The sequence below is a fragment of the Eulemur rufifrons genome, chromosome 9 (assembly GCF_041146395.1).
Source record: "Eulemur rufifrons isolate Redbay chromosome 9, OSU_ERuf_1, whole genome shotgun sequence".
Lineage (NCBI taxonomy): Eukaryota > Metazoa > Chordata > Mammalia > Primates > Lemuridae > Eulemur > Eulemur rufifrons.
The window spans coordinates 39,019,915-39,087,959 of record NC_090991.1 but is presented as its reverse complement, the minus strand read 5'-3'; the positions used below and the strand labels follow the sequence as shown (position 1 = coordinate 39,087,959).

General features: G+C 49.0%; 5 protein-coding genes across 11 annotated transcripts; all 5 read right to left on the bottom strand.

The window, feature by feature from the left end:
* Positions 1–4,146: 4,146 nt before the first annotated feature.
* G6PC1 (glucose-6-phosphatase catalytic subunit 1) lies at positions 4,147–11,282 on the bottom strand. The gene is made up of 5 exons (XM_069482586.1): positions 10,966–11,282; positions 8,279–8,388; positions 7,291–7,396; positions 6,609–6,724; positions 4,147–4,946 (listed from the first exon to the last, which is right to left on the bottom strand). The coding sequence occupies exons 1-5, from the start codon at positions 11,199–11,201 to the stop codon at positions 4,435–4,437; spliced, it is 1,080 nt and encodes a 359-aa protein (XP_069338687.1). The 5' UTR covers positions 11,202–11,282; the 3' UTR covers positions 4,147–4,434.
* A 15,406-nt stretch (positions 11,283–26,688) lies between these two features.
* On the bottom strand, positions 26,689–35,187 carry LOC138392153 (amine oxidase [copper-containing] 3-like). Its single transcript, XM_069482585.1, has 4 exons — positions 33,385–35,187; positions 28,866–29,151; positions 27,862–27,991; positions 26,689–27,608 (listed from the first exon to the last, which is right to left on the bottom strand). Exons 1-4 carry the CDS (start codon positions 34,979–34,981, stop codon positions 27,333–27,335), a joined length of 2,289 nt encoding a protein of 762 aa, XP_069338686.1. The 5' UTR covers positions 34,982–35,187; the 3' UTR covers positions 26,689–27,332.
* Positions 35,188–43,279: 8,092 nt separating this feature from the next.
* On the bottom strand, positions 43,280–49,938 carry AOC3 (amine oxidase copper containing 3). Of its 4 annotated transcripts, none has more exons than XR_011234898.1 (4): positions 48,183–49,938; positions 46,413–46,609; positions 45,897–46,026; positions 43,280–45,151 (listed from the first exon to the last, which is right to left on the bottom strand). XR_011234898.1 is itself a non-coding variant. In XM_069482582.1 (4 exons), exons 1-4 carry the CDS (start codon positions 49,780–49,782, stop codon positions 44,876–44,878), a joined length of 2,292 nt encoding a protein of 763 aa, XP_069338683.1. In that variant the 5' UTR covers positions 49,783–49,938; the 3' UTR covers positions 43,280–44,875. The 4 variants fall into 4 exon arrangements, 3 of the variants coding, with proteins under 3 accessions (XP_069338683.1, XP_069338685.1, XP_069338684.1); XM_069482582.1 differs by having other exon boundaries at positions 46,413–46,698; XM_069482584.1 differs by lacking the exon at positions 48,183–49,938 and adding an exon at positions 47,763–48,146 and having other exon boundaries at positions 46,413–46,698.
* Positions 49,939–50,926: 988 nt separating this feature from the next.
* On the bottom strand, positions 50,927–55,966 carry AOC2 (amine oxidase copper containing 2). Of its 2 annotated transcripts, none has more exons than XM_069481473.1 (4): positions 54,332–55,966; positions 52,076–52,361; positions 51,710–51,839; positions 50,927–51,377 (listed from the first exon to the last, which is right to left on the bottom strand). In XM_069481473.1, the coding sequence occupies exons 1-4, from the start codon at positions 55,917–55,919 to the stop codon at positions 51,111–51,113; spliced, it is 2,271 nt and encodes a 756-aa protein (XP_069337574.1). In that variant the 5' UTR covers positions 55,920–55,966; the 3' UTR covers positions 50,927–51,110. The 2 variants fall into 2 exon arrangements, with proteins under 2 accessions (XP_069337574.1, XP_069337575.1); XM_069481474.1 differs by having other exon boundaries at positions 52,157–52,361.
* Positions 55,967–56,643: 677 nt separating this feature from the next.
* PSME3 (proteasome activator subunit 3) lies at positions 56,644–64,781 on the bottom strand. Of its 3 annotated transcripts, none has more exons than XM_069481468.1 (11): positions 64,526–64,781; positions 63,796–63,828; positions 63,614–63,676; positions 63,310–63,414; positions 62,280–62,328; positions 61,195–61,322; positions 60,935–61,048; positions 60,734–60,801; positions 60,581–60,635; positions 60,370–60,456; positions 56,644–59,015 (listed from the first exon to the last, which is right to left on the bottom strand). In XM_069481468.1, exons 1-11 carry the CDS (start codon positions 64,565–64,567, stop codon positions 58,935–58,937), a joined length of 825 nt encoding a protein of 274 aa, XP_069337569.1. In that variant the 5' UTR covers positions 64,568–64,781; the 3' UTR covers positions 56,644–58,934. The 3 variants fall into 3 exon arrangements, with proteins under 3 accessions (XP_069337569.1, XP_069337571.1, XP_069337570.1); XM_069481470.1 differs by having other exon boundaries at positions 60,935–61,003; positions 61,210–61,322; XM_069481469.1 differs by lacking the exon at positions 64,526–64,781 and adding an exon at positions 63,917–63,991 and having other exon boundaries at positions 60,935–61,003; positions 61,210–61,322.
* Positions 64,782–68,045: the final 3,264 nt, after the last annotated feature.

Below are 68,045 nucleotides of genomic sequence, written 5' to 3'. Positions count from 1 at the left end.
CAAAAAGTAACAAAAAAAAAAAAAAAAAAACAATTAGCCAGGCATGGTGGCGCATGCTTGTAGTCCTGGCTACTTGGGAAGCTGAGGCAAGAATTGGAGGTTGCAATGAGCTGTGATTGCACCACTGCACTCCAGCCTGGGTGACAGAGCAAGACCTTGTCTCCAAAAAAAAATAAATAAATAAGTGGAAACAACCCAATTATCCATCAACTGATGAACAAATAAACAAAATGTGGTATATCCATACAATGGAATATTATTTGTCCATTAAAAGAAATAAAATACCAATACACATTATAACACTGATAAACCTTGAAAACAGCCTGCTCAGTGCGAGAAGCCAGACACGAAAGACTACATCTTATATGATTCCAGTCATATAAAATGCCCACAATAGGCAAACTATGAGACAGAAAGCAGATTAGTGGTTGCCTGGGGCTGAGTGGGTTCGAGTGAAATGGGAGTGATTTCTTATAGGCATGGGGTTCCTTTACGGAGAAACAAAATATGTTCTAAAATTGATTCCTGGTGATAGTTGTACAACTCCGTGAATATATCAAAAACCATTGAATAGTACACTTTAAATGAGTGAATTGTATGGTATGTGAATTGTATCTCTATCAAGCTGTTATAATTTTTTTAAAGCTGTTAAGCTGTTATTAATTGTGTTAACAAACAGAAACAAAAACCCCAAGCCTTTGGCTGTGTGCGGTGCTGCATTGGCCTAGGCAGCAGAAGTTGCACTTTCTTAATGGGTCTGTTTTCCTTGGGCAATAATACAATTGCATAGGGTGTGTGCATTTGTGTATATGTATCATCCTCAAATCTACCACCTGAAAATGGATAGACTACTAGAACACTCTATCAAATTATGCTATAACATAACATGGACCTTGCTTTAAAGCTGTCATTGGTCACTTACACTTGCTTCCAGCCTGAGGATCTACAAGCCATTTCTTTTTTTTTCTTTTTGAGACAGAGTCTTGCTCTGTTGCCCGGGCTAGAGTGCCGTGGCAACAGCCTAGCTCACAGCAACCTCAAACTCCTGGGCTCAAGCAATCCTTCTGCCTCAGCCTCTCTAGTAGCTGGGACTACAGGCATGTGCCACGATGCCCGGCTAATTCTTCTATATATATTTTTAGCTGTCTATATAATTTCTTTCTATTTTTAGTAGAGACGGGGTCTTGCTCTTGCTCAGGCTGGTCTCGAACTCCTGAGCTCAAACAATCCGCCCGCCTCGGCCTCCCAGAGTGCTAGGATTACAGGCGTGAGCCACAGTGCCCGGCCCAAGCCATTTCTAAAGCAGACATAAATCTGTAACTTGGGGAGCCGATCAGTGATCGAAATGTTCTGTCTAATAAATTGGCCATATTACAAATTGATCATGATCTGACACTCTGATCAGCTTTACCCATCGCAAATTCTAAGCCTTTAGGAGTGTCCAATTCTGTACTTAGCCTGTCCCCATGAAAGGTATCAAACCCATATTTGTGGAGTTTCTGATCTAAACAATCTTCCACAGTGTCTCTTTATTTTCTATCCTTGTATATGGATCTATACCAAAAGTTCTCTATCTTCTCACTCTATTTCAATTCTAGAAATATCAAGTTACTTACTATCTGACCCAGATAGTCTAAACATGACTTTGAAACTCTTTCTTGAAAGAAAACAACAAAGTTCTAAAGTTGCTCTAGACACTGCTATTAAACTAGCATGGTGATGCCTGTTCTAATAGTCATTTTATGAAATTACCATTGAAATATACTTAGAAACTAATGCTATCTTACTGGGAGGATTGTTCTAAGTTTTATAATGGCCTTCGGTGAAAAGAAATCAAATCCTCCCTATTCTGAATAAAGAGTTGTACCTGGTACTTGAAGGGTGCTTTGAAGCAGCTGCCAGTCTTGCCCGTGTCCGTGGGGTCTGCGGTGAGACGGGGTAGAGCAGGGCCTCTGGGGTCAGACTGCCTGATTCTGAAACTGGCCCCCTCATTCTAGACCAGATGCCTGACCCCTCAATGCCTATTCATATATAATATGAAGATGAATGGTAGTAACCATCTCACAGAGATGTTGGGAGAATTGAGTTAATTGTGTAAATAAGGTGCATAGGATAGAGCCTGGTGTATAGTAAGCGCTCAATAAACTTTGTCGGTTCTTCTGTGTCCTTATCAACCTGGTAAACTGACAGGTGGTGGTGGTGGTGGTAGTGGCTCTATTTACTTCCTTGGACTTGGTCCCTGAGAGCAAATGGATCTTCAAGGATGGGGCCATGCCTAAGCAGTGGGGTTCAATTCAGACAGATCAAGGCCACTTCCTGTCTCCCTGGGTGGGGCCATTAGAGTCTGTGAGGGGCCCAGTCCTTCCTCCTCCAAGAATCCAAATCCAGTAGGGTGACTCAACTTTCCCTAAATATACACGTTCCGAAGTGCTGGAGTAAATGCTCAGATCTCACCCCCATAAAGTCCAGGGTTATCGTGGGGAGTTGAGGCCTTTACCTTTAGAGATGGGACCCTACACTCAGGATGAAATAAATCACTTAGCAGAGAAGACTGCGATAGCTTCCTTGTGCATTCCTTGGTGCTCTGACTTGCCCTGTTTAGACTTTCTTTAACTATAACCCAAAATCTTGGGTTCCAGAATCCACCTAGTCTCGTTCTGCCCCTACAACTTGCATTCCACGATTGCTTAGTTTAGTAATGACCCTGCCTGTCTGCCGTCAACTTGCAATTTGATACCATAGAGCAATTTATGCTGACCTGTGCTCTGGTAATTCATGTTCAGTCTTGGCCAACTCTGGATCTTTCTGATTCTGTGCTGATCCTGTGCCTATGTTGATATGCTCAACTCTACCCGTGCCCCTAAAAATCTCCCTATCCCTGATAGAAGTTCAGGTCAACTTGAGACACAACATTTTCCTTCTCCAAAGGGAGAATGCAGGGGCTGGGCACAGTGGCTCACGCCTGTAATCCTAGCACTTTGGGAGGATTGCTTGAGGCCAGAAGTTCAAGACCAGCCTGAGCAAGAGCAAGACCCCCATCTTTACAAAAAATAGAAAAATTAGTTGGGTGTGGTGGCACATGCCTGTAGCCCCAGCTACTCAGGCGGCTGAGGCAGGAAGGATTTCTTGAGTGCAGGAGTTTGAGGCTGCAGTGAGCTATGATGACACCACTGCACTCCAGCCTGGGCAATAGAGCGAAACCCTGTCTCAAAAAAAAAAAAAAAAAAAAATGCAGGCACAGAGAAACCAAATTATTTGTTTAGGGAAACAGAGAAAGAGCTAGAAATTTAGGTGGGCCAGAATTAGAACCGTCAGATCACATTGAATCTAAAATATAGTAATCAACAAGACTTCATTCTTAAATAAAATGTTTTAATAAAATACTGCACATATATATTTTTCTTTTCAAAGATGTTATGAGCAGGATGGTTGGTGTGAATGATAATATATGGTATACTATATAATTAGTAGGAAACACAAGGTCTTTCAAATAAATAGTCTTCAGCTTTTTTTTTTTTTTTAAGGGCATATTCTGCAAATCAGTTGAGATTGGAGAATAGGCAAGGAGGAATTGGCTTTTCCTCTACGAATGTGGCTGGATTGGCTTGGGATAGAGAAAGGAGTCATATTTGCCCTCCAGGAATGAAAAGTAACATTGGAGTGACCTTCTGGAGAGAGGCATCCTGGCCCTCGCCTTGCTATTTTGTCCAAGATTTCGGAGTTTAACTGCAACGTACAAAAAGTACCCCCACAGGGTTGCCCGTTAGCCATCTGAAGATCCAGCAGGGCGGATGTGGAAAATTCTGGGGAAAGCAGAGAAAGCAGAGCTGGGCTTATAAGGAGGAAGATGTAATGTGATAGAGGAGAAGTCCACTATGCCTGAATAGTCTGACCTGGTACTATGTGTGGGTCACTGCAGCCATTCAGAAATCCAAGTAAACACAACGATGAATGTATTACACACATGTATGTACAGTAGAAAAACATGAGAAGCAGAATTACCCCGTTAACCACTTGTTAATTATACTTTAGTTTGGTCCCCCGTGATTGAGAGTGCCTTGGCATATGATTGAAGCCGTTTAGACATTGCTTGGCACATAGTCTGCATGATAGGCAACATACTGAACACTCCGCCTTCATCCATCCTTCTTTCCCTATCAAATCCACTGCTTCTCTCTCCTGTTCTTGGTAACGATGAGCACAAGTAGGAAATTCAGGGAAAAATCCAGAATGACCCCACTTCTAACAATCAAGGCTTTCTCAGATAGCTGCATTGGCTTTTCAAAAACATCACCCAATGTGATTAGGATTGTAGAAGGGGGTCCCCTGAGCTGACGTTAGCACCTCTGGCCTCAAAATGGGCTGGCGGAAGACCCTAGTCCTCCTCAACCCCGGCACAGCCATGGACTTCAAATACTGAAGACTCCACATCCCTTACAAAGACTTCTTGTGCGGCTGGCCCAGGACCCGGGCGAGGCAGTAGGGGATGACACTGACGGATGCCAGGGGCACTGCCGCACTTTTGCAGAAGGACAGGACGTAGAATATCAGCTCGATTTGGGACGGGGGTTTTAAGGAGTCAAAGAGGTGCAGGAGGACGAGGGAGGCCACGATGCAGCTGAGGCGGAATGGCAGCCACCTGTTGAGTTTGCCCTTGCAGCTCTCCTGGTACATGCTAGAGTTGAGCGCCAGCCCCAGGCCAAAGAGGGTCCCCACGTTCTTGAGGAGGCTGGCAAAGGGCGTGGTGTCAATATGGATCCATTCTGGCCGCTCACAGCACCTCTTGGCCTTTTCCAGAGTCCACAGGAGGTCTACGCCCAGCCCCTTTAGCAGCAGGTAAAAGCCAATGGCAAAGCTGAACAGGAAGAAGGTGACGAGAAAATATTTCTTGAGGCTGGCGTTGTAGATTCCCTGGACGTGGCGGAAAGTCTCAGCCACGGCAATGCCTGAGCGGAAGAAAGAATGACTGTGAGAGACAGGGAAGATTCTGGACGTTCAGGAGAGGTGGATTTGCAGCAATGGGTGACATGCCATCTGTCCTGCCATTGTGGACTTAAATCACTAGACACCAGATTGGAGGGTCACCTGGTTTATTCCAGCCTGTTCTCAACATAGACTCTTTCAGATGGAAGTGTCATGTCACATACATCCTCTCATTGTATGCAAGTTTCCTGTCAGGGGTCCTCCTGTCTCTACTTGAATACCCCCAGCTGTGGAGAGCTCACTCCCACTAGAACAGCCCATTTCATCTTTGAATGGATTTGATTGCTAAATAGTTCTTCCTCGTGCTGAGCTGAAATCCATCCTCCTCTAATACCATCTATTGATCTCAGTTCTTTCCGCAAAAGTTAGTAAATTGTGAATGTAGTCCCTTAGTCACACATTTGAAGACAGTTATTCCTTTTTTTTTTTTTTGAGACAGAACCTTGCTCTGTTGCCCAGGCTAGAGTGCCGTGGGATCAGCAACCTCACATTCCTGGGCTCAAGCCATCTTCCTGCCTCATCCTCCCAAGTAGCCAGGATTACAGGCACGTGTCACTACACCTGACTAATTTTTCTATTTTTAGTAGAGACAGGGGTCTCACTCTTGCTCAGGCTGGTCTTGAACTCCTGACCTCAAGTGATCCTCCCGCCTTGGCCTCCCAGAGTGTTAGGATTAGAGGCGTGAGCCACCTTGCCCGGCCTGAAGACAGTTATTCTCTCTAACCTAAACATTCCCAGGTTTTTCATGTGACCTGGCTTCCAGGTTCTTCCCCAAACATGGAATCTAGTCCTAAATGCTGTGTTGCTTTTGTGATTGCCATGGGACCATTAGCTCCCTTGTTCTAAACACTCTTCTTTGAATGCTACTGTGTTCTGCTCTGTGTTCTGCTCTTATAGATCTCCAGTGGAAAATTCCACAATTTCCTTCAGGTCTCATATTCTAGTGCCTCCCACAAAATCTTCCTTATGCTTAACCTAAGTCTTTTCTGCCCTTTATTAACTGGATCTAAGAAAAGAGACTTTCGAAACTCTGAACCTATAAAAGAGATCAACTGCAGATCTCTATTAGGTTTGCAAATGATTGTATTTAAATAAAGCGTTTTCTGAGAGTACTGTGTTAATTTGTTAAATTTGGTAGATTCCCTGAATATTAAATTACAGCCCACTTCCAACTGAAGAGCAGTAAGAAATAAAGAATGTAGGCTGGGCGAGGTAGCTCACGCCTGTAATCTTAGCACTCTGGGAGGCCAAGGCAGGAGGATCGCTTGAGCCCAGGAGTTTGAGGTTGCAGTGAGCTATGATGACACCACTGCACTGTAGCCAGGGTGACAGAGCAGGACCTTGTCTCAGAAAAAAAAAAAAAAAAAGGAATGTAAAAAGCTGAGATTTTAAACTAATTCAATTTGGTGAGTTAATCTGATGTAATATGGCTTTTCTACACACTTAATTGTGTAGATCTGTGCACTCCTATGGAAATCATTTTGAATCACCACCCTTGACTTCCAACCCACTGAAAGGCTAACAGCATCGATCACACCCAGAACACAGCTGGAATGCCGGGACTTTGTTTTGATTAGGGAGAAATGGGGTGGGGCGGGGAAGGGAGGGGGTCGGAACATAGATACCTGACAAGACTCCAGCAACGACCTGATGGGGAAAGTGAGCAGCAAGGTAGATTCTTGACAGACAGACGTTCAGCTGCACAGCCCAGAATCCCAACCACAAAATGATGTTCAAACACCTGCAGTGGAAGAGGCAACCATGACAAGCTAGGTGCGGATCCTCCCGCAAGGAAAGCAGCCCCAGCAGGAATGCCGGAGCCTGGTAAACTTAGGTGCCATCAGTGGAATTTTTGTAAATTGAAGCCCCTACTCAAAAGCTCAAAGATGCCTGTAGCAAGTGGCGAACCCTTGTGTATATGAACTCTAACTTCCCTATTGGCTACACACCCCGTAGTAGGACTATCCTATGTTTCTCCGGTTATTTTAACCTGGACAGGGCGACTCCATGGTTGGTACAGACATGGGTTTTAGTTTAAGCCCTGCCGCCACTCACTAGCTGATGTTTAGACGCTCTTTTATGGGGTTAACGCCTCCTGGTTTCTTTATCTGTGAAACAAGGGGTTGCACTCATGGGTTGCTTCCAGCCTGATATCCTGTGACTCTAGTGTTCACCCTCAGTTGCACGACTCTAATCAGTGCTAACACAAGCTGTGGGAATGAGCTGAGCGTGTGAGGAAGAGCGAGTGTCAGCTGCAAACACAGCCGCTTCCTGCCCTCACCATCCACCCCAGTGCTGAGTTCTTACCGAAATCTGTAGGTCGGCCTTTTCTTTCCCCGAAAGATAGAGAGGGTGGATGTGACCATCACATAGTATACTCCTGCTGCACCCATGGCATGGCCGGAGGGACTCCCTGAAGGGCAGGAAAGAGATGAATGGACTGAAAGTGAAAAGGTCTTCATCTGGGAGACTGCCAGGGGCATCATCTCCCCAGCTGCCCAGCCATCTGTCCGTCCATCCACCCACCTATCCATCCACCCACGCACCCATTCATCCTACCATCCACTCATTTATCCATAACTTGTTTATTTAACAAATATCTATTGAGGTCCTACTATGTGCCAAGCATTGTTAGAGGCTCTGGGAATATAATGGTGAGCAAAACCAGAGAAGGTTCCTGCTCCTGTAGTTATACACAGTCTGGAGATTACACAAAGAATCAACATACTGGGTGCACAGTTGCAAACTGACCTGCCCTCCATCACTTCTGTTCTACTCTCTCCTTGCTCACTGTGCTCCAGCCATGTGGCCTCATTGTTCTCTTGTGAACATGCCAGGCATGCTCCCACCTCAGGCCTTTGCATGGCGATCCTCTTTGGCCAGACAGCTCTTCTGCCAGAAACTTCCTGGCTGACTCCCTCACATCCTTCAAATCTTGACTCAGAGCTCACCTTCCCAGTGAGTCCTACTCTGACCACTTTATTTAATGCTGCAGCCGGTTCCCATTCCCGATTCCTCTGCCCTGGGAGACAGAGGATTGGGAGATGTGCCACCCAGAGCACCTCCTGGATGGGAGAACTTATTTCCTCCTGTTGAGAGTGTGATGGCTGATGGCCCTCCGCTCTCAGCCTCCTCCAGGCATTGCCCTAGGCTGAAGAAAGCCACCTTCATGGTTACACTCTCCCTAGGGGCAGCCTGCACCCAGTAACTGGTCTATATTGGGGCATAAAGGCGTGGTCTCCTTGACCCAGCTCAGGGAGACTCTGAAGAGCCATCCCCAGCTCTGGACTCTTACCTGGTCCAGTCTCACAGGTGACAGGGAACTGCTTTATCAGCGGCACGGAAGTATTGCTGTAGTAGTCAGTGTCCAGGACCCACCAGTATGGGCGCTGTCCAAAGAGAATCCTGTGGAAAAACATAACCAGTGTCTGGAGATACTGAATGGAGGATGCTTTTGCCCAAAGCCCACACCTTGGAGAAGAGAGAGTAGCTTGAAGAGAAGACCCACATGTTGCCTCCAAGAAGGAGAACTGGGTAACTGGGGAGAAGCATGGGAGGGAGACTTTTTATGACACATCCTTATAAAATGTTTGCATTTTGAACCATTTGAATGTGTCATCTATTCAAACATAAATAAATAAACCCAGGATTCTAAAATCCATATTAATGGCAGCAATGTGACTTGTTTGTTTGTTTGTTTGTTTGAGACAGGGTCTTGCTCTGCTGCCCAGGTGTCATCACAGCTCACAGCAACCTCAAACTCCTGGGCTCAAGCAGTCCTCCTGCCTCAACCTCCCAAGTAGCTGGGACTACAGGCACGCTCCACCGTGCCTGGCTAATTTTTTTTCTGTTTTGTGTAGAGATGGGAACTTGCTCTTGCTTAGACTGGTCTCCAATTCCTGGCCTCAAGCAATCCTCCAGCCTCAGCCTCTCAAGTGCTTTGATTACAGGCCTGAGTCACAGCACCCAGTGACTTTTTTTTTTTAAACCTCAAGAAGAATTTGTCCTGGAAGAATGCATACGGAACTATGGTTTGCAACTTGATTTGCATATACTAAGGGTTCTCTCTTCTCTTTCTTCAGGCCTCAGGGAGTCTTGCATTTTCTCTAACACCAGAGAAGGCACTTCAGCCCCAGTGACAAGCTCTGCAGGAGACGTGGTCTCCGTCCCCACAAGAATTGCTCTCTGTGAGAATGTAGGCAGCTTTAGATGCTTGCCCTGTATCCTTGCTGCTGTGAAACAGACTATCTCAGACAAACCATTTCCCCTTTGAAAGCACTAGGACTGTGTTTCACTGTGGAAATAGGTGTCAAATTGTAATAGAGGGAACGGCCTGAAAAAGGTAGAAATGTTTTCTGTCTCTTTAAAACTTCCCCCATTTTTTTTGGAACTAAAACCTACATCTCTCCCTCAGGCCGGTGGTTGCTAGGGGTGGGGAGTGTCATCAGCTATAATTGAACAGCAATAGCCTAAAGCTGAGAACCCTCCCTTTAAAAGCTCCATATTTCTGCCGTAGTTAGGAAAATTGGAACTTTAAGACAGGAGTCTGCCATTTTCCTCATTTGCCAGCAAATTAATAAACTCCTTTTTCCTTTTCCTTCTCAACCACTTGTCCTCATTCTTCTGATATGGACTTGGGGACAAGTGCCAAGCTTTCGGTCACAAAATGTCAGTCAGGATGACTCTTTTTCCCTGCACTGGTGGAAGAGTGATTTCTCACAGAAATGAGGGACAGCCACTACCTCTGACCTCCACCAACCCAGAGAGAATGCATGGTTCTTTAATCGAGATCAGATGTTTGGAATAACCCTTTATCTTTTTATTTTTTAGGGGCATGCTGCTGAAGGGGACATTACAGATAAAATTTAGTAGCTTTTTCAATAGAGGTTTCAGGCATCTCATCAGTCTGCCTTGGGCTCTGGAAACTAACAACAATTTTTTCCCCTACTCTAAAGAACTTTTATTGTTATGACCAAAGGAAATTAGAGCTCAAAGAGATCTTAAGAATTGCCTGATGGTAGACATGGATAGTTCTAGGGATGCTAAAAGTCTTAGAGGGCAGCTGGTCCCCTTCATTTTTTTAGATGATGAAATAGAGGCCAAGCCAGTAGTGTGCTGGAGTCAGGTGGCCAAAAAGAGTCAATTGTTAAAAACTCAGGAATTTTGCAAGCCAGAACCATTGGTATCTTGGAAGTGGCCATAATGGGAATATTTACACAATGGAAATTGGCAAGTGCTAAACTCAGGGTTTTTTTCCCACCCCCAGAGAGTCAGTTTATCAGCACTGGATATAACATAGTTCTTAAGAGCATTGCCCCTGATGCCAGCCTGCCTGGGCTTCAGTCCTGGCTCTGCCGTTTACTAATCGTGTTGGTCTAATTTAACTCAGTGCTTTGGTCTCTTTATCTGTGACACAGTAGTAACTGCCCCACAAGAAAGCAATTAGCACATGGCCTGGCATATCCTAAGTGTTCAATAAATGTTAACTATGATTATTATAGATCATAAAACAGAAACTCAGAGAGTTGATACAACTTGCCAAGGACAGGTAGTCGGTAGGTGGCAGAGCAAGGGCTAGAGCCCTTGTTACTTTTCATTGCCCCACACAACAGGTTTTTGAATCATCTATATTTCCTCTCTTCATACATCCTCTTTCTTCTTTCATACACCTATCCTTATGTTATCATTCTGCTTCAAAGTAATAAAACTGTCCCTTTGCTCAAAGCCTGTAACTCAGACTTTTCACTAAATTCAACCATCTGTCCACCCCTTCAAGCCATATGAAATAGGCTTTCCTGTATTTTCAACTCACTGACAGGTTTCCTCTGCCCTCCCTCTTTACGCAGATGATCCAAAGTCAAGTGGGGGAAGTAGACAGTGGCTTCCTGAATAGCACTGGGAAAGCAGCTTCTGATGGACAGACATTTCCAGAGGGAATGCCAGCTGCTTTTCCTGCTGATCGCCTCCTTGGAGGGTTCTTACCACTTAAAGACGAGGTTGAGCCAGTCTCCGATCACAGCTACCCAGAGGAGTTTGATGCCCACAGCTTCTCGAAGATGGAACCAGATGGGGAAGAGGACGTAGAAGGCATTCCTGAGGTCTGCGATCACAGACACCAAGATGAACCAGTCCTGGGAGTCTTGGTACTTCACCTGCAGGTAGTGCGTTGACTGGATCCCAAAGTCATGGAGAGCATTCATTCCATCCTCCATCCTCATTTCCCTGGCACCTCAGGAAGCCGTCGGCAGAGCCCTTGCACTTATTTCAATCTTGGTGGTGATTGCTCTGCTATCAGCCTGTGCCTTGCCCCTGTTTTATACACCCTGTATCCAGTCTGCAGGTCAACCCAGCCCTGATCTTTGGACCCAAAAACCACATTTGTCTAAAATTTATTGATCAAAGGTGCATCACCAGTAGGTTGATGCAAACGTGTTCAGGGTGATTTACGTAAAATAGAAAAACAGGCACACAAAAACAGCCTGATCGGCCATGTACTCAGCAGGGCCAATTATTAACTTTGGCATGCTGCTTGACAGTGCCAGGGGCTGCCCTCCTGGTCCCCGAAACCAGGCGGGAGACACAGGACAGAGTCTAAATCCACCACAGTTCTTGCAAAGGTGTCTGATTTCCTAAGTGTGCAATTACACTTACTTGGGGACAAGGAAAAGTCTTGGTGCTCTAGCTGTTCAAGTTTTAAGCTATTAATTTTAAAACATAGTAAGTTCTATTTTGTACTGGGGACTGACATCTTGCTGGTCCTTCCTCAGCTATATCAGAACCTATGCTCTGTCTCTGGGTTGGGAGATCAATCCTCTTCCCAGTATTGGCTCCAAATCTCTTGGCGCCAGAAAGTAACAATTTTGTTTCTTTGTTTGCTTATTTTTTTGAGATGGGGTCTCACTATGTTACCCAAGCTGGTCTCAAACTCCAGGCCTCAAACCATCATCCTGCCTCAGCCTCCTAAGTAGCTGGGATTACAGGCACATGCTACTGCGCCTGTCCAGAAAGTAATCATTTTTGAATGCAGTGATTAATTTGTTTAGTAACCTTAAAGTTAGAACCTTTGGGGCTTTAACTCATAAGTTGAAGCAACACAATGAATATATGTTCATGCAACGACTATATGATGAATGTGTGGTTCTAAATAAGAACACTAGCAAACAGATAACTGGGGACTCTGGAGAAAAAGTTTGAAATTTTTAGTTATTTTTGAGAGACAGTATCTGTATCTTGAGCTTTCTTTCATATATATGTATATATGTACAAATTGAGCTTTCTTTCACATATGTATCACCTTGAACTCTATATGTGGAAGAGAGCTCAGACATATTTCTGTATGTGTGTGCCCATTGACAGAGGGCGGCTGCTTCCCCTTCCCTGGACAGAGGGCCACAGTGAAGTTACTCTCAGGAGCCCTCTGCCCATGGGGTACCTGTGCTTCTTTGGACTAACAATCTGGGTTCTGGGACAGGCAGATTCCAAAGTGAGATATCAGCTGCAAACAGTAGAGAGACCAAGAACCTCACGCTTGGGTCACCTAGGACTCTGAAAGGAGTAGGGGAATAAATTAGGGGATGAATTCATGCATCTTCAAAGATAAGAGCCAGTGGGAAGGAAACTTGAAAACACCTCCCTGAATTTCCCATCAGAAAGTCCATATTGACATGGAAGGGGTAGGTTGGGGACAGGGAAAATAAACTCAGAGCTAACGAGTCTGTAGCAAAGGTTGACAGCATTCCGTGCTGGAAATGATTAGATCATCATCCAGGAGGCATGAGCTGGAGTCGCATCCCCATCCCCCCGTGGGCTCCCACCCAGCTCAAGCCGACTCTAATTGCCCTTGACCTCATCATTTCTGCTGGTCCAAGCGACCGTCTCCTGTCACAGCCAGCCCAGAGAGCAGGAAATGCAGTGGTGGCTGTGGGTGGGTGCAAAGGAAGCCTGTGCTAGGCAGCGTTGGGTGGGGGATACGTGTGTTCTGCACTGTCAGGACTGCTGGGCCACAGGTAGGGGCCTCACCACAAGAGGTAAACCTTCTAGAAAGTATTGAGTAACTACTGTGGTGATCTCTGGGACCGGAGTTTCTATGGTCTGAGGCGAGTTGAGAGCAAATGGGGCCGACCCTCTGACAAAACATCCAAGGGCCACCGTCTGGGTCTCCGCAGGGCTGCTGAGAGCCAGGGTCTCTGAGTCGGGCGGGGCTCAGTCATGTGCTCAGCATATGGGGAGCAAGTGGAGGGCACTATCTTCTGAGGAGCCTCAGGGAGCAGCCGGCGCTGATAAGGAGTGCTGATGGAGCTGATATGCATTCTGGGCACGCAGCTGGGTGTGCACATCTTCCTGGCAGGCTGCCTGCCGGGCGGGGGGACCCACTTGGTCAGAGCAACCGTTTTTCACATCACGAGACTAGTCCTCCCCTTTCTACCTTGCGGTCCTTTCGTCCTTCCCCCAGCAAATTTTTATCATGTGCAAAAAGAGATGAGGCCCCACAGGACCCAAGCCTATTAGAAAGCTGACTGAATTGAAAACCTCTGGATCCTCGAGGGTCTTGTGAATATACCAGGACAATATTGTGCACTTGAGCAAGGCTGGTGGTTTTGCTGAAAATCCACTCCTTAAAGAACTGTCTCCAGAGAGGGGATCCCAGCATCTCCCCCTAACTCCTGTCATCTTCCGTTTCAAGAAGTTCTCCAGTTTAATTCAACTGACATTTTCTGAGCAAAGCACCATGCCTGGCTCTCTGAGGAATGAAAAGTGAAATTCTGGGCCGGGCGCAGTGGCTCACGCCTGTAATCCTAGCACTCTGGGAGGCTGAGGCGGGAGGATCACTCGAGGTCAGGAGTTCGAGACCAGCCCAAGCAAGAGAGAGACTCCATCTTTACTAAAAATAGAAAGAAATTAGCTGGAAAACTAAAAATATATAGAAAAAATTAGCTGGGCATGGTGGTGCATACCTGTAGTCCCAGCTACTTAGGAGGCTGAGGCAGAAGGATCGCTTGAGCCCAGGAGTTTGAGGTTGCTGTGAGCTAGGCTGATGCCATGGCACTCTAGCCTGGGCAACAGAGTGAGACTCTGTCTCAAAAAAAAAAAAAAAAAAAAAGTGAAATTCTGGCTGTCCTCTGGGCCCCCGCCAGTCTAGTGGGACAAGGGAAGCCAGACATTTACACAATGATGTAAACTGGGGGATGTTCAGAGGGAAACCGCATCTCATTTGTACAAATATCAGTGAGTTCCCTATTATTTTGTCCTCAGCGGAGAAGACTCAAGCTTTATTCATGTCCTCTAGGGAAACGGCCAGCTGATTCCGGGAACCAGTAAGGGCGGAGCATTATCTGGGCTCCTCTTGGTTGGGTACACGAGCAGGGCACTCCTGAGACATTTTCTCCTGAGATCAGTCCTCTTCCCAGTATTGGCTCCGTATCTCTTAGGGCCACAGAGTAATAATTTTGTTTGTTGGTTGGTTTATTTTTTTGAAATGGGGTCTCACTATGTTACCCAGGCTTCAGGATCTTGGTTTGGGAAGAACATGAAGAAAAAGTGCCAGAAAGTACAGTCCGGTCTGCTATTAAATAAGTGCAGCTGGTTCCAGGGTTCCGGCACCTTCTCCCAGGGCAAGGTTGACTCATTCACTCAAATGAGTTTATTTGCAGATGGGAAAGTAAGGAGGGAAAGGAGCCACAATTTACCACACACCTCATCAAAAATTGCATTTATTACTAAAAAGAAAGTCTGATTTTACCTGAAGCCGAATCCCCTATTCTGGTTGGGGCCCTGGGCTCTGTAGAGAGAGGAGCTACTGGTCCGTCCTTCATTCGGTTATTATATCTAGACTGGGTCTTGTCCACACTGCGACAGGGGTACAAAACCTAGCTTCAATCCACAGCTACGTCTGAGCAACAGGGTAGATTCCTCTGAAGTCTTGCAGCCCAAACTATAAGATGAACAGTTTTATTTTTTAAAATTACTTCTTTTGCATGTTTTCCACCCCCCCACTTCCTACCAAGTGACCAGTGGGGGAGGTGTTTAGTGGGGAACAGGGCAAACTGGCCAGATTAACTGCTATCACCTTCTCAGTGAGTGACCCAGTTCACGGTTTAGAAAAACATGTTGGGGACACCAGGCGGAGGGAGAGGTGGGTTAATCATTGCCAGCCAGCGAAAATGGCTGACTTATCTCTGGCTCGGTGAGAAAGTTCAGCTTCAGAACTTTGAACTGTGCATCCGTCGACCAGGTCGGGGGAGCGTGGAGCGTGTCTCAGGATGGGCTGGACATTTTGTCCACAGAAAAATCCCTGAAAACATTTGCTGTGTTGTAAACAGTTAAGCTCACTACCTTCCTCCTGCCACCCTGGGGTCCACCTTGTATTAATAGCAAAAAATCAAGCGAATCACCAGCACTTTACGGGACTCACAGACTGCCCTTACTCTCCCTCTTCCTTAGCTCCCTTCCCCCAAAGAAGCTGCTGTTCCTGCCAGGAAGTAGCCCGTTTCCGCAGTCAACCGGTTCCCCCACAGGTGGCGGACCCCTCTCCCGTTCTTAATCTACCCTCTGCGATGCCAAGCACGCTAGGGAACATTCTTGCTGTCAAAGCTGATCGTCCCAGCCAGGAGTTAAACTTTGTTGATGGTGCACTGCAGCGGCAGAGGCAAGCAAAGAAAGCCTCCAAACGTGGCCGGGACTATCTAAAAAAGGGTCATTTTCTCTTTTGTCCTGGTCTATACCCCAGAGGCAAATAAGGGTTATTTGAGGAGAGAAGGGAAATGTAGCTTGAGGTGAGTCTCCAGCCCACGCTACCGTCCCTCCTCGCTTCAACTCCCAGATTCTTTGGAAGAATAAAGACCAACTGAAGAAGGAGGGAAGGGAAACCAAGCCATCAGTCGCTCAGTCATAGCTGGGCCAGGTGTGGGGCGGAAGGCACACCTTTCTTCTCCTTGGCAGACTCTGAGAAACTCTGAAGTCCCCAAGCCGGCAGCCCAGGAGACTGCCCCTCCCCCACAGCCATCTCCAGGATTTTACAAGTAGAATAAAACAAGATTAAAGAGCTCTGTAACCCTGGCCAAGTCGCTGAAGTCTCTGGGTTATACTTTTGTCAACTGAAAATTGAGATTCGGTGACCCTCATCCTCTTTTCCGCTCCAACATTGACTGAGACAGTGGAGGGTCCTTTGAAAATAGCCCCAGGGAAGCGGTGCCTGGCTTTTAATTATCTAACGGAGGTAAATGATGAATTACTGCCAGAAGGAAAAGAGAAATGTGGTCATATTTTTAAAAAATATTTTCAAAAGTGATGCATTCACATGGTTAAAAAAAATTCAGGTTTTCTAAGAGTGTCCAGTGAAGTGAGTGTTCCTCCTACCCCTGGACACCTTCTAAACACCAGGGCAGACAGAGCTCAGCCCGAACCTGAGGGGCACCATGGGTCAGAGAAGCCCCCCACAATTCTCTACTGGAAGTCGGCTCCCCAGGCAGAGCCTGCCTCAGTCCAGACCGGAGTCGGCCCTCCCACCCCCTTCTATTTCCTTTCTTTTTTTCCTTCCCCAGCTCTGCCCATGTAATCCTTTAATCAACTGTTTAAGAGCTGGGGAAATTTCATCCCAACTAAAATGCCTGTGTGGCACACTCAGTTATTAGTCCTGCCCTCTTCCGGAGCCCAGCGGGGGGGAGATAATTAGGAAATTAGTAGTCTTGAACCCTTTGAACCCACAGCTTACCCCCTCTTAGAGTTCCCAAATGAGGACCCTGATGCAGAGAGGGGAAGAGGTGAGGCCCAGAATTGTCCTGCAAACTAACGGTGAGGTTCCTGTCCCCAGGCCTGGGGGAGGGGGAGGGGGTTGTGGAACTATTCTGGGCTATGAAAACAGCAGGGCTCCACTAGGAAGTAAACAGCCACCTGTCCCGCCAACGCCTGTCTCCCTAGACAGTCCTGACCTCCAGCCAGCAGGCGGGAGAGAGAGGGACAGGGACAGGGAGCATCCAGCGTGCCTCCCTCCTTTAGGGTGGAAAAGAATGGCAGCGTTGGTTCTATTTTTAAGATTTCCTTGAATCTGGTAGGTCTGAAGTGGAAAGAGAAGCCAGCGCTGGGGTACGTAAGTCCAGGGGATCTTTCTAACCCTGAATTCCAGAGAGCAGGTTGCCTGTTGCTCGGAGCGTATGGGACTTCAGCCTCCTCTGCTCTCCTGGGAAGTCACCTGTGACCTTCTCATTGTCAAATCTGCTGACTGGCCTTTACTCTTTCTTCTTAATCATTTGGCCACATCTGACACTTGACGGTTAACCACCTTGAAACGCTATGTTCCATGTTGCCCCAGCAAGCTGGACTCTCCTTTCTCTTCTTCCTCCTTGCATGGTCAGCGTGATGTGATGTTGGACCGTGCCCCGTCTGACACCACCTGCATGTCCCACACAGTCCCTACACCCACAAGTTCCTTTCAGACCTGTTCTTGCTCAGACACCCTTGCTTTGTAAATGAATCTCCTCCCCTCTGCCATCTTCCAGGCACTGAGCCTGGCAAACTTGGAGTCACCTTTGACATCTTTTCATGCCCCATTTGCAGTTACTCACCAGGGTCTGTCCAGATATTTCCCACACTTACTGCCCTGGCCAACCCCTCTCCCTAGACCCACTAGGACGACCTCTTTCCTTCTTGTTCTCCACCTCGAGCCATCCTATAGACTACTGGCAAAGGAGCCTTCTTACAATACAGTTCATTTCACTTGTCACCTGAAAAATATTCAGTGGCTCCCCATTGCCTGCAGACTGAAGTTCAAATGCAAGCTCACCCACAGCTGGACCCCAGCTTTTCTTTCTAGTCTTATGCCCCATAGCCCCCTTTGTGGCCTCCACATTCCAGATATACTAGAGGGGCTTGGATTTCCCAGACATGCCTTGGTTTTCCTAACTTTGCCCCTCCCTCCGCCTGGAATATCATTTTCCTCACCTTCATACGTCCAGATTCTAATCACACTTCAAGGTCAAGCTAACAAAGGCTTCTCAACGCACTGACACCCCCGACCCCCATCAGCTGTAAAGGATCTCTGTGATCTGAACTCTCTTAGCACTTAACTGTTCCTATCGTAGGGCACTTATCAAGTTCTGACCTTGCAGTACACTTGTTTTGCACATTGTCTTAGCCCTTCTCCTGATATCCTGAGCCCTGAGGACCAGGAAAGCTTCCCTTCCGGCTTCCAGAACTGAGCTCTGCTTACATATCTGGTGACCGGTATCACAGACCATTTACACGGCTGTGAAAAATGCTCCCATCCCTGACGCATGCTCCTTTGCATCGTGACTTTGCCTCTCTTCCGATGGAGATACAAAGTTTGTGTGTCCATCCTTTGAATCTAGGCTTGATCTGTTGACTTGCCTTGGCCAATGGGACATGAGCAAACGTGATGCAAGTAAAGGCTTGAAAAGCATTCACTTGCCAGGGCTTGTCCTCTCTGGGCTACTGTTGGAACCCTGGACCACAAAGGGAAGAAGTCCAGGCAGCCTACTGGAGACATGTTGCCATAACGTGTGGCCCAACAGCCAGCCCCAGCTGCCAGACGTATGAGCAAAGCCATCTTAGACCACCTAGCCCCCGACAACCTGCCAGGTAACTGCGGCCACCTGAGTGATCCCCAGAGACTCCAGCAGAGGAACTGCCCAACCGAGCCCAGCTCACGTTGCTAGCCTGCAGAATGGTGAGCAAGGTCAGCTGGTCTGTTGTTCTAAACCACAGAGTTTTAGGGTGGTTTTCTTACACAGTAACTCAAATACTCAGTAGACGCTGATAACAAAATATTAAATAATCACTCACATTCACTGAACATTTACTATATGCCAGGGACCAGTTTTGGCAAACTACATGGATTTACTCATTTAATCCTCATAAATATCCTAAGGTAGATTTTATTAGTGTCCCCATTTTACAGGTGAGGAAGGTGAGGTGCAGAGAAGTTAAATAACTTCCCCAAGGTCACATGTGCTGGATCCAGACCCCAGCAATCTAGCTGCAGAAGCCACACTTCAAACCACTATACCACATTGCCTCCGCTTACCCAGAATGAGGAAAACTTTACTTTATTGAGCTACTGCCTCCAAAACATGCCCTCCCTACCTATATGCCAAATTCCATATTGTTTTGTGGTCCAATTTTCTAATCTACAGTTTTTGTTTTTTTTTTAGGAAATGGAAGTCTCACTCTGTCACCCAGGCTGGAGAGCAGTGGCGTGATCATAGCTCATTGCAGACCCCTACTCCTGGGTCTCAATGAGATCCTCCCACCTCAGCCTGCAGAGTGGCTAGGATTACAGGTGTGAGCCACTGTGCCTGGCTTAGCCTATGCTTCTAGTCCTCCCACACCATGCCCTCTTGGGTCTAGCTCCAGGCTCTGGGCCCGTCCTGGGCTGTTTCAGGGACATTTCAGTGTGGGGAACTGATTTACAGCTCTGCCAGCGTCCACCACCCCAGAAACCCTTTGGCCCGTCTCCTTCCTGCAACCTTTGCTGAGTTGTTGGTTCAGGTGGTGCGGGTCTCATCTGGAAAGGAAATGCTTCGGCTCAGTGTGTCGCTATTGTCCTGTGTTCTGTGTCCTGGCTTGACCTGGGCAGCCAGGGTGATTTTTCACTCAGATCTTTGGATTCCCTTAGATCTTCCCTTTTGAGGTAGCCAAATGATAAAATGAATGTGACATGGATTTTAAAAAGACAAAAAAAACACTACTCAGATTTAACAGCTGTTAACTGTTTATTCGAATTTCAACAAAGATGTATTTAAGGACCCATTAATGAGCATGACACCACGCTGGGCCCCAGGCCACCCAGGCCAGGTTTGATGTGGGAGTGAGAGGAGGACACACGTGGACAATGACCTAGAGTTCAGCGTGTGAACCTCGCAGAGTTCTGTCCGAAGTACTAGGGGAGCAGGCAGAACAAAGCAAAGACGTTTGCTCAGGGAAAGACAGAGGGAGCGATATTTGAATTGGGTTTTAGAGAACAAACAAGGTGTTACTAGATGAAAAAGGGAGGAAGGGGAAAGAGGAAGGGAGGGGCCAGGCGTGGTGGCTCAGGCCTGTAATCCTAGCACTCTGGGAGGCTGAGGCAGGAAGCATTGCTTGAGGTCAGGAGTTCGAGACCAGCCTGAGCAAGAGCAAGACCCACCTCTACAAAAAGTAGAAAAATTAGCCAGGCGGGGTGGTGTGTGCCTGCAGTCCCAGCTACTCAGGAGGCTGAGGCAGGAGGATGGATTGAGCTCAGGAGTTTGAGGTTGCAGTGAGCTATGAGGACGCCATGACAATCTGGCCCAGGCAACAGAACGAGACTCTGTCTCAAAAAATAAATAAATAAATAAATAAAGAGGAAGGGGCATGGGCCGGGGCTTGAGAGGGTGGGAATGGTCTGTTTGGGGAAGGGCACGTGGTCGTGGTCTGGGGTGTCTGGAGTGTGGGCATCAGGATGGGGTGGGGAGCAGGGGACTGAACCCGGGTTTGTGAATAACCCAGTACACCCTGCAGAGAGCAGGAAGCTCTGGAGATTTAAAAGGGGGAAGGTGGCCAAGGAAAATCTATAGGAAGGGAGGGAAGGAAGGGGGAAATTTGCCTATAGAGAGAGTGTCTGCTCTGGAAGTTAGATGTGAATTCTGTGCCACAGATGGTGTGCATCAGGCAAGGCCGGCTGATGTCTCCCAGGACACCTCGAGATGGTTTCTTGGCGAATTCCCCATAGTCCAAGGGAGGAGCCTGAATCAGAAACCAGATGCATCGGTTCACAAGGGGAATTATCATTCAGGGTGGATCTACATTTACTGAAGAAACACCTGAAGGCCAATCTATTGATTTGCTGTCAAAGCAAAAGCCAAATTACTATCACAACGCCAGCTAGTTCCTTTACTGCAAGAGCTGTAAGAGAAGTGCCCATTTTCTTCCCACGCTCATGATGTGGTGGGAAGCTGGCCTGTCACGCTGGGACTCAGAGCCAGCCATTGGTCACGAGATGCCTTCGATAGGGCCTGGTGCCCCCATCTGCGTGGCTAAAGTGCCTCCAGGCTGGGACATGTCCCGGCCCTGTGCCAGGTCCTCTGCGCCAGGCGTGGCTGACTGTCACTGCCAGGGCAGGCTCTGGGATGCCCCCTTTCTGCCCTTCTGATGGACACAACTTTATACATCGTAGCTTCTGCTTAGTCAGTCTCCTCTGGCAGGCTTGGAACGGAACTCCCGTCTCCAGAATTCTCTCAACCTTGGCCGAGTATTAGAACCACTTGGGGAAATTCAAAAGCCGCTGCTGTGTGAGCCTCCCCCGCAGAGGCTGTGATTTTATTGGGCTGAGGTGCAGTCTGTGTATGTTGGGTTTTACGAGCTCTCCAGGTGATTGCAACGTGCAGTCAAGGTTGAGCGCCTTTGTGAAAAGCACCTGTGCCTACTTCTGCCCTTGTCCTCTTAGTGTTGATTTTGCTCTTAGAGGATCACTTAACACAGATCAGGGGCCAAGTGCTTCTCAGGCATTACCTCATTGAATTCTTCACACAGGCCTACCAGGTGGTGAAGAAGAGCCGCAGCCCCGGGGAAAGGAGTGAGGTATAATTCCACGAAGATCTGGGTTCAATCCCTGCTCCACCTTTTACCAGCCACGTGACTTTGGGCAGGTTTCCTAATCTCTCTGAATCTCAGTTTCCTCATCTGTAAAATGGGAATAATAATATCTGCCTCTTAAGTACGTTGTGAAGATTAAATGAGGCAAGAGTGGGAATCACTGGGCCCAGAGTAGTCTCTGCGGTACAGAGACATCATGTTCCTTGAGGGTCCCTATCATCTGCTGACCCACAGTCCGAGAGTTAAGGAGCCTGGGAGACCTGCAGCAGGAGGGTGTCTGAGACCCGAGCCCCCTGAGAATGCTACAGTCTATTTCCCTTCATCCAGTGAGGTCTCCGTGGCAGCTACAGGGCAGTGGGGGCCAGACTGTCTGAGGGGCAGGTGGAGGGCCTGGGCTGGCTCCCACTTCCAGGAGCCATCGGAGAGGTGTCCTTGTCGCCACAGCCTCTCTTCTGGGCCAAGCCAGGCACGACTGTGTGTCTGGCACCCATTGTCTCCCCAGCACCGAGCACAGTGTCTAGTGGACAAATTCACCACTGAAGTCAAAGAAAATGAAACCGCAGCCTCAGCGTCGCTGTAGACAGCCCCAAACGTCTCTTCTTGAGTGTCCAGAATGTGCCTGCCCCACACATTCTTCTGCCATCTGAGCAAGGAAGGCAAGAGGGTGATGGGCGTACCTTTCCAGACCAGAAGATGGGGACCCCATATGGACGAAATGTCTTCAAATAGTTCCTTTGGTGCAAGGCCCTTCCAGAGTGAGAAAAACCTACCAAGGCCTAAAAGCTTTTGAGTGATTCAGATATGTTACCATTATCCAGATGAAGAAATGGGCTCAGGTGGGTTAGGTGCTGATTCAAGGCCGTGGAAGCCCTGAGGATGGATCCAGCCGACCCTCAGAGTCCCCGGTAGCTCTGAGCCTGTGAGTCTGCTACGTAAAAGCCATTGTCCAAACCCAAGATCAACTGGGTCATTCTTCCACTTGATAGCAAATTGGAACCAACCCAATTGCCCAATGAAGAATGATTTGTTTACTACTAACCTGAGAGAGTATCCCTTAGCCTTTAAAAACCATCCATTTCAGTGCGACGTGGCAGCCTGTTAAAATGCCTATGCTGTAATGTTAAATGTAAACAGGAAACGTAAAAGTGTGCTTACCTAACTAGGTAGTGCACAGAGTGCACGAGTGCGCAGAGACAAGAACTGCAGCAGAGCTTAGACGGGTGACAACGGGATGTTGGAGGGAGAGCTGGGTGATGCTTTTTTTGTTATTATTGTCACACTGTTTTTTGTGCAGCTCAAAGGTTTGGCTCATCGCTGCTCACAGACAAAATGCAGACTGGGCCCTGCGGCATCCAAAGCTTTGCTCACGGGCCCCATCTATCCCTTGCCATTCTGCCACCCACTTTTCCCCCAGCCATGGGGCATGCCCAGGACCATGAGCCTTGGTGCCCATGACTCCACCAGGAACACCCTGCTGCCCAGGTTACTAGCTAACTAAATGCCGCTCATTTGCCACTGAAGATGTCACTCACCACCCTCACCCCAACAAAAAAGATACCCCAGAAACTCACAATATTGCTTGACTTCAGTGAGGGACCAGGGCCAGAGGTGGGATGGAGACACAAACTCTTTCTTAAATACAACTTTATTGAGATATAAGTCGCAGACCACAGCATTCGCCCATTTAAAGTATACAATCCAATGGTTTCAGTGGTTTTTAGTATATTCATAGAGGTGTGCAGCCATCACCGGGCACGTACCCTTTTGTGCCTTCAGGAATTTGAACATGTGAATGTATTACTAATTCACATAAGAAAAGGAATACAATTAAACACACACACACACACCTGCCACCTCCTCTCTGAAGCCCTCCTAGACTCCCACAGGCCATAGGCAAATCCCTGTTCTGTGCTCTTGTCTGGCATAGCTCTCATCCCAATGTTTGTAATTGTTTACAAACAGACCTCCCTCAGCCCAGAGACTTCGAGCTCTTTGAGGGCAAGGATGGGGGGATACTCATTTTTGTGCAACAGTGCAAGTCCGGCATTCAGGAAGAGTCCAAGAAGTGTTTGATGAATGAATGGATGAAGACTTCTCTGCTTCAGGATAGATGGGGCGAGATAGGAAGTGCAGGCTTGTAGCCTGGAGAGGCCAGAGGGCTACCCAGTCCTCCTTACTGTCATCCTTGTCCCCAGCCCAACCCCACCTCCTGCCATCCCCACCTTGTCCCTTACACCACCCCCTCCCCACCCCTACTCCCTTCTCCTATTTTGACCCCACTTTGACCTCCACCCCTCTTTGTTTCTTGAATAGACTGTTTTTTGAAATGCAAAGGCTCATTGCTGGCCTCTTGGCACTAGCAGTGGGAGCTTCATGGGGTCAGCAACAGCCTCTTCCTCTGAGTGTCCCTCACTCCACCGTGACATGACTAGAAGGCAATTTTATTTAGTGCAATGATTATTACCATAGAATTAATAGGGACCCAACACACGGCAGGGGCTGGAAAACACTTGCTGAATGAATAAAGGACTCGTGAGTCTCTCGGGCAGCTGAATGAAATTGTTTCGGTCACAGGCCTCGGGCGTGGAGAGGAGGAATGTCACAGAAGCTACGGGCCCCGGTGCAGAGCCTGAGCAGAGCAGACTTGGTCGCCTGTGTCAGGATGGGGATGGGGCAGGCTCGCCAGCAGCCCGGGCCAGACCATGGGCAGGGTGGACATGAACCCAAGGTACCCCAGGGCGCTCACCAGGTTTGCCCCAGAACTTTGTGATTCTGACCCTTTGGACGTCTCTGGGCTGCATTCCTCAGGGTCCGGTTGCTTCTTTCTTGAAGCTAGAAGGACACGTTCCAGCAGAGCTTTCCAACAGGCCACCTCAGGGTCCTTTCCTGACAGTTTGGGGTACATGCACGCCTTTGGGCCGCTTGGGCCGTACACTCTGCCCCCAGTGGGGAGACTCATTGCACACCCGTTCGTCAGCAGGTGAGCCACAGCAGCCTGGTCCCCCCAGACCTCAGCCTGGGGCCACCTTCCCCCCTTCTCTGCACCTGGATAAGCGACGTGTGGAGCAGCCACGGAAGTGGCCCTGGCTGCCCACACCATTTGTTTTGGGGGCAAGACAGAGCATATCCGCCAACAGGGCCCAAATTTCTTCAAACAAGAAAATACAGGAAAGTCAAAACAAGATATTTATCTGGGCTGAGAGGGTGAAGAGAAGCTAACTCATCCAGCTGAGACAATGGAAAGAAGAAACAGCAACGACCACCGGCTCTGCCGTCCCCACGAATCCAGAACGTGGTTCCCACGGCTTTCAGTCCGTGGATAAAGTTCCCTTTGCCAGGACTTAGTTCCTTTCCAGCCCACATGGTTGACCTGGGGGTCCAGGCAGTTCTCAAGGGAACCACAGGACTCCATGTGGCCCGAGCTCTGGGTTTGTGATGTCCCTTCAGGTCACAAGCTGAGTTGGACCCAAATCTGTGCCCTGAACATCCCTCCTGCCGGATCCTGCCCAGGCAGGGACCTCCCCTCAGGCTGGGTGGGCAGCCTGGGCTTCCTGCTGGAGAAGAGACCCCCCCCCCTTGTCTTGATCTCGCCGTCCCCAGAAAAGACACCGGTAGAAGCAGGCAAGCTACATAAGTGGAGGCAGGGACCACAGACCACGTGAGTCTCCGGCCCGGATGCACCTGAGCAGACCCGGTCTTTGAGCCCCACGTCCTCCTCACTTACTCTGCCAGGAAGCCCTTCCTGGCAAATACCCAGTTCTCACTTATGCCCAGCCGAAGTCCACAGCCCAGGAGGGGCGGCCTGGAGGCTGTTGCCCTGACCAGGTCAAGCCGGTCCCCACGCCTGATTGGGCAGCTCCTGGCCTGGTTGCCTGAACTCCTGAGGCTTTTTGGTTCCTGTCCTCAGTGACATTCCGGCCATCTACACTGGCTGCTGCAGAGGAATAGAAGCCACTGTCTCCATGGCCCTGGGAACAGATGACCTTCATTATTCTACCCACAGACCCCGAGCTGTTGCTGTCACCTGACCACCCTGCATCCTCACAAAGACACCCTCCACACAATCTGTGTGAACAGCAGGAACTTGGAAGAGGATTATTTGGCAGCGTAGATAGATGCTAAGATGACAGGAGGAAGGTTTTTGTTCAGACAGTGAGAGGCAGAGAGACAAGCTGAAGGACGCTGTCCAGAGGCACATGTCTCCCACAGGAGATAACCAAGCATCGTCCTTCTCTCAAACGAGACAGCCCCTGCAGGTCCCAGGCTTCCCCAGCCCAGGGACAGAGGAGGACACCAAAATTGAGGGATGGAGGGGACGGGGACCACAAGACCTGAGGCAGCAAGGACTTCCCCCAGGACCTCAGAGGGAAATAGCAGGGAGAAGATACTGATGTAGCAGGAAGACTGGAAGGAGGAGGACAGTGGCAGGATGAGAGGGAACAGAGAAGCACCTGCCCAAGACCTGAGACTCACACATGGGCCTTCTAGGGACCCTGCCTGGGGGCTTGGGAGAGCAGTCTGGTCTGTACAGGCCCAGGGCAGAGGAGAGCTGGGGAGGCCCATGAGAGCTCCTGAATGTACTTAAGGCCACTGAATTATCACTTAAGAAATGGCTAAAATGGCAAATTTTATGTTATTTATTTTTTTTGAGATAGAGTCTCACTCTGTTGCCCAAGCTAGAGTGCCATGGCATCAGCCTAGCTCACAGCAACCTCAAACCCCTGAGCTCAAGGGATCCTCCTGCTTCAGCCTCCCAGAGTGCCAGGATTACAGGTATGTATGTTTTAAACAATAAAAAAAGAAAAAAAAGTACAGCCACTTTGGAAAACAATCTGGCAGTTCCTTAAAAGGTTAAATGCCAGATTACCTTATAACCCAGCAATTTCACTCCTAGGCATTTACCCAAGAGAAGGGAAAACATATGTCCACACAAAAACTAGCAGCAATATCCATAACCAAAAAGTGGAAACAACTCAAATGTCTGTCAGCTGATGAATAGATAAGCAAAATGTGATATATCCATCCAATGAGATATTATTTAGGCATCAAGGAGTAAAGTATTAATAATATACATGACAATATGGATATACTGCAAAAACATTATGCTAAGTGAAGGAAGCTAATCACCAAAGATCATATACTGTATGAATCTATTTACATGAAATGTCCAGAATATAGGCAAATCCATTGTGACAGAGAGTAGAGGGCTGGTTATCTAGAGCTGGGGAGGGTTTGTGGGGGAAACGGGGTGTGACTACTAGCAGGTACAGAGTTTCTTTCTGGGTGATAAAAATGTTCTGGAATTAGTGGCAATGTTGCACAACTTTGTGAATATACTAAAACCATTAGAGTGTGCACTTTAAAAGCTATATTTTATGGTATGTAAATTATGTCTGTTTTTTAAAAAAAATATTGTTAGAAAAATTTTTTCCTAACAATAGGAGTCTAAAAATAGGAGTCATCTGGGGAAAAGCCTGGCCATCCGCCCAGGCTCCTGGCTGGGCCGTCCTCCCCTCTCTGGGATGGGGACTCAGCACAGCTGGGAGCCAGGAAGCCGAGTGCCCCTGTGTCAGGCATCACAGGCTCAGGATGCTCCTGGCTCCAAGGGGCGTGCAAGGGAGGGCAATGGAAGAGAGGGGACCTCAGGGGACAGGGAGAGGGACAGACATCAGGGGTGGGAGGAAGGAGAAGAGGGAACCAGGCTGCCCGTTCCGTGCCCAGCTGCTCCCACCCCCTCAGCCTGCCCTGGAGGCCTTGGCCAGATTCCCCACCCCAGGGACCACCTAGCTGTGAGAGAAGCCCCCATGGGAGAAGGCAGGGAGGTCGGGGGCACAGGCAGCAGCCTGGGGCAGGCAAGCCAGGGGGTTGACCTCACAGGCCCCAGCATCCTGGTTCCCCCGGAAGTAGATGGAGTCAGGGGAATAGAAGGAGGGGTCCTCGTCAAAGAAGTTGTAGGGTCGGAGGAAGAAGCCCACGCCGTTGCCCACAGTCACCGTGTTGGGAATGTCCTCTGCATGCGGGATGTGCAGAAATCCGGCTGTCACCCAGGCCACCAAGTCCTAGCAGGGGAGAAGAAGGAGGATCATGAGGTCTGGCTTTGCTGAGGACGTGCCCTGCCTCCCACAGTGGCCTTGCAGCCTAGACTTTCGTCATTTCTCAGAAAAAATGTGAAATCATAAAGTTTCCTTTCTTAGTGGATTCTAAAGACCCCTGAGGAATCTGGCTTGGGAGAGAGAGAAGTGGCTCATTCTTGGTCCCACAGCCCCCGCGCCCCCCATCCCCTTCCCCTCCCTCCCCGGCCTTTCGACTGACCCGCCCTGCAACAGTCTCATTGTTGATGAAGTCAGTGAAGTCCACGGTGGGTGTCCAAGGGTCGTTCAGATTGTAGATGCTGGTGCTACTGGGCTCCTCCTCTTTCCGCTGGGTCACAGCCAGCTGATACCTACAGGAGATTTGGGTTAGACCTACAGGGCCATCCACGGTCCCATGGCCCGCAGCTGCACTGAGGAGGAACGCAGAGGAAGGAGCACAAAGGTCTCGGGGTGTTGAGTCTCTTTACCATTCTCTGCCCGGTTCTCCCTGCGCCCTGTAGAGGTCCTGCATCTGTTCACTATCCTGTGCCTTAAACACCAGATGGCCCAAAATCGTTCAGATTTCGGGTAGAAACGTTGCTCATCACCCACCACATCAGCGCCTGCGGCTGAGAATGGGCCTGGGATCCCTATGTGTGGACAAGGCCTGATTCCCATCCTCGGTCAAGTTTAGTACCTCAAATGCCTGGATTCTAGGGACTCCTCCCTTAGATCTGTGTTCCTCTCTCGCTCTTTTTTGTTTGTTTGTTTTTGTTTTTTGAGACAGAGTCTTCCTCTGTCTCCCTGGCTAGAGTGCAATGGTGCCATCGTAGCTCACCGCAACCTCAAACTCCTGGGCTCCAGCCATCCTCCTTCCGCCTCAGCCTCCCAGAGTGCTAGGATTATAGGCGTGAGCCACCGTGTCTGGCCCACTCTTTGTTTTTCCCTCCAACGTTTAATGTGGTTGGAGGGAAAAACAAAAACCTTTAACGTTTCAAGCACACAAAAAAGTTGGAAGAACTGTATAGTGAACACGTGTATACCCACAGCCTAGATTCTACCATTTGCTACAATTGCTTCAATGCTTCATGTCTCACCGTTCCTAGGCTTCATTCTGCATGGCTAAGGATTGTGGCCACGGGAATGCGTGTGTATGTTTGTTTGCACGTGTACCTACAGGAGGTGGAGCACTGTGGGGCCCTTCTACAGCCAATCTCCGCCATCCCCTCTCTGACGGCCACTCACCTCCCCCAGCCGAGGGCTCTCTCCATGGAGCTGTTCTGGGGCAGCGGCTCCCCGGCAAAGCTGAGCATCTGGATGCGGTAGCCCCGCGGGTGACCCCACTTGTTGCTGTGGTTGCTGGCCAGGTACAGGTAGCGAGGGGTGGTCCCTCCCATGGGGAAGGCGGCCTGGTCCTCTGTCTGCAGCAGCTTCCGGGTCACCTGCAGCCTCTGTACCTGGTGCTCAGGGCTCCAGGGCACAGCCGTGGGAACGAAGGCCATGTCCTCGGCCCAGACCCAGTTCTCCAGTCCTGCTCAGGGGGGAAGGGCCTGTTATGCAGGCACCCTGGCCTCTCTGGACTCTGCCCCATCTGGCCTCAGAGTGGGGGCCAAAGAGCAGCCGAGAACTCAGTGTGCCCCTACTTCCCTCTCCCCAAGTTATCCTCAATCCAGAGATCTGGAGTAGGTCTTTCTGCCTAATGTCATCTCAGGTAATAATCCCAGATGCCTTGTGACTGCGCCTCCACCAGCCTTCTCCTTCTGAGGGGCTGCTACAGAGGATGTTTACCTGAGGTTGGAACAGCCTAGTGAGCCATGCACAGTGTGGCATTCCTTCTGCCCGAAGAGGGGTCTTCCCTTCTCATCTAAAGCCCCTTGGCACCACCAGAACTGCCTTATCATGAAATAAGGCCCACACTCACTGAACCTGAAGGAAGTCTGCCCAGGTGGCATTCTGAGTGCTTTATGTGTATCGATGCTTTTACTTTTATGACAAGCTTATGAAGGAGGAACTATAATTGTCCCCATTTTACAGATGGGACAACTGAGGCTTAGAAAATTTAAATAATGTGCCTTGGTTGTTCAACAAGGGCACAGTTAGTATCATGGAAGTGCTGGGAATGCTGGTCTTAGTCTAACTTTACACCACCCACACATCAGCACAGAGGAAGCCAGCACAGAGTGACCCCACAGCATATAGGTACCAGAAATGGGGACCAAAGGGAAGGAAAACCAATGTGGGGCCCAATGCTGCTGGGGCTTGGAGGTGCCTCTTGCAGTTTGAAACTTGGCGGGGAGGTGGGAGTCTGTTCCCTGAACTTGTAATTTTATTAGAGTCTAACTAGGTTCCATGTTAGGAGTCAACTGAAATGATCTGAGACCAAATCAAAACATGTTGGCAGTTCCCTCCACATCTTCCAAGGCCCAGGAGAGAATAGAGACTGATTCAGCAAACCCTTAGTTTCCTTTTGTGGATTCACTGCCCCTAATCCACACCCTAGGGTTTCTACTGTTAGGTGACGATTACAGACTAAGCTCTTCCTGTGCCATTCACACAGTTGGGCTCACGTAGGAGCCAATAACAACAAGAACAGCTAATATTTCTAAAGGACTCACTATGTGTCAAGTACGGCTCCTTAACTTAAAAGTTACGATCATTTAGATTCAGAGATAAAGATAAATGTGCGTGTGTGTGTATTATAGCTAAGTCCACTAAGAGTGCCTAAAAGCAATGGTATCCAGTAATGATGAGCACATCTGGTACCCAGATCTTGGTATCTAAATACCGTACTCCAGTAAAAGAAACCAGAACTCCTTAGAGAAGTGGTTGATTCCAAGGCTGGAGCAGAGAAAATACCAGATGAAATTGGAATATCTTGTGGTGCCAGAAAGTAAGAAAGTGCTCAAGAAAGACTGGGTGGAGGCATGACAAAAGGACACAGGAACCAACCTAAAGGACCTCCCAGTGGCCAACGTTGGAAAAATGTAAGGAACAAAATAAATGATAGTACTGAGTTTTAACCCTTAGAATACAATAAATAACACTGAGTCCATACAATTATGAATAAATAATTGAATACATAAATAGATGAAAAAGGAGGGACAACTCTTCTGTATGGAAAATTCCAATGAATAAATTATAGGGAATTAGGAAAAAACGTTGATGGATAAGGAAAATGTGGTATATATACATAATGAAATACTATTCAGTTTTAAGAAGGGAATCTCATTTGCAACAATGTGTATGAGCCTGGAGGACATTATGTTAAGGAAACTAAGTCAGACACAGAAAGACAATACCACAGGATCTCTCACCCATGTGGAATCTAAAAGAAAGCTGAACTCAAAGAAGCAGGGAGCAGAATGGCAGCTACCAGGGGTTTGGGGAGGGTGGGGGATGGGGAGATGTTGGTCAAAGGATACCAAATTTCAGTTAGAGAGGAGGAATAGGTTCAAGAGATCTGTCGTACAACATGGTAACTATAGTTAATAACAATGAATTGGGCCGGGCACGGTGGCTCACGCCTGTAATCCTAGCACTCTGGGAGGCCGAGGTGGGCAGATCGTTTGAGCTCAGGAGTTCGAGACCAGTCTGAGCAAGAGCGAGACCCCATCTCTACTAAAAATAGAAAGAAATTATATGGACAGCTAAAAAATATATATAGAAAAAATTAGCCGGGCATGGTGGTGCATGCCTGTAGTCCCAGCTACTCGGGAGGCTGAGACAGGAGGATCGCTTGAGCTCAGGAGTTTGAGGTTGCTGTGAGCTAGGCTGACGCCACAGCACTCACTCTAGCCTGGGCAACAGAGTGAGACTCTGTCTCAAAAAAAAAAACAAAAAAAAAAAACAATGAATTGTACTCTTGAAAATTGCTAAGAGTAGATATTAAGTGTTCTTACCACAAAAAAATAAGTGAGGTAATGTATATATGCAAATTAGCTCAACCTGGCCATTCCACAATGTATACATATTTCCAAAACAACATGTTGTACACAATAAATATATATAATTTTTATCTGCCAACTTTTTTAAAAAATCAAAAAAAAAGGAAAAAAATTTAGATAACCAGTAGGGAAACACCTCGGTAGTAATTGTTGCAGGTAAAAATCCACCAACAGATGCTGAAATTAGTGGGCAAAAGTTTGCGGAAAAAAAGAAATAAGATATTTGCATAGTATCAAAGTATTTTTCCCAAGACATTTATTAATTACAAATGGAAAATACTAACTTTTACGATGGAGAAAGCTGGAAGACACCACCTTAACCAAGTGCATGAGGTTGACATCACTATGATAAGACATGTTGACATCACGTGTACTTTGATATGATGCACTGAGAGAGACACAAATCATTTCTATTGTTTTTCTTGTAGGCCGGGCGCGGTGGCTCACGCCTGTAATCCTAGCACTCTGGGAGGCCGAGGCAGGTGGATCGCTCGAGGTCAGGAGTTCGAGACCAGCCTGAGCAAGAGTGAGACCCCGTCTCTACTAAAAATAGAAAGAAATTATATGGACAACTAAAATATATATATATACAAAAAATTAGCCGGGCATGGTGGCGCATGCCTGTAGTCCCAGCTACTCGGGAGGCTGAGGCAGGAGGATCGCTTAAGTCCAGGAGTTTGAGGTTGCTGTGAGCTAGGCTGATGCCACGGCACTCACTCTAGCCCGGGCAACAAAGCGAGACTCTGTCTCAAAAAAAAAAAAAAAAAAAAGCAAGATCTCAATGTTATGATCTCAATCTAATCATGACAAAACACCCGAGAAACCCAGATTGAGAGATATTCTACAAATAATTGACCAGTACCCTTCTAAAGTGTCAAGGTCGTGAAAGACGAGGAAAGCCTAAGAAACTGTCGCAGATTGGAGGAGACTAAGGAGATACATCTAAATGCAATGTGGGGATCTGGATTAGATCCTGGAACAGAAAAAGAACATTACTGGAAGAACTAATGAAATTCTAATAATGTCTGTAGATGAGTTAATATTGTTGTAATAATGCTAAATTCCTGATTTTGATCATGGCCTATGGTTTTGTAAGATATTAAAGTTGGAGGAAGCTGAGTGAGGGGTATATGGAAACTTTCAAACAATGTTGGCAACTTTTCTGTATGTCTAAAGTTATTTCAAAAGACAAAGTTTGCAAAAGTAGTCATCATTAATCCTCACAACAGTCCTATGAGAAAGGCACTGTTATATCAGTGGGGTTAGTGTTAGGGTTAGGGTTCCGATCTGACGTGCAGAGGTCCAGCCTAAAAATGTTCCTATCATACACATCTTTCCAGAAAGCTCTCTGTGTTCTCCACTCCTCCATTAGCATGTAAGCTGCCTGAGAGCAATGATATTTTTTCTCTTGTTAAATTGTATAGTACAGTGCTTGGCACAAGTCTACATTCATAAATATTTGTTGCTTGCTTGAATGATGTTGTTACATGAAAAAACAGAAACAGCAAAGTATACTTACATTAGGATCCCATTTTGGTAATAGAAATCTAAATACTTATACTGGTATATCATATTTGTACATAGTATACAATATAACAAATTCTACCATCACAGAGGCAATTTTTAAAAGTATGAAATAATTTTTTTTAACTATGGGAGGATAACCAACCTGCTAAGGATGAGAAACACGGAAGAGGATGACTTTTACTTTTACCTCATATACTTTTACATTTTTAAGGTTTCAATGAACACTTTTAAAGCTAGGCATGGAAACTGCAGTCCTCTCCTCTGGCACCTTTGCCCCTGCCGGGATGTCTTACCTGCTACATCCAGATCCACCTTGAAGTGTGCACTGTGCGTGTGGACCGTGCCCAGCGTGTGCTCCCCAACTTGGTTCCCATAACTCCGGGCAGCACCAAAGAGGAATGTTGAACTGATGTAGCCCGTGGCATGGAATCTGACTTCTATGGCCCCGTTGGGGTGGAAGACCATATCCCACACATAGTCATAGTTGAGCATAGTAGACACAGATCTGAAGACCAGCACTGTCTCTGCAAGGCCCCCAAAATAGTGGGGGTGTAAATCTGAGTGGTGTCTCCGCAGGGGGAGGCCCTGGTTCTGTTCAAACACACAAAAAGCATCATGTAGTGTCTTAGGGGCTTGCGACTCCAAAAGGAAGTGCCAGTCCACATAGGTGGCCAGGTAGGGGCAGTCCACCCCACGGGTCAGAGGCGTGGAGAAGTGGCCCAGGCCAAAGCCACCATCTATGTATCGGCTTCGTAAAGCAGAAGGAGAATTGCCCCCATAGATGGCCAAGGCCTCTTGGAGGCTGATCTCATAAGCTAGCCGTTCTCCCTGGAAGCGGACGTCAAAGATCCTTGGGCCACTAAAAGCTCCAAGGCCAAAGGAGAAAGTCCACAACGAGGAGGCCACTCGACGCCCCTGGACACTGAAGCGGGGGCCCTGGGGATGGAACTGCAGAGGGGGAGCCGGACCTGGGGGCACCTGGGACTTCAGGGACCAGGACCCACCTGTGCCATTGTCTGGGATCAATACCACATTTACCAGGCCGGCCTCAAACTGGTTCTCCAGCTGGGCCAGACTGTCATAGTAGCGGCCTTGATAGAACACCTTCTGGATGGTCCAGTGGGCAGGGTCCAGGGCCTTGTGGTCTACCAGCAGCTCTAACCCCACGGGGTGCAGGAAAAACCCAGCCCCTGAGATGTTGTAGTAGAGGCCAAACCAGGTGGCTCGGTCCCCTGACTGCAGACCACGGGGCGCTGTGTTCATTGTCACCAGGTTCCTTCCTTGGCGTTTGTAGAAGCAACAGTGGTGGAGGAGACCAGCCACCTGGGGCAGTTCTCTGTCGAAGATCATCTGGTCTATGTCCAGGTACTCTCGGGCCGGCACGGGGCGTCGGTGATAGGGCAGGGGGCCTCCATGACGCTCCATGGTCACATCCCGCATATAGGAGGGGTGAGGCAGCGGTCCCACCACCAGCTCACTCACGTTGGGCTGGCGTTGTCCACCAAAGAAGACGATGGCCAGCGCCTCCCGGGCAGGTGGGGCCTTTCCCTTGTCCAGGTGGGCCAGGGCCGCAGCCTTGGGGGGCAGCTGCAGCTCCACTGAGAAGACACAGTTGTCCGAGGGCTGGGCCTGAGCTGGATCCACCAGCCCTGGCCCCAGCCGCTGGGTCAGAAAGTTCATCACAGCCGTCAGCTCCTCTCGGCTCAGGTCTGCAAACAGCTGGCTCTGGCCAGGGTGTGACCCGGGCTGGGCCCTGGGAGATACAGAGGGACAGCGGGGAGCCATGCCTGGATTACAGTCCCTCTCAACTCCTTTCTCACTCCCAGCCCCACCTTCACCCATGCCTGTCACCAGGACACTAAATAGGGACAATGTAATGAAAATGGCCATAGCTAAAGCTCCTGGTCTGTCCTCAGGCTCTGGATCCTGAATGCAGAGACAGACAGAGAGGTAAACAGATAGGACCTGGGTGCGGGATGCCTTTCTCAGCCTCCGGAGGATCTTGTCTCTGGGCGGTTCTGCTAGGAAACAGGCAAGATGGGTATTGTGGAAGAGAAGTGGCCAAAGGCAGAGGGTTGAGAGTGGAGCTGGAAGTCAGGCCAGGTTCAGGAGGTGGAGCAAAAGTGGGAACCTGGACTTTAAGTGGCCCATGTGAGCTTCTGACCTCCTGTTCCAAATCAAACAACACACTCATGGTCAGGGTTGGGGAATCAGGTGGGTGGAGGGGTGGGTTTTGGAGATAACCGTTGGGGGAGGCCAGAGGAAGGAGAAGTGGGCCTGTCCTGGAGCTCTCCTTTGTCTGTGCTCCAGAGGGGACCTTTTTCCGGGCTACAGGGTGGCAAGTGACACTCACCTGGCTGTGCCTCTGTAGCCAGATTCTCTCCTTCCCCCCTTCTAGTTTCCTGGGCCCTCCAGGCTCTGCTCCCTACCAATGTCTCCTGCCCCTCTCCACCAGCCAGAAGCCTACCAGCTGCCCAAGGGGAGCTCGAGAGTCCTGGTGGGAAGGCAGAGCCTCTGGGAGAAGCTTGGGGACTGGTGCCCTGAGCACCCTAGGTCACTGAGGGCAGCGTGAGGGAAGCTGCCAGTGCATTGCTGGAGGGTGCATGGGGGCACAGAACAGAGTGTAACTGAGACTCTCATGGCTTGCCCCTTTGCAGGACTGCCTGATAGGCTAGGTCAGACATCGGGTGGACTGGGAAATTGTCTGTGGAATCAACCCTGCAGTCCACACTCTCACCTCCAGAAAGGAAACCCTCCTCCAAAATGTTGCCAATGTGTAGAGCAAAGATGCTTCTGTCCCTCACAGCCAATGGCTGGGAAGTTTCTCTGGAAGCCACTGTCCTCTGAGTGGCCCTGTCCTGAGGGGAACCGGGAGAGACTGAGGGTTCCAGAAAGGAGACCTCCTTCCCTCGTCGCCTGGGCAGAATCCTCTGCAACTTGGACATGTCCAGGAAGACTTCTCAGGAAGAAACATGTGAGTTGACCTTTTTGTTTGTTTGTTTGAGACAGGGTCTTGCTGAAAGGACGGCATTGCAAATAAACAAACTAACCAACAGAGAAAAAAATAAACGACCTAATAGGAAAAAGAGAGAAAGATCACAGCACGCAACTCTCCTTTTGTTTGATTAACCACCTGTGGCTTAACTTGTGGTCTTGCAGAGTTGGTTTGTACAGCACTTGAAAAGAACTGAGCACATAGAAGGAGCATGACCCTCCCCTAGTTCCCAGCAGATCACATTCCAAGGAGCCTGATAAGCCAGCCTCACAGAGAAGAGGGAAAAAAGGCAGCCACAGCTGCCTTCTGCTATCAGCTTGCAGCAATAACTTTTTTACCGTTTATAATGCCCAATAAAAAGCCCAAAACCTTCATCCTCGGTGCCAGCACTTCTTCTTTTCCTTCTTTTGTGCTGTGCCCTTTCCTCCTTTGGAAAGTAAAATAAACTTTTTCTCTAAACCCATCCTAATCTTTGTGTCGAGAATTCCTTCTCAGCCCTGAGCTATGAGTTCCCATCCTAACACTCGCTCTGCTGCCCAGGCTGAAGCACAGTAGCCTCATCATAGTTCACTTCAACCTCGAACTCCTGGGCTCAAGCGACCCTCCCGCCTCAGCTTCCCGAGTAGCAGGGATGAGAGGCACATGCCACCATGCCAGGGTCTTGCTATTGCCCAGGCTGGTCTGAGCTGACCTTGAAGAGGATACATTGCGAAGTCTCCTGAGCAAGATTCCTGATGCCAACAATGGCCATCCTCCATGACCTGCCCCAGTGCCCACGACCTGCCTCAGTGCACATAGCCCCTTCTTAGTCACACCAGGACCTGCCCGAAGGCACATGGCACCTCCTTAAAAAGCCCATGGCTTCCTTTAGTCTTGGAGATGGATTTGGGGTAGCTTCTCTCATTCTCCTGACAAGATGTCTATGATATTAAAAATTCCGTTCTCCCTTAGCAATCCTTGTTGTATCAGTAATTGGATCTTCGTGCGAGGAGCAACTAGATCTAGTCGAAACTTCCTTGTGATTTCAACAATAGAAGGAAGTGGGTGTGTGTCAACCCAGGGGAGAGAAAGGCTTTTGAGAGCTCCCCTAACACAGGAAAGGAGGTCTTTGGGGAATTCTGTGGGACTAACAAGTAGGGTCAGCATGCGTGTGTATGTGTGTAGAGCCCACTCTCCCACCCAGGATCTTGAGGAAGTGACGGCCAAGCACCCAGGCCCCTCCTCCATCACCACCTTGAGCAGAAAGTGAGCATGACAGCAGTGATCACTGCCAACTTGAGTCTAGCTGATGTCCCCCAAAGTCCCAGATTCTTACCAAACCCTAAAATGAACACCCCCCCAAAACATGCCTGTAATTGAATTTCCTGCCAAGCAGGTGGGTGAGGGCACATAGCTAGTTAATATAGAAAAATAAAGAAACGTGACTTTGTTAGGCTGCCGTGCATTGCTATTAAGGAAATACCTGAGGTAATTTATAAAGAAAAGAGGTTTATTTGGCTCACGGTTTTGCAGACTGTACAAGAAACGTGGCACCAGCATCTGCTTCTGGTGAGGGCTTCAGGGAGCTTCCAATCAAGGTGGAAGGGGAAGGGGAAGCAGGTGTGTCACATGGCAAGACAGGGAGGAGGTGGTGCCGGGTCTGTTAAACAACCAGCTCTCACGTGAACTAATAAAGCAAGAACTCACTCATTATCACGGGGAGGGCACAAAGCCACTCATGAGGGATCTGCCCCCATGACTCACATACCTCCCACCAGGCCCCACATCCAACACTGGGGAGCAAATTTCAACATGAGAGTGGGAGGGGACAAATATCCAACCCGTGTCAGTGACATTTAATACTTACCCCCAAATGTTGGGAAGTAAAATTCAGACCCAATATTCCCAGCAACTGAGCAGTAACATGGAAATGCCGGGCGGGAGAGCCTCTTGCAGGAAAGACAGAGACAAAATGACTACTACAACTAAGGCAGGAAGGCATCATGGAAACCGTTCTTGTGACCTTTAGAAGAAGAGTGAATAAAATCTAGTGTCAGGCCCAGCCCAGCCACAAGGCAAGCAAGCCATCCGGGCCAGGGAACCTAAATCTGGGCCCTTTGGGAAGTTACGGTCAGTGGTGGGGAGGCGCCTCCAGCTCCCAACTAAGAACATAACATCAAGACGGCTAATGTTTCTGAGTCCTGACCTGCGTTACCAACGAGTGTTCACTCTGGGTGGGTGTCACCAGGGCCCCCTATGGGGTGGTGGGTGATGGCCCAGGGGCAGAGCCCCTTGGGGTGGCTGGTGGGGGCGGGGAACCGCCCTCCCTAAGAGACTTGCTTCCACATTGTTCTCTCTACTATCTTTTCTTCCAAGCCTTAACAACTGCCATGCCAATTACTCTAAAAGCTTATCGCAAAGGTGTCCTTCAGGGAGAATTACTCTGAAGACAGGACCACACACTCTGCTTCCCCCACTAGGTCCTATTGCTCTGTGAATAAACTTGGCCCCAGCCTCTGTGAACTTGATGAAGATGAGTTTATCCCTGGGAGCCAGAGTCCACCTTCAGCCAAAAGATTTGGCCAATGATAAATATTAGCAGTTAAAGTAAGAAAGGCTGGCCAGGCATGGTGGCTCATGCCTGTAATCCTATCACTCTGGGAGGCTGAAGATCACTTGAGCTCAGGAGTTCGAGGCCAGCCTGAGCAAGAGTGAGACCCCATCTCCACAAAAAGGTAGAAAAATTAGCCGGGCATGGTGGTGTGCACCTCTAGTCCCAGCTACTCGGGAGGCTGAGGCAGGAGGATCCCCTTGAGCCTAGGAGTCTGAGGTTGCTGTGACCTATGACAATGCCACTGCACTTTAGCTGGGGTGACAGAGCAAGACTCTGTCTTAAAAAGAAAAAAAAGAAAAAAGAAAAAGAAAATGCAGGAGCGGCCAAGGGAACCTTCCAGGAGGAGTTGGAAGGGATGGGGTTCACCTAAGCTGGTAAAGAGGCAGTGGAATTAACAAGCTCATCCTCATCACCAAACCCAGTCAAAGAAGCTGCCAGGAGAGCACCAGCCCCTGACCCCTCTTTGCGGGTTTACCCTTTGAAAGTGTTTTCCAAACGCACTATACCTTGTGTAAAATGTGCAAGGATGATCTAAGCAATGATCACAAAACCGCACTAGCTACAAGTAGGACTGATTGTTGAGTGGGAACTTACTTTAATCAGCAACTGACTCTATCAAGTGATCTAAGGGCCAGATAAATATGACTGTTAGGATGGGAACTTGTGGCTCGGGTTGAGAAAGAATTCTGGACACAAAGATTAGGATAGTTTTAAAGAAAGAACGTTTATTTTATTTTTCAAAGGTGGGAAGAGTGTGGCATAAGAGAAACAAAGGAGAAGTGCCAGCTCAGAGGACAAGTGGCTTGGGCTTTCATTGAGGGTAAAGGGAGAAGAAAAAAAAGAATATTGTTGTCAGTCGATAGTAAGAGGGCTGTGAAGTGTCTGTCTTTTTTTTTTTTTCTTCTGTGTGAGGCCGGCTTATCAGGGTCCTTGGAATGTGGTCTGGTGAAAACTGGGGCTGGGGAGCATCACTTTCCTTTTATCTGTTTAGTTTTTTTCGAGTGTTGTGAAAATCACCTTTTTAGGTGGTTAATCTTAAAGACAACCAATTGAGTCACTGGTGGCTAATCAAACAAAGGAGCAGTTATGTGTTGTGATTTTTTTTCTTTAAAGGGGCAATTATGTGTTGTGAGTTTTACTCCTCTTTTTTTCTGTTAGTTTATTTTTCTCTGTTGGATAGTTTATTAATAGGGTTGCCCTTTTAATGACCGTCCATTCAGGGGGTCATGGCCTGCACAGGGGCAAAGATCAGCCAGCGGCCAGGGTGCGCCACTTCCTCATTTTCCACCAACCTCAGCAGAGGGTGGGAGGTGGGAGGAGGCACCAAATCTCGAATTCCAGTCTGGGCTCAGAGAACGGGCCCTCCTTGGGCCAGATCTCCTACGGGAGTCCTTCACTTGGGCCGCCCGTCCTTGTTGACTTTGACGGCAGTCCCAGCCATCTGACCTACCTCCCTGTGGCCAGCACCTTCCCCACCCCCACCCCGTTAGTTCTATTCTTTGTATCTGGGCCAGAGAGAATGTCCTAAAAGGCAAATCTGACCCTGTCACCTCCCTGCTTAAAATCCTTCTATTGGGGTGTGGTGGCTCACGCCTATAATCCTAGCACTCCAGGAGGCCAAGGCGGGAGGATCGCTTGAGGTCAGGAGTTCAAGACTAGCCTGAGCAAAAGCTAGACCCAGTCTCTACTAAAAAAAATAGAAAAAATTAGCCAGGCATGCTGGTGCGTGCCTGTAGTCCCAGCTACTTGGGAGGCTGAGGCAGGAGGATTGCTTGTGCCCAGAAGTGGGAGGTTGCTGTGAGCCATCATGACACCATGGCACTCTAGCCTGGGCAACACAAATCCTTCTATGGTTCCCCATTTTCTTAGGGTAGTGTGGCTTGCAAGAACATGCCTCATCTGTCCCCTAGTTGCCTTTCCTGGCTGTCCTCCCCTCACATTCCCCTCACAGCCCACACACCTGTCAATGAACTTGGGTGTTTGGATGGTGCCACCTTGTCACCCCCTGGACTTTGAATGTGCTGTTCCCACTGCTTGGAACATTCTCTCCACTCTCTTGGCTCCTCCCCAGCCAACTTCTACTCCTCTGCCATAATCGGTGTAAACATCACGTCCCACAGGAAGCCTCCCAAGCCCCTAAGTCTGGGTTAGGAGTCCCTGCTGTGTCCTCTTCCCTCCTCGTCTGTAATTGGGCCTTTGCTGGCCTCCTTGCTCCTGAGGGTAGATTTTGTGTCTTATTTACGAGCTTATTCCAGTTCTCTGCACGGTGCCTGGCATCTAGATGGCCCTCCATAAATCTTTGTTGACTGTGTGAAGGAATCTTCTCTTGCACTCGGAGTTGGAGCCCTTTCCACGGGCTGCCAGAGGAGAGGCGGATGAGCACAGCTTGTGTTCCTCACAGGGGGTTCCCTTGTCTACATTCCTGGAGAAGTCCCAGGCATGCCCTCTGACCCCAGCCTCAGGGGCCCCTTGTCTAGCTCCTCTTTCTCAGGACACTGGACCCCAAGTCCTGCAGATCTCAGCCTGCGCGGCCCTGGTCCCTTCAGAACCTGACATGCTCAGTCACTAATCACTCCTAGACAATTGACCAGAAGTCTGAGGCCAAGGCTCCAGACAACTTCAGTGGTCTAAGGAAGAGACTGGATCAGGGTAGGGGGCTGGAGGTCCACCTTGCAGCCCTCCTGACTGGAGCTGGGCTGATGTTCTAATGATCTTGATGTCCCTTCTGCCTCATCTCATTTGGGGCCTGGGCACGTGGCATCGTCCCCATGGTAAGACCAGAAGATACAATCAGTCACATTTTCATATAAAAGCTTGTGAGAATTCACACACACTCACCACATACAGAGATTCACACTGTTTGGTCTGGACGTAGGTTTCAAGGTGATGAAATTCAAGTGAGCCAGATGGTGGAGGCAGGGTGTGCTCCTCTTCCCCCAGCACTGACCATGGTGCAAGTAGCAGGAGAAGGAGCCATAAGGAGGTAGGAACATAAAATATGTGATGAAGCCAGGTGCAGTGGGACACACCTGGAGTCTCAGCTACTTGAGAGGCTGAGGCAAGAGGATCAGTTGAGCCCAGGAGTTCTAACCTGTAGTGTGCTATGCTCATGCCTATGAATAGCCAATGCATTCCAGCCTGGGCAACATAGCAAGATCCCATCTTTACAAAAATTTTAAAAATTAGCCAAGCATGGTGGTGCAAGACTGTAGTCCGAGCTAATTGGGAGACTGAGGCAGGAGGATCACTTGAACCCAGGCGTTCGAGGCTGCAGTGAGCTATGATTGCACCATTACACTCCAGCCTCAGTGACAGAACAAGACCCTGTCTCAAAACATAAATACACAAATAAGTGAGAAGTTCAGTTCCTCAAGTCAGAGGCAGTTGGAAGCATGAAGTCAGTATCAAGCCACAACAGGCCACTGATAGGGTGGCCTTGCTAATAAACTATCTAACAGAAAGAAAGAGGAATAAACTCATAGCACATAACTGCCCCTTTGAAGGGAAAGATCACAACACAACTGTCCCTTTGTTAGATTAACCACCTTAGTTTCTCTAAGAGTTTATGTTAACAGCCTTGAAGAGCCCTGAGCAGACAGCAGGGCTGCGAGCTCCTGTCTCAGTTCCCACCAGAACCACATTCCAGAGGACTCTGATAAGCCAGCCTCACAGAACAGAGGACAAAAAAAGGAAAAACAGACACATCCATTTGGCAGCTGTCTCCTGTTAACCAGCTTGTAGCAGTAACTATTTATTTACCCTTTTTTCCTATTAAAAACTCTGAGCCCCTTAGCCTTGAGGCCGACACTTCTCCTTTCTTTCTCTTGTGTTGCACCCTTCCCACCTTTGGGAAGTAAAATAAACTTTCCTTCTTTATAACTATTCTAATCTTTGTGTCAAGAATTCTTTCTCAGCCTGTGCCACGAGTCCCCACCCTGAGAGCCTCTATATCCTTTCTCTCCTCTGTCTCAGTCTTCAGTCTCTCCTTGTCCTCCACCTCTCCTCGTCCATCTTCACTCTTGCTTCTACCCAGGCCATATTATAAACTGAGGCAGCCATTGCTGGCCCCCTGCTCCATACTGTGGGCTTTTTTCCTGTATTTTGGACCTAGTTTCTCTCCAGCCCAGTGACTCCCCCCCATCCACTGTTCCAGTCATTGACCTACAGAGAACCTAGGCTTGGGGCAGAACAGACAGAAGGCAGCAGAAGCTTCCATGGTGCAGGAGCTCCCAGAATATGATCTCTCTCTGCGGAGAAGCTGAGCAGCATCCAAAACCTGTTTCTTGTACTTCATCTCCTGCTTGGCCTGGGTTTCCAGCAAGCAGAAGTCACCTTTTTCCCTCGCCTGCTCTTATAAGAGAGATGGCAGGGTGGGGTGGGGAGAAGGGGAGGGAGAGATTGACTGAGATTTAACATTTCCACAGAGACATGCAAGCAAGAGAAAGCAAAAGGAGTTGCTAGAAGCCACATTTGCTTCTCTGGGTCTGAGCACTTGAGAAAATTTCATCCCTGATGAAGGCCCCATCCCTTAACCCACTTTAGCTTCCCCCTCTACCCACCTGTTCCGAAAAAACATGTCAGTAAAAAGGTCACTTCCTGTCCGGGCCTATGTATTATTTATTTTGAATAAGTAATACAGTCACATGGTCCACAACTCAAAAATGTACAAAAGGGTACACAGTGCTAAGTCTCCTCCTCCCCTGCCCCCAGCCTCCGGGTTCTCCTCCCCAGAGGTAATCAGTGTTACCCATTTCTTCTGAATATGCACATAGAAGCAAGTATGTATTTACATCTTCCTTTCTAAAGTGCAAATTGGAACTGCACTATCACATTTCCACACCTTGCCTTCTTCACTCGAAGGTTATTCCATATTAGCATGTAAAGATAACATTTTTTAACTGCATAGAATTGTATAGAAATGTTGTATCATAATTAATTCATTAATCCTTTGTGGAAGGAGGTTTCTGTTGTTTCCAATCTCTTGCTATTTCTTTAGACCCATCCTTAATCCAGATGCCAGGAGGTAAAGCAGCGATGGGAGGTGCTGGAACAGGTGCCCTCACCAGGCCAGGCCCCGCCCCACCTAGGCCAGCCCCACCCAGCAGGCCGGGCCCCAGCTCATTTGCATGCACACACACAATTGGACAGCCCTTGGCCTGGTGGCTGGAGTCCCTGGGACTTTCTGTCTCTCACCTTTGGTGCCCACCCTTAGTTCCCACACCAGCCTCCCAAATTAGCTGTTGCAGAGTAAGGAAGCCAGTGGTCCCATACAGCCCTGGCACAAAATGATCCTTCTTTATTATCACTGCACCCATAAAACCACCTGAAATGCTAACTTAAGCAGCTGCTGTCACAACGTGCATCCTCCTCCAGAGAGTGCAAGGCAGCCAGATACAACTGGGCAGAGGGAACTGTCCAGAAACACACCCTGCCCTAGGACAGGGGTGGGGGCAACTCCTACTCCCAACATGTGACAGACACAAGGGGACACACAGTGTTGTCTTCTCCACTAAGGTGGCCCATTGCATCTTTGATACTTTCACAGGCCTGGGGCAGGGAGAGGAGACCGAAGTTGAGAATTGAGGGCAGTGGGAACACCAGGGGGTGGGACAGAAGAACATTCCCTCAGCACCTGAGGGAAATCCCAGGATAGAGGGGAAGCAGGAACGGGAGGGGCAGCAGTAGGCAAGAGGAGAAGGAGAGAAGGGACTTGGAGGAGAAGGAATGTGGGCAGAAGTGTCCTTTCCAGCTCATCTGTGGACGTGCAGGATTGGCAGCCCTGCCTTGGGGTTGCTAAGGAATAATCCCTGTGGCAGAGCCTCAGAGATGGCCTACAAGATTCAGGAAATCCAGAAAACAAAAAAAAGGGAACGATCTGGGGAAAAGCCTGGCCATCCCCCAGGCTCCTGGCTGGGCCGTCCTCCCCTCTCTGGGATGGGGACTCAGCACAGCTGGGAGCCAGGAAGCCGAGTGCCCCTGTGTCAGGCATCACAGGCTCAGGATGCTCCTGGCTCCAAGGGGCGTGCGAGGGAGGGCAATGGAAGAGAGGGGACCTCGGGGGACAGGGGGAGGGACAGACAGCAGGAGGTGGGAGGAAGGAGAAGAGGGAACCAGGCTGCCTGTTCAGTGCTCAGCTGCTCCCACCCCCTCAGCCTGCCCTGGAGCCCTTGGCCAGATTCCCCACCCCAGGGACCACCTAGCTGTCATAGAAGCCCCCGTGGGAGAAGGCAGGGACATCGGGGGCACAGGCAGCAGCCTGGGGCAGGCAAGCCAGGGGGTTGACCTCACAGGCCCCAGCATCCTGGCCCTTCCGGAAGTAGATGGAGTCAGGGGAGTAGAAGGAGGGGTCCTCGTCAAAGAAGTTGTAGGGTCGGAGGAAGAAGCCCACGCCGTTGCCCACAGTCACCGTGTTGGGAATGTCCTCTGCATGCGGGATGTGCAGAAATCCGGCTGTCACCCAGGCCACCAAGTCCTAGCAGGGGAGAAGGAGGAGGATCATGAGGTCTGGCTTTGCTGAGGACTTGCCCTGCCTCCCACAGTGGCCTTGCAGGTAGCGATTCAGCTCGCCAGCCCAAGGAACTTGAGTCTTTAAACATGTTTTTCCTACTAGCCCACAAGTCAAAGCATAGTCCATTTCTTACTAGAAACATCACCTGCCTCCCTGTCCCTGCCCTGCACCCTCCATCTTGGACATTTCCCATCACACCGTCTCTGCTTACCCACCCCCAGAGGGTGACACCCACAAGCTACTTCAGCTCCTCTCCCCCTGACTTGCCAGGAGTTCCCTGTAACCGGGGAGGAAGGATGGAGAAGGGAAGATCAGGGCTTGGGAGGCAGAAACAGGCCAACATTGAGAAATTCGTTCTTTACCAGTCAAGTCAGGAATGGGAGCAACTTTAGATACAGGAGATGTGATTTTCCCTGGTAACATCCATCCCTCCTTGAGTTCTGGGGCCCAGAAAGGACTCAATCTAGGAAGCTGGAACTGGGAAGGCGCTAGGGTCTCAAGGACAGACCAGGTCCTCACCCAGTGTCCGCATGTAGCTACCGAGCTCGGAAGATTCCTTCAAAGGGTAATGATCAGATCCACTAAAGTGCAGGGGGCAGGAGTCAGCTGTACCCCTGAGGAGATGGGCTGGTTTTCAGGAACCCTCCCCAGAGAAGGGGAGGCTCATCCTAGTGTCCGCCCCTCCCTGGGCCGTTCTGTGTTCGCCAACCTCTCCCATGATGGTCTCGTTGTTGATGAAGTCAGTGAAGTCCACAGTGGGGGTCCAAGGGTCGTTCTGGTTGAAGACGCTGCTGCTAGCAGGCTCTTCCTCCTTCCGCCGGGTCACGGCCAGCTGGTACCTAGGGAGGCACTGGTCAGGCCTCCATGGTCACTAACTCCCATCCTGCTGCCTGATTATGACGGGAGCCCGAGTGCTCAGACCTCAGGTTCACACGCACACAATGACTCCATGCTATAGAATCCCTGACGCCACCCTGGGGGTCACTGCCACCTCTTTATCCCCTGCCATGTCACAGCACAGCCCCTCCCCCATCCAGAACAGAAGACACTCTTGAGCTTTAGCCCTTCTAGGGGGAAATGTGCCATGGCAGTGCCTTTGGATAACTAGGAAATCTTTCCTGAAATCTCACCTTACCTCATATATGGTTTCAGTGACTTTCCAGGTGTCTCTTCACACTCCCTTCCCATTCTCACCTCCTCCATCCCCTTTCTGACGGCCACTCACCTCCCCCAGCTGATGGCTCTCTCCATGGAGCTGTTCTGGGGCAGCGGCTCCCCGGCAAAGCTGAGCATCTGGATGCGGTAGCCCCTCGGGTGACCCCACTTGTTGCTGTGGTTGCTGGCCAGGTACAGGTAGCGAGGGGTGGCTCTTCCCAGGGGGAAGGCGGCCTGGTCCTCTGTCTGCAGCAGCTTCCGGGTCACCTGCAGCCTCTGTATCTGGTGCTCAGGGCTCCAGGGCACAGCCGTGGGAACGAAGGCCATGTCCTCGGCCCAGAACCAGTTCTCCTGTCCTGCTCGGTGGTCGTGGGAGTGGTGGTGAATGATCAGGTGGTTATACAGCCACCTTGGCCCCTGTGGACTCTGCCCCAACTTGGCTTCAAGAGGGGGCCAAAGAGCACCCCAGAACTGAGTGTGTCCCCCTACTTCCCTCTCCCAAGGATATCCCCAATCCTTCAACCAAAGTTGTTGAACTAAAATAAATAAAGTAAAATAATTAAAATATGTCATCACGGATTTCATTCATTTTCATTAATTCATCCTTTCACAATTCATTAGTGGAGAGAACTGTGCTCGCCCCTGGGGAAAAAGCATGTGAACTGATGTCCGACGCAGGCAGGTGAACCACTGACTGGCCTGCGTGTGAGAGGGGCACAGCCCAGCAGGTTCTGGGTCACAGGAACCCAGATGCAGGCGGGAAAAGGGGGCCCTCCTGGGCAACTTTTCAGGCTGGGCTTTAGAGGGTGTCCCTAAAAGAGATGACATGGAAGGGCATTCTAGGCAGGGACAAAGCATAAGCAAAAAGAAAGGAGCTTGACTGTGACGTGTAGATCGTGCATGCAGGGACAGGGAGTGTGTGGTGTGGCAGTGGCAGGGTGTGGGGAAGAGTCTGCAAGGGGGGCCGGAGCTGCATGGTGAAGGGAAGGGGTGTGAGGTCTTCTGTGGACAGGACCCTGCAGCGATGGGGAGAGGGAGAGCGTAGTAAAGGGCAGGCCAGTGTGGGTGGGAGGGTCCTCTTGGCACAGAGTGGCCCCTGATCTGAGAGCAACAAGAGGGGAGGCAGCAGAGAGAGGGCTGGCACCTGCAGGGGGATGGCAGTGCCGTCCAGCGAGGGTTTTGAGGTATTTCAGGGGTGGAACCTGAGAAAACCTGATGATTCTTGTGGGGAGAAAGGTGAAAAGACAAAGACAAAGACTTCAAGGTATCATGTGGCCTTGGCTCTCCCTGTAACCACCAACTCTGGAGCTACCCGGGATGCTCTACGGGATCCATGCTGCCCCCCGCACTTAAGTGACCGTGCTCAGAGAGAGATGGAAATCTTCTAGGAAATGTACACCCGAGGTGTTCCGTGACTGGCCTGCACATGCCAGGGGCTGGGCAGAACGCGAGCAGATCGTCCAGCACGCCAGCACCGCGGGCCAGACACAGAGAAATGTGCTGAATGACAAATGGCTGCCTCCTGGATGGGGGCCCATGTAGTGCAAGGGAGGGAGGAGGGCAATGGGGACACTGTTGGCCCAGATCCTGCCTCCTCCCTGAGCTTAGCCACTTCCCAAGATTTTCTAATGTGGTCACGTGAAGACAGGCTGGCAGCTGTGTACTGAGCAAGTGAGTTAGATCCAAATAAAACTCAGCAGCCAACTCTCTCCCATCCAGCAAGGGAGAAGCATAAAAATCCAAATCTTCCTTCCCCAGACAACCTACACAAACCCCAAAGCAAATGGAGACAACTTTTCAGCCCTTCTTCCAGAATCCTTGCCCAGCAGGGACATCTTACCTGCCACATCCAGATCCACCTTGTAATGTGCAACATGCGTGTGGACCGTGCCCAGCGTGTGCTCCCTAACTTGGTTCCCGTACCTCTGGGCAGCACCAAAGAGGAATGCTGAGCTTATGTAGCCTGTGGCGTAGAATCTGACTTCTATGGCTCCACTGGGGTGGAAGACCATATCCCACACATAGTCATAGTTGAGCAAGGTGGACACAGATCTGAAGACCAGCACTGTCTCTGCAAGGCCCCCAAAATAGTTGGAGTATAAATCTGAGTGGTGTCTCCGCAGGGGGAGGCCCTGGTTCTGTTCAAACACACAAAAGGCATCATGTAGTGTCTTAGGGGCTTGGGACTCCAAAAGGAAGTGCCAGTCCATATAGGTGGCCAGGTAGGGGCAGTCCACCCCACGGGTCAGAGGCGTGGAGTACTTGCCCATGCCAAAGCCACCATCCAGATAGCGGGTTGTCATTGCTCCTGGGGTATTTCCACCGTAGATGGCCAAGGCCTCTTGGAGGCTGATCTCATAAGCTAGCCGTTCTCCCTGGAAGCGGACATCAAAGATCCTTGGGCCACTGAAAGCTCCAAGGCCAAAGGAGAAAGTCCACAACGAGGAGGCCACTCGATGCCCCTGGACACTGAAGCGGGGGCCTTGGGGATGGAACTGCAGAGGGGGAGCCAGACTTGGGGGCACCTGGGACTTCAGGGACCAGGACCCACCTGTGCCATTGTCTGGGATCAACACCACATTCACCAGGCCGGCCTCAAACTGGTCCTCCAGCTGGGCCAGACTGTCATAGTAGCGGCCTTGATAGAACACCTTCTGGATGGTCCAGTGGGCAGGGTCCAGGGCCTTGTGGTCTACCAGCAGCTCCAACCCCACGGGGTGCAGGAAAATCCCAGCCCCTGAGATGTTGTAGTAGAGGCCAAACCAGCTGGCTCGGTCCCCTGACTGCAGACCACGGGGGGCTGTGGTCATTGTCACCAGGTTCCTTCCTTGGCGTTTGTAGAAGCAACAGTGGTGGAGGAGACCAGCCACCTGGGGCAGTTCTCTGTCGAAGATCATCTGGTCTATGTCCAGGTACTCTCGGGCCAGCACGGGGCGTCGGTGATAGGGCAGGGGGCCTCCATGACGCTCCACGGTCATGTCCCGCATGTAGGAGGGGTGAGGCAGCGGTCCCACCACCAGCTCACTCACGTTGGGCTGGGGTTGTCCACCAAAGAAGACGATGGCCAGCGCCTCCCGGGCAGGTGGGGCCTTTCCCTTGTCCAGGTGGGCCAGGGCCGCAGCCTTGGGGGGCAGCTGCAGCTCCACTGAGAAGACACAGTTGTCCGAGGGCTGGGCCTGAGCTGGATCCACCAGCCCTGGCCCCAGCCGCTGGGTCAGAAAGTTCATCACAGCCGTCAGCTCCTCTCGGCTCAGGTCTGCAAACAGCTGGCTCTGGCCAGGGTGTGTCCAGGCCTGGGCACTGGGAGATATGGAGGGGCAGTGGGAAAGCTGGCGAGGTTCATCTCCATCTCTACCCCTGCCCACTAGCAGGACACAAACCAAGGCAAAGATGGTGATGACGGCCAGAGCAAGGAGCACTAGGGTGGTCTTCTGGTTCATCGTCCCATAAAGAGGGACAGATCATTCAATCAGAGTAGAGCTGTGTGTTCTCAGGCCAGCAGGACAGGGGCTTTCTTGGCTCCTGGACTGGGGGCTCCTGGACGGCGGGGCTCTCGGACTCTGGCTGAGCCTCTCAGTAGTCAGCCGCCTAGGACTGAGGGTGGGAAAGACATAGGGAGGCTGGGGCAGGGGGTGGGGCGGGCTGGGCTGGGGGCGGGTCTCAGCAAGGCAGCTGGGATGACCTTACATAGCTTGGTCTCCAGGCTGCCAAATCAGGCTCTGCTCTCTGGGTCAGGGTTAGAACTGGGGAGAGCTGGGGTTGGCGGAAGGGGAAGGAAAATTTCAAGATAATGCAGCCAACCAGCCTGAGCACAAAAATGCAGCCCCAGCAAGGAGCTGGGTCTTCGCAGAGCAGCACCTCACGTCCCTGCCTAGCTTCTTCACCACTCCTCTTCACAGGGCCACATGTTCTCTTTCCTGTGACTTCAAACTATTGTTCTCCTTCTAAGGAAACCTCCACCCCTATCCCCTGCAACTTTCCCAGCAACGTTCCTTGGCCTGGTCTATCCACCCCCCCCATTGCTAATTTCCTTGGCCAGAGTCCTAGAGTCCTTAATAGTCTCCAGGGACTCTAGATACATAAACAAATAGAACAAACTCAAATAAAATTCTTGTAATTTTTTTTATTATAAATTACACATAACATCTGTCTTACAAAATTCTATCTACGCTTCCTTTTCAATGCACATGCATGAAGAAATGTCTGGTATATTGTGAACAGCAGCTATTTCTGAGTGGTAGGCTTTATGGTGTGCTCAAACATTTTAAAATCATTTTTTATAATTTATCATTTTAAAAAAATGAACAGAAAATAAGAATTAACCAAAGGGATATATGGGGATTTGTGGGGAGTTAATGTGGGAGGAGGTTGTTTCCTAAGAAACATTGAGAGGATGGGAGTCAGGGCAGCAGGTATGATAAAAACACAGGGAACAGGCCCAGCATTTTGTGAGGCTGAAAGGCTCAGGTGGGAGCATCTCTTGAGACCAGCCTGGGCAACATAGTGAGGCCCCACCTCTCCAAAAAAATAAGAAAAATTAGCCAGGTATGGTAGTGTGCTCCTGTAGTCCCAGCTACTCGGGAGGCTGAGGCAGGAGGATCGCTTGAGCCCAGGAGTTGAGGCTGCAGTGAGTTATGGTGACACCACTGCACTCCATCCTGGGTGACAGAACAAGACCCTGTCTCAAAAAACAAAAAAGATGGGGAACAGAAAGTGGAAACAGAGAGGAAGGTACATATGTCTAACCCTCTCCACTCCCCAACCAGGGTTAGAAGCCTTGGTAAGAGAAAGGGGGCAAGTCTGGGACACAGGCTGCCAGGTGGGGTAGGCAGGCCACAGGGTTGACACTGCAGAGCCCAGTATCCTGGCCGCTCTCAAAGTAGACGCTGCCAGGGGAAAAGATGGAGGGGTCCTCATCAAAGAAGTTATAGGGCCGGAGCAAGAAGCCAACTCTGTTCCCCAGAGTCACTGTGTTGGGGATGTCCTCAGCATGGGGAATGTGCAGGAAGCTGGCTGTAATCCAAGCCACCAGATCCTGCAGGAAGAGGGAGGAACTGGAGGACCAAGGAAGCAAGACCCAAAGAACCACCCTTTGGCTACAATCCCCAACCTCCAGCCTCAGCCCGGCTTCTGCCTCTGCCCATCCTCATGCCTACACAACAGGGAAGTGGGGGTGGGGGTCAGTGTTCTTCCCATAGCTAATCTCACCCCAGGAGGGGTGATCTTAGTTGGTCATTAGGAAACTTCTAGGCCCCTGAACCTAAGAACTGGAAATCTATCATTCCCTCCAACCTATGGCTAGAGGCTGGGCAGCCAAGATGCCAGGCACAGAGGAGCCCCTCTCCTCTGTCCCTGAGGGCTACCAACCTCTCCCAAGAGGGTTTCATTGTTGATGAAGTCAGCGAAGGCCACAGTGGGTGCCCAGATGTCATTCTGGTAATAGATGCTGCTGCTCTGCGACTCCTCTTCCTTCCTCCGGGTTACCACGAGCTGATACCTGACCAGGAATTGTGGGAAGGTGGTGTTGGAAAATGTCAAGGGCATTTACTGGCCCAGAAGTCCTTTGGATCAGATTCTTTGTGAGACCATTTCCCACCCTGTATCTACTGGGATCTGAGGGGAGGTATAGCGACAAATAGTAAGCTAGGGATACTGAGTGGGGGGTCTCCAAGGGCTGGGATAGGGGAGAGGGCCAGGCTTTCCCTTCCACCCATTGCCCAGGGCTCTCCTCACCTCCCCCAGCTAAGGGCCCTCTCCATGTCGCTCTCCAAGGGCATGTGTACGCCGAGGGGGCTGTGGATCTGGATTCGGTACCCACGCTGGTGACCCCAGGCATTAGTCTGGTTGCCAGCCAGGTAAAGGTAGCGGGGAAGGGGGCTTCCCAAGGAAAAAGCTGTCAGGTCTTCTCTTGCCAGGACCTGCCGAGTCAGCTGTGGGCGCTGCAGCCGGTGCTCCGGGCTCCAGGGGGCAGCCACAGGTTTAAACACCACATCTTCGGCTACCACCCAGTTTTTCAGCCCTGCCAGGGTGAGGGAAGGGAGAGGAGTTCCACACCAGGTAAGGCTATTCCAACAGGCCTGTCTTCCCCACGATGCTCACTGCACCGGCCTGACAAAAGGCAGCAGAGAGCGCTGTGCTGGGAGCCAGGAGGTCTGGGCGAGTGTTACCCTGTCTTCTCCTAACTTGCCCTCTCCAATAGGGTAACCACCAGTCCCATGTGGCTAACTAAATTTATATTGAAAATTCAGTTACTCAGTCACACTAGCCACATTTAAAGTGCCCAGTTGCCACACGTGGCTAGTGGCTATTGTTTTACAGCACAGATATAGAACATTTCTATCACTGCAGAGAGTCCTGTTAGCATGGGTCTACAGAATTAGAACCTGGACTAATTCGCTTCTCTGATTCTTACTTTCTGAATCCATACACTGTTCAATGGCTGTGCTCAACAAACGGAAAAGTTGACTAGTGATATTCTTATGATTATGAAAGGGAAAATGATTATTTATTGTGAAGAAGCTAGGTGGAAAAGCTCAATCCCTTTCCATGGTCCCCTGCATAATCCTCCCAGTTCTGAGACTTCACTGTCTCTCAATAAAGCCGGGAGTAGTTTCAATCATTTTTGGAAGTGAGCAGATTCTTATCTTTAAATTTTCGGAGAGCTTTTTGGAATTCTACTGCATCCATAACCTGCATCACCCAGCTCAGCATGTGGTCATACATTTTTTTCCTGCAGGTCCAGATTGTTGCTTCCTTTAAATGGGAAGGCCTATATGGGGGTACCTGGCACAGGAAGAGCTCGCTCCACTGAAGCCAGTGCCTCTGTAGGTCGTGGTCCTGTGCGCTGGCCTTTGTCTGACACTGCCTCTCTGGCCCCATAGCACCAGCCAGGGCTGCACACATTAGGGATCCCACAAATGTTACCTAATGTTACTTCCCAAACAAGGTCTGTAATGCCAAAAATGCTGAAGGGAAACCTCCAATCAGAATAGTCATAATCCAAATATGTCAAAGAGTAATCTAGATAACAGTACGATCATTTCAATCCTGTTACTTTCTTAGTTCTCCTCCCCTGCACCCCCATTGCAAAGGCAAACAGAAGTGCATGTGTACGTACACGTGTGCGCACGCGCGCACACACACACAGTCTTCATACTCAAGAGGACAAGAAAACGTTTCACAAGAAATATGCTTAGTTCCATTGTGAAATACTTGCAGTCACTTTCTGTCTGCCCCAACTTCCCTCCCACCCTCCTTAATTTCCCCAACTGTAAAATGGAGGTGAATTCCTAATATTCTTTGTGGATCTAAAAGTGTGATTTGGTAAGTTCATTTTCTGTTGTCAGCAGAATGTCAGGAGCAGCAAGTCCTCTTTGTGCTTTGAGCTCTACTTGAGAAATCTTTCTATACCTGCAGCAAGCCTATCCCATGCCTGCCATGTCGCTGGAAAGTCCATTGTGGTGACAGGAAGGGGATGGCCCTCCCCACGAGGAGAGGAGAGTGGCACTATGGTATGGGGCCACCCCCAGCTATGGCATTCCCCACTTCCCATGCCCCAGGTCCACCCCTACCCTGAAAACGCTTTAGACAGACTCCTTCCAACCTCTGCTGGGCCCCCGCCCTCCCAATCCCCACTGACCCTCAGAATTAGGAAGCAGTGTTCCAACTCCAGCCCCAGCCAACCTCAGACAGGCCAATTCACTCAAGGCTATGGCAGGCAAGCACAGCCATCACATTTAAACTAGTTTCGCAATTGCAGCAAGGCAGAGGGGACTGGGGGATTGGGGCTGGGCGGGGGGAACCCTTTTCACCTTTTGCCAGATACCCAGCAGCCCAGTGTCAGACTGATTGCAGTTGGATACACTGCACTTGTCCCTGCTCTATTGCTGGGATGCCTGCTCTTGCCTCTTTCAGAGATCTCAGCTTGATCTGGGGGTTCCCTTCCCTCCGTCCACCTGCAACCCTCCACCACCATCCCTCAGCACTTACCTGCCACATCCAGGTCCAGCTTGAAGTGGAAGGCGTGGGTGTGCACTGCCCCTAGCACATGCTCCCCTACACGGTTCCCAAAGAGGAGGCTGTCCTCTCCCCCACTCAGGAATGCTGTGTTGACATAGCCCGTAGCATGGACCCGCCCTTCAAGTGCCCCATTTGGGTGCAAAACAAAGTCCCAAATGTAGTCATAGTTACCCACAGATGATACAGACCTGACCACAAGGGCTGAGCTGGCCAAACCCCCGTAGAAATGACTCCCAATGTAACTGTGGTGCCTTCGAAGGGGCAGTCCCTGGGCCTCCTCAAATACACACACAGCCCCTGGAAGCAGTTGGACTGCCCCTTTGCCCACTAATATATGGATGTCCACCATCGTGGCTTGATAGGGGCAGTCCACTCCCCGGACCAAGCCTCGGCTATTACGGCCAAGCCCATAGCTGCTATCCAAATACCGAGTTACCATCGTCTTGGGTGAATCGGCACCATAGACAGACAGACACTCCTGGACACTGAGTTCATAGGCCACTCGCTCGCCCTTGAACCGAATATCAAAGAGCCTCATGCCACTGAACACCCCATGGCCAAAGGTAAACATCCAGAGGGAGGACACCACCAGGTTCCCTTGTACACTGTATTGGGAACCCTGGGGTGAGAACTGAAGAGGGGGAAGAGGACCTGGGGCGATACGGGACCTCAGGGATGAAGCCCCATTTGGTGAGGGTAGAGGGACTCTAATCACTTCCAGCCGGCCAGCCTTAAACTCCCATTCCAATTGGCCCAAGTCTGCATAGTAGTGCCCAAGGTAGAAGACCTGTTGGACAGCCCAGCGGGAAGGGTCCTGGGCCCTGTGGTCTAGCAGTAGCTCCAGCCCCACAGGGTGAAGGAAAATACCAACACCTGAGATGTTATGGTAGAGAGCTATCCAGGTAGCTCGGTCCCCTGAGCGTAAGCCACGAGGGGTGGCTTGCAGAGGTATCAAAGTAGAGCCGTTGTAGTTGAAGACAGAAGCCAGGAAGATGGGTGCCTTGGGTAGCTCGACTTCTTTCAAATGCCTCCACATTTGAGTAAACTCGGTTCTCAGCATGGGGCGTCGGTGATAGGGCAGGGGGCCTCCATGACGCTCCATGGTCACGTCCCGCATGTAGGAGGGGTGAGGCAGCGGCCCCACCACCAGCTCACTCACATTGGGCTGGGGCTGTCCACCAAATAAAATGATGGCCAGCGCCTCCCGGGCAGGTGGGGAGCTTCCCCTGTCCAGGTGGGCCAGGGCCGCAGCCTTGGGGGGCAGCTGCAGCTCCACTGAGAAGACACAGTTGTCCGAGGGCTGGGCCTGGTCTGCATCCACCAGCCCTGGCCCCAGCCGCTGGGTCAGAAAGTTCATCACAGCCGTCAGCTCCTCTCGGCTCAGGTCTGCAAACAGCTGGCTCTGGCCAGGGTGTGAGCTGGGCTGGGCCCTGTGGGGTATAGAGGGGCAGCGGGGAGGCTGGCTGGAACCACCTTGGCTGGTCAGCAAGACATAGGCCAGGGCAAAGATGGTAATGAGGGACAGTGCCAGGAACGCCAAGACTATCTTGAGATTCATGGTGGATGCTGAGAGCTGAAATCAGAGTCCTACCAGCCGCTCCTTCCAGTTACCGACATCAAGTCAGGTTTATATTCACTAGGATGGAGAGGAATGGAGCAAACTCCACCCCGTGGGTTGGACAGGAAATTTTTGACCTTGATTTATGTAATTCTGTTCCAATTTTCTGTCCTGTGGTTTGGCTCAAGGCATTACTTCCACATGCACAGCCTCTTCTTTGCCCCTGAACTCTTACTAGTAGCAGTCAGTACCAACTACTGATTCCCATCATTTAGACCAAATGACAGGGCATCCGATTAACAACACTACACTCCACCTTCCACCAAGAATGGGTCTGAGGAAGAATGCAAACCTCAGATCCCAATCTAGTCCTGCATGCAAGCACTAAACTGTCCACTTTCCTACCTCCTGGCACATGCTGCACCCCAGCAGTTCCAGGATTCACTGCCCAGTTCAGTAGTAAGCACTGAATTTTGCCTGTGGCACAATGCCAAGCCCTTGATTTAGTCTCAGGCCTTTTGTATCTAGGCAGTGAGAAAGGAGTAGTTGAGGGCGGGGATTAGCAATCAGATTTGTACACCAATGCAGGTCCCTAAGCTGTGTGACCTCAGGGGAGATATTAATCTTGAGTCTCACCTGTAAAGAATGGATAAAACTACCCTATAGATTCATGAAGATTAAATGTGATCATGCACATCAGGTCTGACACAGGGCAGACTTTCACAAAGTACTAGCTTTTGGTATTCATTTCTGAAACGGAACGGAGCAGATGTTCCTCCATTGCTCAAGACCTTAAAACTTTTTTTGCAGAGACAATAAGAGGATTATTGGAAACCAGAAGGCTACTTGCAAGTGGAAGTGGAGGAAACTTTATTTCAGAGGAACATGGGTTCCTAGGCAGCCCTCCAAGTAATTTGAAAACCAGGACCAGGAGTCTCCTCAAGAAATTTAAGACATTATTCAGAGAGGAGAATTAGTACAAGGTAAAGAAAATGACTGGGTAGGGTATGCCTTGAAGCAGGTAGTTCCCTACACATGGAACTACAGCAGCCTCTACTGGCATTCATGGGTATAACCGGGCAAGGAAGGAGGCAGCTTAGGTTTGGGAAGAGCTAACTTTCACATAATTCAGACTGAACACAAATGAAGGACCCACTCTTGCTTGGTAGACAGAAGCCTTAGTCTTTCCACTATCCCAGAGAAAAGAGGCAGCTTCACTGGCACAGGGACGCAAAATAGGGTGGGCTAGAGGTGTCTGTGGAGGTGGGTGTCCTAATGTGCACACATGAGGATGAGTATGTCCCTAGCCACCAGAGCATTGCACCAGGGTCTGCGGCTTTAGAAAGAGGTCAAAGTACCTGTATTTTTAATAATTTCTTGACATGGTAAAAGAATTTTACATTACGATCCAAGGGTGGTAGGGTGAGGAAGACGGGCAGCGGAACAATCCAACAAATAAAAAGGGAAACTGAGAAACACATGGTAGGAGGAGGGAAGGGTTTTAGCTGGAAGGGATCTGTAGGGTGGGTAGGGGCACTGCCCAACTAAAATGCAATTGGTTTGTTACTGAATACTATTCGTGGGAAGACAGCATCCTGACTCCTTCTCTACAGAATACTGGGAGTAAAAATGATGCATCCCAGATGGAAATATGATTGGGGGTTGGAAGACAGAGACGGGAAGAATAAAAGTCAGAAACAGACACGGAGAGTCACTGGCAGGCTAACTGCAGACGTCGACTCTCCAGCACTGGTAGAATAAAAAGCTGGGGGCAAATGAAGGTTAACATAAAAACTGTAACAATAAGTGATATCTCTGGAAGATTCAAGAGATAGGAGGCAACTCTTCTACGGTTTTGACCTGCCCAGCCTATGTCCACATACACAATGTGTACATGTGTGTGTATACGTGCACATATACACACAAATGACTGCTTTCCCTGGAAGCACGCACAATACTATAAATAAGAGATACATTTCCCAAAGGGAAAGCCCAACAGGAGCAGCAGCATCTGAACCTCACAGTTGCAGACACTCCCACCCCAATTTACAACTGGCCTGGGAAAAGGCAACCAGAAGTCACAGGAGCCTTTGCAATAAGGCCAACAAGTGCCGCAGTCACAGAGGAAAAGGCCTTCCCCAACCCCTCTGCTTCTCATCTCTTGGTTCTCCTCCAACTCCCCCTGGGCACCAGAAAGCTACAATATCAGGAGGGAGGATGGGCACGGGACTTATGTCTGGGTGGATGATATCTAAGACAACTATCGCCTCCTGAAAGGTATGTGTGTGACAGGGGTCATACCATGGAGGGGGCAGGGTATGTGGGGTAAAGAGTTGGAAGGAGTGTGTGTGCATGTCTCTATAGGTATATATATGCACACACATAAGTGTATGTGAAAATCCCCGTTATAAAAACATCTGAAGGAGCTAGGGACTCCGCTGAAGGCCTAAGGTATTCCTTGTCATGATCAGGTTCAAGGTGGAATGTATATAGATGGAAAACCCTAAGTCATCACCAGGGCAACTGTGGCAGGGAGGATTCAATGTCCCACAGAGGCAAGAGACAACAACCTGATATGAGGAAGAGAGAAGCTAGTCCCCATGTCACCCCAGTTCCTAAAAAACACCTAGCACTTTCCTTCCAGTTCCCTCAGCTTCTAACCAACTAATCATCAAAAGGAAGAAAACACAAAGCCCAAGACACAGGAGGGAGAGAGGAGAGAGAACACAATTATTCTTGTGCCAATATCCTGCATACACAAACCTGGAGTTCTCCAGAAATTAGGACAGGTTGGGTTTGGGGTATTAGGGAAGGAAATACAAGAGTTCCTGAGGCCTGAAAAAAGAGGTAAACACATCACAGAACTAGATGAGAGTTTCATTAGACTCTAACTAAAAACAGAGAGGTGTGATTACTATTTCCAGCCAGTTTCCCCATCACGATAGTCATGTAACAAACCAAGGCAATGTCGGTCTTGAGCCAGACTCACAGAGTCCCCTGGCCCTGGCCCTGGCCTCAGTACAGTGTCTCTGCATTGCTGCTCCGGGGCCGTTTGATCTTCTCAATATTTTTCAGAATCATGTCATGTAGAGTGACCTGGGAGAAGAAGGATCATGGGAATCACAACCTGGGGAATCGGGGGAATCAACCCCTACCTCACCAAGAAAACAAGACCCCACCCCCCACCCCCAACAAATCCTCAAGCAATCATTCCCATTTCCATACAGAAAGTCCTAATATCATAGACGGGTTCTTGGTAACTGCTATTTTGAGCAAAACAACATGCAGTAGGTCCTTGAATTACGTGGTTTCAAACAGTCATTTTGTTCAATGTTATAATGTTGATGAAAAATAAACTGATTTGTTATACATCGTTTCCCTTAAAGTTGCAGTTTCCAAGAACCTAGGAATGACTGATCTTAAGTGCGGACGTAGTGTAACCCCACTCTCTCTCTGGAGCCTGCATTCAAGGTGGCTGTACCACCTTTTTCACACAACTGGACATAACTGGGTATTTCCAAGGCCCCAAGTGTCTAATAACAACTAACATGTATTGAGCACTTTTTTTTTTTTTTTTTTTTTTTGAGACAGAGTCTCACTTTGTTGCCCAGGCTAGAGTGAGTGCCGTGGCGTCAGCCTAGCTCACAGCAACCTCAAACTCCTGGGCTCAAGCGATCCTCCTGCCTCAGCCTCCCAAGTAGCTGGGACTACAGGCATGCGCCACTATGCCCGGCTAATTTTTTTTTTTTCTATATATATTTTTAGTTGTCCATATAATTTCTTTCTATTTTTAGTAGAGACGGGGTCTCGCTCTTGCTCAGGCTGGTCTCGAACTCCTGACCTTGAGCGATCCACCCGCCTCGGCCTCCCAGAGTGCTAGGATTACAGGCGTGAGCCACCACGCCCGGCCTTGAGCACTTAATATACTGAGAATTACGCTAAGTCTGTTACGTCACTTTTGTTGTTTGTTTTTATGTCACTTATTTTTAAAAACCCATTTTTGTGCAGTACTCTACTCAAAATCCCATTCAGAAAGAAACTGAAGTTTAAGCTTGAACAATTTGTTCAAGGTCACACATTACAGGTAGAGCCTGGTTCCAAACCAGAAGGAACCAGGCTCTACCTGTAATGTGTGACCTTGAACAAATTGTGTATTATATTAAACACTCGCATCTTAACTTTTTACAACTTAACAAATTGTATATTATATTAAACACCCACATCTTAATTTTTATATTATATTGCGCACCCCTCTATCCAGGCAGAAACAGGGGAAAACCCAGCTAGGCAATCCCAATGATTTCATGGTTTTGAACACTCAGTTGATGAGCAATATTTGTTCCACTCATTTTACCTCTGATCCCCATCTCAACCCCCAGACAGTTTCAAGAAAATTATCAACAGAACTAAGAAGAAAGGGCAACTGTGGCCAAGGACCAAGGTTACTCACATATTGATTCCTTAGCTCTGATATGATGAGCCGAAGGCTGATATATTCTTTCTCATCAATCTCTGTGACGGTGCGACGATAGTCCTCCTGTAAGGAGAGACAGAGGAAAAAGCTAGTCCCCAAGGCCCAACTGACCACAGCTCCTTCCCAGTAACGGTCACTTCTCCCTATCCTGCCACCTCCACCCTCAGGCCACAAAACCCTTACTTACCACATGGGGATATTTAGCTATTTTAGAAACCAATTTGGCTCTTGTAATATAATATCTGGAAGAAGAGAGAAGAGGAGGAAGCTGCAGAGACCCCTGACAGTGCCCACCATCTCACCAACCTCCAATTCCTGGGCCAAGCCCAAGCAGCCCTACCTAGAAATCTGGTCCAGATAAGATGCAGCTTCACTCTCAACAGTTCTTAGTTCTGCAACTGTCTCCTCCTGGGGGGGAGGAACAAAAGCAGGCTAGTCAAAAGCCACTTCCACGTCACCCACAGCAGTCCCAAAGTGAAAGGAAAAACAAAGCAGGGGAGATATGCATGGGAGGTGCCAGTTTGTAATGCAAGCACGTTACCTGAATGGACACCCCAAAGTTGTTCCCATCTTCTATCCTGGGAATCAGGAGCTGTACCCACATTTTGACCTGGAGGGTGAGCGAACAGAAACATATACATGAGGAAACTGTGGCCTTTTCTGCTGAAGCCATGAAGTACACAATGCATGCAAATTCTGGGGCCAGATGCCAGGAACTCAGGAGTCAAGATACCTAGTCTGCCAGCCCCCACACCTCCATCCCCTCATTCATCATTTTTCATAGTGCGAGTGGGACTACACTGGCCTCTGCCTCACCGTGTTACATTTCTCGATCAGCAGCCGGATCTCAGGTTTCACTTTCTCAATAATGTCCACCAGCTGCTGGTTGCTTTTTAGCATCCCATTGGGCATCACAAACACCTTGGTTCCTGTTAGAAATGTGAAGATCAAATGATTAGGGTAGAGGGAAGGCTGTAGCATCCCCTACCTTTCTCTCTTTTTTCCCAGACCTATGAAATATTACGAACTCTGCCTTTCGTTTGTCACAATCCTACCATGACACCATTATCAGGATGAAAAAGGAGAATGTATGGAAGGACAGAACAACAGATAAATATCTAAAGTATGCCAAAAGTCTTAAGAGTAAGAACACTGAAGTAAATATATGCCTTACAGACTTAATGCATCAACAATTGTTTTCTTTTTCATTTTTTAAAGACAAGGTCTTGCTCTGTCACCCAGGCTAGAGTGCAGTGGCATGATTAGAACTCACTGCAGCTTTGAACTACTGGGTTCAAGTGATCCTCCTGCCTTAGCCTCCTGAGTAGCTGGGACTACAGGCGTGTGCCACCACAGCTTCAGACACAGGGAGGGAGGGAGGGAGTGAGGGAGGAAGGGAGGGGAGAGGAGATAGAAGATAGGCGGGTGCTAGCCTTAGAGCTAATTTTTCTTATCTTTTGTAGAGACAGGGTCTCGCTATGTTACAGGCTGGTCTCAAACTCCTGGCCTAAAGTGATTCTCCTGCCTTGGACTCCCAAAGCACTGGGATCATAAGCATGAGCCACTGCACTGCTTCAGTGACAACAGCTGCTACTGAAGAAGAAAAAAATAACACGGAATTGGGACTTCTGTGACGAATTTAAAATGTGTAGAGGCTACCTCCAATCTCTCTCCCTTGGTACCCCATGCTAAGTAAAACCCTCTGTTTATTGGAAAACTGGGTTTAGAGCGCTAAATGATGACCATGTTTGGAGGACTTGGGAATACTGACTCTGGGAGATAAGATCAGAATTTGCTTCCTGGCCAGAACACCATATCCATCCTGCTTCTCAGGGCTACAGGTCAGGAGATGGGGTGAGAGGAGGTGGGGTGGGGGTGGCTCTTACCTTGGAAGGCCTCTTCACACTCATCCAACCTTCGCTTCTTATAAGTAGGCTAAGGATACAAAGAGGCAGGAATTAGCCTGCCTTTGACACCCACATCCCCATCACAAGATACCCTTCAAGTAAGTGTAATACCTTCCTCAACCTCATAGGTTGTCTTATTAATTTCTGCACAATTTCTTAAGTACATAAAAGGCTTTAAGAAAAGGTTCTTGCCACAAAGCAACTTATACTCTAGTTGGGAAGACCAACCTTTCAAGAAATACAACACATTAGCGGACAAGGGAAGATACTATAAACAACAGGAAAAAGGAAACAATCAAGGCAGAGTGAGGATAATTAAGAGACTATTTATAAATCTTCTGGTTTCACAAAGAAACACAATATTCAATCAACAAACATGTATTTAGCACCTGCTGTGTACCAGGATCAATGCTAGGTACAGGTGATACGAAGATGGTTAATTGCATTACTGGATGTTTAGCAAAAAGATTTTAAAAAATTAAAAAAAAGATGATTAAGACAGTTCCTGCCTTCAAGACGTACATGTTCTATCAGTGAGACAGTAACACAGACAAAGAACGATACAGCGTCATCAGTGTTATAATAGAATGTGGACATACTGATAAGGACGAGGTGCTAAAAATGCACAGCAAAGACAGGGACTGAAGTTATATAGCAAGAACTTCTCATCCCATAACAAAAATTAAAACAGTGAAACAAGGATAGGTAAGGTCTTCTTGTCAGAGCTATGGGAAAAATTAGGTAACCTGAGGGAACCTGTAGTTAGTTTTGTCCTATTTGAAATTCACTCTAACCCTGAGAGTAGCATTAGCATATTCACCTAATCTTATAAATGAAAATCAGGGTATTAAAGGAGTATACTGGAGTTATCATGTCTGTAAGACTGAATCCTAGTTCCCAGATCCAAATCCCACTATCCCTTCTGTACACGTTCAAACCTCCTAGGAAATAGTGGACACAGAGAACCTATTGCTTAAGAAAACAAAGAAAAACATAGGAAGACACTTACACCATCCAGTCCATCATGGCTATTGGTGAGAAGAATGGGGTCAGGGACTGGGAGATTCATGTCCGAATGGATCTGAGTTAGGTCATGGATGTTTAAGATTGGTTCCTACAAGACAGATGCCCACCCCCAAAACAACATTATTCTTTTCAAGCTGAACAAAGGAGTATTTCATTTGAAAGGCAAGAAATGAAAGAGCTTGACAAGACAAAAAATAATAATAGAATCAAAACACAGTTTGTCCCTTTTGATAGAAAGACCAGGGCCAAAAAATTGGGGAATTTTAGGACAGAAAAGTGTCTCTCACCTTCAAAAAACTATCAAGTTCTAACAACTTCTTTGGGAAAAAATTTGCCACCAAGTCTTCTGCCTAAAAGGAGGGAAAATATGGCTGAATTAATAACTGTGTGAAGGTCTCTTTTTACAGATGTCTCCTCTTGGGAAACTCCCAACTATTAACCAACACATTTTTCTATTTCTGTCACTCACCTCACTTGTGATCCGCTCCCTGAAAGAATCAACCTAAAATTAACAAAGAGAGCAATTCAGTACCTGGCAACAGAAGTAAGAGCAGGATGGGGAATCCCAAATCCAGCTGTCTTTCCCTCACCTTGCAATTGTAATGAGAAGCTGAGAGGCCCCCAGACTGCAAATACTTTATTTTTTTAAGGATCCATTTCTCCATCTCAGGAGAGGGAAGCAGGGCTAAGGCTAGCACCCGCCTATCTCCTGTCTCCTCGCCCCGCCCTTCCTCCCTCCCTCCCTGCCTCCCTCCCTGCGTCCGAAGCTGTCTGAATTTGATAAACAAAGGCAGGTAGTTAGGGGGTATGTAAGCTCACAAACGTGCCCACCCCCACCCAGACCTGGCCTACGATACAGGCAGGCTACCCGCCAAGGGCAGGGTCAGCTGCAGCGTCGGGGGGCGGGGACGTTGCTGGGTTGGGGAATTTCCAGCTGTCACTGGCTTAAAGCACTGAGTCCAACACGTGTCCGCAGAGGTGTCCTCGGGGCTCTCCATCACCAGACGCGGTACGGAAAGCCATCTTATATTATCTTTTACCCCAATGCCGTCCGGGGGAGTTGGGGGCTGGGCTGAGCCAAGCGGAAGCTTAGAGTTGGTGTCCCCAGGGAGACAAAGACGCCATGGGGCGTGGAGAGCCGGTCAGACCTGCCGAGGGATGGAAGCGAAGGGTAAAAAAGCCTGGGCCGGTGCCGCTACCTTGAGCTTCACTTCCTGATCCACCTTCAGCAACGAGGCCATGGCCGGGCCGGGCCGTGTCCGCTCCGCTGGAGACCGGAGGCGCTGTGGGCTCCGGGGAGGGGGCCAGAGGGACTTGAGGAATCTCGGCTGCCCTCGAGACCCGGCCGCCCTCGCTGGCTCACTCTCTGCTCGTTCGCTCCCTCCCTCCGTGCCGTCCGTCCGCCAGCCAGCCGGCAGCCTGCTCCCTGCTCGCTCTCTCGCTCGCTCTCCCGGCTTTCGCCGCTCACTCCGGAAATTACGTCACAGCCAATCGCCGGGACTCCTGCAAGGATGTGCACGTGCCCCGCGCAGCCGCGCTGAGGCTCGGCTCTGGACGCTGCAGTTGGGGTTCGTATCACCCCGGCTCCTGGACCAGGTAGGAGTGAAGTAAAAGGGAGGGCGGTGGAGGATAGTCTACTGAGGAATGAGCTTCCAAGAGACCCGGGAACTGTTCGACCCTCTGGTGGCCCGGAACTCTTCAGCTAAGGGACCTTCTGAGTCGCTGCAGCCCCAGGGACCACACCGTCGCGCGCCAATGACGTAGGCTCGAGGAAGCCGGCGGCCCGGGTCCTGGGTTAGTGGGCTCTGGTCTGTGATTCCTTGCTGCCTCCGCCCATTGGCCGAAGCTCAAGTGTTTAGACTAGAATCAAACAGAAGACAAGTTCCTTTGTGCCAGGCTTTTCTGGTACATTTCTCCGCCACTGATTCTCATAAACTTCCAAACTTGAACTACCCGATGGGCGAATTGACGCCCAGATAGGTAGATCTTGTGCGGGGCTACACAGTGTTTCCAGTAAATCTTGGACCAGAGCTCAGATCTCCTAACTTGTAGGGCAATACTGTATTCATTTTCTTAATGGAAGCCTGACACTGTATCTCTTCATTCACTCATTCATTCCGTGTATCTCTCAACAGTGGTTATTCCACTTAATAACTGTCTCAGAGCCTAGACATATGTGAGTCACTTATGTAGGTTAAATTCTTATAGTAGCCACGTTAAAAAAGTAAAAGAAACAGGCGAAATTAATTCTAGTCATAATTAACCCAATGTATCAAAATATTTCAACGTGTAATCAATATTAAAAATATTGAGATCTTGTACATTCTTTTCTCATACCAAGTCTTTGAAATCCAGTGTGTATTTTATTAATACATTTAACTGCACATCTCAATGAGGAGGCACCGTGTATGCAGTACAGTACTAGCCATATGTGGCTGATGGCTCCTGTGTTGAACAGCACAACTCTGGGAAATCAAAGGTAAACTAGACTCAGGGTCTCTGGCGTCATGGGGCTTAATATTGGAAAGACACTAGAAAGTAAACTGACCACTACTTGCAAAATTTGATAAATGTTTGGAAACAAATGGCTGACATAGAGAATACCAGGGATCTATTTTAGGTAGAATAGCCAAAGAAGCCCTCTCTGACCAAGAAACAATTAAGCTGAGATCTGAAGGAAATAAAGGGGTTAGCTTGGGAAGAGTGAGAAGAGCCTTCAAAGGTATGAGTACAACTCAGGCCAATGCCCTAGGGAAGGAAAAAACGTGGTCTTGTTGAAGAAGGTGAAAGACTAGAGCGGTGCAGATGGGGAGGGTTGTTAGGAAACAGATTAAGCCATCAGATTTATACTCTGGGGTCACTCTTGCTGCTGAACATTTATCCTGGGCTTGCCTCTGTACTAAGTGCCAGGGAGATGGGGGCAATATGCAATTAAATGAAATGCAGCACAGAAGACTATGGCCTTTGGAATCAGAAACCTGGCTTCAAATCTGCCTCAGCTCCTTACTAACTGGACTCTTGGGCCAATTACTGATACGCTGAGTCTCAATTCCCTCATCTATAAAATGGAATCTAATAATTACTAATAAGTAATATGTAATTTTGTAGGGTTCTTGTAAATATTAGAAATAGCATGTAAAACAACTAGCACAGTGCCTAGACACAAAGCAGGCACTAGATAAATAGTAGCCATTGTCAGATAAGGAGTATGTTAGTGCTTAGAATGAAGAGGTCACTCCTTAAACTACAGGAATTATTTTCATCCCTGCTTTCAAACTCAAAGTCCTTTTCTACCTATTGAAGGCTGCATAGAACATAGCTCATACTATCCATCTTGCTCATTAACATCTTACAGGTTTTCCCCCTTTTACCTCTGCTTTCTTTTTTTTTTCTCTCCTTTTTTTTTTTTTTTAGTTTATTTTTCAAGCTGAGAATTCCAATACCTCTGCTTTCTGTTAACACATGTCTCTAGGAACTAGATCTGGTCTGAAACTGCAGGAATTCTTCTCCTATTTTAAGTATGCTTTTATTCTGCATTTCTTTCAGAATTTATAATGTCAACTTGAAAACCTTAATGTTTGTGCTTGTTCCCAAATAATTATGTTTTGTCTCCTTCAAATAGGTTATAAGAAGACAGATACACATTCTTTATTTCCCTTCCTCCTCCCTATCCAAATGTTTTATATAATACTGCACTCATTTTTTGTTCAGTGAACAGCTGGAGGGTGTTAGACTTAAAGAATTCACCCTCCCCAAACTTCCATCCAAACCTCCTATAAACCCCAGCACTCTCCCCTTCCTAGGGGTGTATTAGGCAGGTAGCCTTTGCCAGACCCCTAGGGAGATAAAGGAATGGAATGCAAGAGGGGGGAACTTATTTTCCTTATCCCTCCCTGTTGTTTAAAAAGAATTTATTACAGCGGCTGTTCCGGCCCAGTTGCTCACTCTCCTTGGAAAAACCCTTTATAAAACCCAAGGCTCTCCCCTTTTCTTGTGTGGATGTTTTTTTTGGCCTCTACCCATCTGCAGCCAGATACTCAAATAAACAGCATTTTTGTGGCTTCGTCTCTCTCTCTCAACTCTGGACCTAACAGAGGGTACCATTATATTTAACAAAAACTGTTCATTTCTGGGTGCTTATAAATCATATGTGATCGCCGATGACTGGTTTCACTTTAAATTCATGTCCACAAATCTCAAATGGATGCACAACACTGCCTACATGTTCCTGATGAGTTTACTCTCCCATACTCTGCATGACTGTCATACTTTTTCATCTCCCTAAACTTCCAATATTCCTTCCCTTCTACCTCGTATTTATGGTATGGACTCATTCTTCATTGAGAAAACAGAAGCAAATGAGAACTTCCTCATCATCTCACTACCAAGTCTGCCAACCTGCAAATACTTTCTGCTTTTCCCCATCTTTCATTGAAGGAAACATCCCTGTTCCCATCAAAACCCAGCTCTTCCTCTTGTGCATTGGATTCCATCCCTTTCACTTTCTCAATGTCTGTGCCCCAGTGGTTATCCTCTCTTTTTCCTATATCACATTTATCCTCTGCTGGATCATTTCCAAACATGGCCAAATATCTCCCATCTTGAGAAAACCCTCCCTTGAACACAGGTTCCTCTGTAGCTATCACTCCCTTTCTGTGCTTTTCTTCATGGCGAGACTTCTTGGAAGAATTATTTTATTGTCTCTTACTCTACTTCCTC

What these genes read in the sequence shown, in the direction of transcription:
- LOC138392153 (XM_069482585.1), bottom strand. Translation starts at nt 34,981, where the DNA reads ATGGCCATTTTCATTACATTGTCCCTATTTAGTGTCCTGGTGACAGGC. An exon ending in GGTGGATCTGGATGTAGCAG is followed by an intron (nt 29,152 to 33,384) that starts GTAAGACATCCC and finishes CCCCCTGAGCAG; the next exon opens with GACTGGAGAACTGGGTCTGG. An exon ending in AGAGCCCTCGGCTGGGGGAG is followed by an intron (nt 27,992 to 28,865) that starts GTGAGTGGCCGT and finishes AATCTCCTGTAG; the next exon opens with GTATCAGCTGGCTGTGACCC.
- AOC3 (XM_069482582.1), bottom strand. Translation starts at nt 49,782, where the DNA reads ATGAACCAGAAGACCACCCTAGTGCTCCTTGCTCTGGCCGTCATCACC. An exon ending in AGAGCCATCAGCTGGGGGAG is followed by an intron (nt 46,027 to 46,412) that starts GTGAGTGGCCGT and finishes GTGCCTCCCTAG; the next exon opens with GTACCAGCTGGCCGTGACCC. An exon ending in ACGAGACCATCATGGGAGAG is followed by an intron (nt 45,152 to 45,896) that starts GTTGGCGAACAC and finishes CTCCCCTGCTAG; the next exon opens with GACTTGGTGGCCTGGGTGAC.
- PSME3 (XM_069481468.1), bottom strand. Translation starts at nt 64,567, where the DNA reads ATGGCCTCGTTGCTGAAGGTGGATCAGGAAGTGAAGCTCAAG. An exon ending in TAGCTAAATATCCCCATGTG is followed by an intron (nt 60,457 to 60,580) that starts GTAAGTAAGGGT and finishes CTCTCCTTACAG; the next exon opens with GAGGACTATCGTCGCACCGT. An exon ending in CAGAGCTAAGGAATCAATAT is followed by an intron (nt 59,016 to 60,369) that starts GTGAGTAACCTT and finishes TTCTTCTCCCAG; the next exon opens with GTCACTCTACATGACATGAT.
- G6PC1 (XM_069482586.1), bottom strand. Translation starts at nt 11,201, where the DNA reads ATGAGGATGGAGGATGGAATGAATGCTCTCCATGACTTTGGGATCCAG. An exon ending in AGGCCGACCTACAGATTTCG is followed by an intron (nt 6,725 to 7,290) that starts GTAAGAACTCAG and finishes CTTCCACTGCAG; the next exon opens with GTGTTTGAACATCATTTTGT. An exon ending in CGTTGCTGGAGTCTTGTCAG is followed by an intron (nt 4,947 to 6,608) that starts GTATCTATGTTC and finishes TCTTCCGCTCAG; the next exon opens with GCATTGCCGTGGCTGAGACT.
- AOC2 (XM_069481473.1), bottom strand. Translation starts at nt 55,919, where the DNA reads ATGAATCTCAAGATAGTCTTGGCGTTCCTGGCACTGTCCCTCATTACC. An exon ending in AGGGCCCTTAGCTGGGGGAG is followed by an intron (nt 51,840 to 52,075) that starts GTGAGGAGAGCC and finishes ATTCCTGGTCAG; the next exon opens with GTATCAGCTCGTGGTAACCC. An exon ending in ATGAAACCCTCTTGGGAGAG is followed by an intron (nt 51,378 to 51,709) that starts GTTGGTAGCCCT and finishes CTCTTCCTGCAG; the next exon opens with GATCTGGTGGCTTGGATTAC.